Raw genomic sequence first — 70,068 nt, forward strand, 5'->3', positions numbered from 1 at the left:
ACAGTTCAGGCTTTGTCTGTTTGACAGTCACAAGGTGCTGTCCACAGAGATCTCCTGGCCTCAGTAATAATCTGCAACCTCAGCCTGCTTGCTAATAGGCACTGGGTCGCACGTAGTTTGGGAGGGCCTGAGACCCAGCAACTACCTAAACAAGTCAGCAGAAATCAACGACGCCCCAAATCTAACTGTGCTGTGCAGTTAATGCAAGGTGCCAGGCCACCAGCTTCATCGGAACCAGCAGCAACTTGAGCTGCAGCCTGTCCCAGACATCCACAAGTGGCTCTTCCTTTGAGGGAGGAGGCATATGAAGGAGACAAGGAACAAGCTGGAAACTGACTGGGGACAGAGACCACACAAGGAGCACGGGGTAGGGTGGAGTGGGGGAATAGACTGAGGAGGCTTAAGTCTTAGAGAGGAAAAAGACGGAGGCTTGGAAAGATCCTTCATATCTTTTTCTTTTTGTATTTTGTTTGTTTTTCGAGACAGGGTTTCTCTGTGCAGCTTTGGAGCCTGTCCTGGAACTCGCTCTGTAGACCTGGCTGGCCTCGAACTCACAGAAATCTGCCTGCCCCTGCCTCCCAGTGCAATGCCTGGCAATCCTTCCGATCCAAGTACCCTCCTCGGGTCCCAGGCACTTCAGTGCTTCAGTCCCCAGGGGCAGCCGCTGTTTATCATCCTCAACACAAACCTGCAGGTCTCTTAACTCCGATGTGCTAAAGACAGGACATTCTGCTGAGCGTAATTCATTCAATCCCTGTTTTAGTGTCTAACATCTGCCAGCTGTTGGCCCAGGCAGAGCCCTCAAGGGCTCCTTCATGATAGGAAGACGTTACCCATGACAAGCGCTGACAAGCGTGAGGGTGATGTCACAGTGACCAGAGGAGGAGGCACCCCAGCAGGTGGTCATGAGGGGCTTCTCAGAAGGCAGTATCACTCACTAGTTATGCTCTGCGACTGGGTCTTGCAATGTAGCCCCCCAGGCTGACCTCGAACGCGAGACCATCCTGGGTAGTGAAATGAAACCTAGTGCGTGCAGCTGGTGTGCTGCCCTGCCAAGTAGCTTCCCGGCGAATGCGCGTCCTGCGGCTGCCGTGCACTCAGTAGGCGCTTCGCGGCGGGCGCAAAAGTCTAGTCGCGGACCATTGCACGGGCACGTACTCTCCGGCTCGGGAACCGCACGGGAGCCCGCGGGGCGCACCGGGAACGCGCACACCCACCCTCCCTCTTGCGCCCAGCTGCGTCCAGCTGCGACCCCGCCCCCCGGAGCCGCGGTTGGCTGCGGCCCGGAGGTCTGCGATTGGACGGGCACGGCGCGGGCCCCGATTGGCTGTGACGCGCGGTCCCGCCGAGGCCCCGCCCCGGCCGCCGCGCCCAGCGCCGGCCGGTCATTGGGCGGCGTGATCTCGCCGCGGTTCCGCGGCCGCCGCCGCCGCAGGCAGAGCGCAGCAGGCGGGCCGGGCGACGGGCCATGGCGGGCGCCGAGGACTCGCCGGACCGGCAGCCGGAGCTGGATGAGGACGAGACGGCGGAGAGCCGACGCTGGGGCGCACAGCATGCCGGTGCCCGTGAGCTAGCGGCGCTATACTCACCAGGTAGGACAGGCGGAGGGCCTGCGGACTGATGGGTGCTCGGCGCGGGGCCCGCCCAGACCGAACCCCAGGCGGTCGGAATGCCCGGACCCCAGCCCATCGGATCCGAATTCCAGCCCATTCGAAGCCTCGGGTTCGAACCCAAACCCATCCAGAGCCCACGGATCACTTCATCCTACTCGAACCTCACCCTGACCTGAACCCCAACCCATCCGACCGCCCCCCCACCATTCGCTCCGAACTCCAGCCCATCCGAATTCCCGACATCCGAACTCCACCCAGATACGAACTCCAGCCCATTTGGACGCCCTTGGATCCGAACCCTGCCCCCATCCCAACCCCAGCTTCCACCTTCAAAGCGGAACTCCAGGGCTTCCAACTTGCAAAGGTCATCCCCAGGTTTAGGGACCCTACCCAGACCCCTTCTTTACCCAGAACCATAAGTCATTGGGGCTGCAGAGACACCCCTAGATCGAGGAACAGCCTCATTACACCTGCATACCCAGAGTCCTAGCCACAGGGCACTTTGGATAGCTTAGGAACCCCACCCTGGCCTGGCCTGTGTCCCAGGGACCCTCCCCAAGGCTTCCAGTTCTCAGGTAGCCAAGCCTCATACAGCGTATCAACCATAGCCCCCCCCCCCCCGACGTTGGGACTCTGTGTTTTTTAGCTAGGGGACTATTTGTCCTCCAGCTGCAGGGTATGCCAGGACCTCTTCCCCCAAGCCCTGTCATGGTCCCTGCTTCAGTAGCTGCAGTGAATGAATTTATCCCACCCCACCCCCGACTCCCAATGGGACCGGCAGCCCTCACCTCTTCCTGGGAGATTCTTCTGGACATCTACTCAGACCATATTGAGTCCCTGTCTGCCTCTGTCCTCTCCCCCATCCACACAGGGGCCTCTCAGGACTTTGTGGGATACCCCTATTTCCCAGCCCTTATCACAGCCCAGAGCCCCTTGCCTTGGCTCTACCCAGACAAGCTCTGGCTCCAGCTCCCAGGAGCCTCAGGAATTTCACCGTCTGGCTGGGTGTCCCCAGAGATTGAGGAAATGCCTGTGTACTCCAGAGTCAGATGACAGCCTGAGGCCCCTCTGCCAGGGTGTCTGCATGAGTTGGCGATGTCCGACATTCAGCCCTCTCTGCTCTGCCTGAGCAGCCACAGGACACAGTCCTGACCTGGGTGGGGCTGAGGTCACTACTCCCGTGGCTTCCTGCCCTGGCTGGCATGGGTTTGGTACTTTTTCAGCTATAAATGGCATGTGACGTGGGGCTATTTGCTTTTCCTCTGTGGGTCCCCTAGGTCCCTAAGGGTTCTCCCAGCCTTGGGTTTCCAGTCTGTATGGTTTTCTAGCTTTTCTTGGATGTTCGGTCTGTTCCGGTGGGTGCTTGGCCCACATCCAAAGAGCCAGCCTCTGGACCTGCTCTCCTTGAGGGAGTCTGGTGGCATTCATATTGGTTAGCTGCATGGCCTGGGCCAAGCTTCTTCATTCCCCAGCCTTGGTATCCTTCCTTCTCCCACAGGCTCAGGTGAAATTTCTCTCCTTCCTGTGTCACTACGATCACCCACTTTAATGCCACCCACTGGTCTTGTGTACAATAGGCGGTCCCTGCAATTCACCTGGCCCTCTGCCCTTCTCTGAGCTCGGAGCCTCTGGCCTAGGACCTTAAGAATGGAGAGTGGAGATTAGGGCGGGGCTGTCCCCACAGCCTACTTTCTACTGGCCCCAGCTGTTTCCTCTTAAGTCTCCCTGGAGGCCACCTCTCACCCTCCTTTCGAGATTCTGTATCAGTCCCTGGCTACTGTTCTTAGACAAATGGCTAAACAGAGGCCCTGGGGGCCCCAAACCCTCAGTCAAGGCTTTCTCCCCTGACCTATAGAGAGGAGAAGACTGGTCAAACTGGTTCCTCCAAGTTCCTCTTAGTAGGTCTCCCTCTGTCTCTGTCCACTGAGCCCAGTGGCCTTAGAGAGGTACCTTGACCCCTCTGGACCTAACCATAAAATGAGAGAAGAGACTTGATAAATATTGAGCGTCTATTGATATATTCCCGGTTCTCAGCCCTGAAAGCATGCAGCAGGCAAGACCTGATATGATTGGAGACAGGCATCGCGCCCCCACCTGAGGGAAATAGGGCTTCGCGTGCCAAGAAGCAAGCAGCAGGGAAAATGTGTTGTTTTTAAGACTTCTTTATTATATATGCAGTGTTCTGCCTGCACGTATCCCTGCAGGCCAGAAGAGGGCACCAGATCTCATTACAGATGGTTGTGAGCCACCACATGGTTGCTGGGAATTGAACCCGAGACCTCTGAGCCATCTCTCCAGCCCCAGCAGAGGATGTTAAGGAGAGGGGTGGCATGTGGAAAGCCAGTATCCGGCTTCCTTGAAACTTGAAGGCAGGAGGGAAGGGACCTTGAGAGTGTGTGAGGTTCAGAGAAGAAGTACAAGGCCCTGAGGTGGGGGTGTGCCTGGCACAGCCGAGGAGCACGAGGAACCTGTGGGCTGGGACAGAATGAGAAGTCCCTGGCTCCCGGGACTCGGTTCTCAAGATTCCTGGGGCCGAAGGTGGTTTGTTGTCGTCATCTGGATGGCATTTAGTCAAGACTGGCTTGTGCAGGCCCTCCCCACATGCTCTCGTGTCTTGAACGCCATTTCTGTTTGCAGTTAGGCTGCTGCCACTGTAATACGAAGACTGGCAAGGGTACGCTATGCATCTTTGACATCTGGGGACCCTTGGCACCCCAGGACCACCTGTTCCATGTCTGTGCAGAGGTCCCAGGACAGAGATGAAGTAGGAGTATTTCCTGTTTGTTTCCTGGCTTTCACCTTGGCTCTAGAAGTTAGCCAGAAGTTCCAGGACAGCCACAGAGCCTGTTTGTGGTGTTGGTGGCAAACACCTGGCCTAGCCAGGACAATGGTGATGCACACCTTTAATCCCGGCACTCGGAAGCAGAGGCAGTCAGATCTCTGTGAGTTTGAGGCCAGCCTGGGCTACAGAGTGAGTTCCAGGACAGGCTCCAAAGCAATACAGAGGAACTCTATCTCAAAGAAAAAAAGAAAACAAAAAAGCCACCCAGCCTTGTGTGTGCCTGAGCAATGTGACCAGGTGAACAGGATAGAAGGGTAATCCAGCATGAGGCAGCAGTGACCACAGTGCCTTGAGGGCTCAGGCATTGGGCTTAACTCTGTGAGGTGTTACAACCATTCAAGGACTTGTGCAGTGCTCCACTCCAGGTTTAGAGCCAGAATCCAAAAGTTGAGAGGAGCCTAGTGAGCTTGGTGGGTCTCCCTCCTACCTACTTGGCCCAGATGGCAGCTCTTGGAGGTGCGGGCTGCCACCTGCCGTGTGTGCCATTTCACAGGTGCCCCAGCTGGAAAGATGACAGAGCCCAAACGAAGGGTGCTGGATCCAACTGTCCACCAGCTTGGACAGCTTAGAGTGGCCAGGCCTGTAGGCCTGAAGTTGGACCCAGCATCATTCCGAAACGGGCCTGCCTGAAGCCATAGCACCAGGGTGTGGGGCCACAGCGATGCCGTTGGCCAGCCCTGGTTCCACGGCATTGGAATAATTCTATCCACACTTGGTCTGGCCTCTTCCTGGTCTTTCTCCCTCCCTGTCTTATCTTTGTGTGTTCCTGGTTTCTGCTTTCTCTGCCCCCTTTGTCTGCTTTCTATGGTACGCAAGATCTCCTACTGGCCAGAAGCCAGGAGTGCAGGTTATTTGGGGCAGGGAGAGGCAGGGGTACTAAGCTTGCCCTGTGAGGTAGGTGGGCCTCTCTCCTCTCCCAGGTTCCATCCCCACCTCATGTAGGCATCCAGGCCAGTGGGTCCAGATTATCTGCTCTTACCACTCTAGGCCAGGAACAGGCTTTCAGATGGGGGTGGGGACACCTGAGGCCTGCCAGGTCGATGGCCTAGGCCATGACTTTAGACAGTTATTTGGTCTCCCTGGCATTGGGAGTGCTGTCCTGGCTCTCACAGGGGTGGTGTGTGAGATACCGGCACACCTTAACATGTTAGCATGCTTTTTTTAGATCAGAACTGAGGTCCCTCTGCAGCCAGACCCAGGCCCACAGTGAGATAAATTTAAAGGGAAATACTCAGATTTCAGGGCCGTTCAGCCCAAGAAGGTGGGACAGTCCAGACCTAACGAGTTTCCAGGCAAGGACCCACATCCAACTTTGTACCTCAGTTTCCTTGGCTGGGTCTCACTTAGGGTTCCAAAACTCCTGACCATAGAGGCTAGCCAGACAGCCCTGAAAGCAGCTGGGGGACCTGGAACCCATGACCTGGAGTGACAGCCCTGTGTTCTCAGGGCTAACAAGAATTAGGATGTATGTGGTTTTAAGTTTAGATCACACTTCTAAAAAAACAAGACGAAGCCTGCCCAGAGGATCCTGTTTGCAGCCATTTTCATCGTTATCATTCCTATCAGTGGGCACCAGCCATTGTCGTCATTGTCGTCATTGTTTTAGTCTAATCCTTGGCCGTGACACTGCCCATCTTTTCAATCCCTGCAGTTAACCAAGCAGGTTGGCAGGGAGAGAATCACCTGTCCCTTGTCTCCTCCTGTATCCCTGGGCTTCCCCCACCCCTGGGCTTCCTGCTTCTCAGCCCTGGGCCCTACCCACAAGCAGGAACCGGAAGAGACAGGCAGGCCGTGACTCTAAGTGGGGCTCAGAAACAGCACAGTTGAGAGGGACTAGAAGCCCCAGGCCTGTCTGTTCCTGTGACCTCTGGGGGGTTTTGCTCTTCCTTGGCCTTGGTGTCCTCTTCTGTACATGGGCAAGGGGCATGTGAACCTTGAGGTCCCCTTCCCCCAGTGTCACCCTTTTCTGGGGAGAGCTGCTTTACTCTGGCTTCAGCAATTGGGAAGAGCTGGCTGCTGCGTGGACACAGATGGAGCCTAATCTTTGCATATCGCTTATCCTTGGACTTGAAGGAAATGTGATCTGTGGTTTGGGATTAGACTTTGCTCATTCCACAAGCATTTATTGAGCACCAACTGAGTGCAGGGGCCTTGGTGAGGGAGCTTGATGTAGCTCAAGTCACATTCAGGTCGGGCTGCAGTCCTGAGGGTTGTGGGGGAAGGAGGTGACGGGATCACAGAGTAGGAGGAAGCAAGGTAGAGCTTTCTAGATTGGTCTGCAGGGGCAGAGGGGGAGGGGCAGCAGGCCTGACTTGGGCCTTCATTAACCCCGTACAGGAGCCTTCATCAGGACTGCAGTGTGGTAGAGAATGTCGTAAGAACTGGGTATCAGGAGCAAGGCGGGGGTGGATAAAAGACCACAGCATCCCTCTAGCTGGCAGGCTGAGTTGCCTTGGGCTGCCTCCGTGCCTGCTCTGACCTTCCATCTTTTTGTCTGCGCTTCTGCTTCTGAGCAGGTTCTCGGCACCCAGTAATTGCTGTGTTGATGCTAAGCACTGACGACAATCATATTATCAGCATAAGGGCCTCCAGCCTCTGGGACCAGCTGCCTGGGAAATGGACATAAGACTTGCCACTCACTCTCACATGCTGGTTTTGGTTTGTTTGTTTGTTTGTTTTTGTTTTGTTTTGTTTTGTTTTTCTTTCTTTTTTTTAGTTTTTTGTGACAGGGTTTCTCTGTGTAGCTCTGGCTGTCCTGGCCTTGAACTCACAGAGATCCGCCTGCTCTGCTTCCCCAGTGCTGGGATGAAAAGCCACCACTGCTTGGCTTTTTCTCTTTTCTTGTTTTCTTTTTCTTTTTCAATTTAAAAATTAGTTGTCAAAAGAAAATAACTCAGTACTACACGGAAAGGCGATCTCAGGTAGTCTAGAGGCTTTCTTTACCTTTTTTCTTACATTTATTTAGTTAGTGTGTATGAGCACACATGCCACAGTGTGTGTTGTAAAAGTCAGAGGACACCTTGGGGAAGTTGGTTCTCCCCTGTCATTATGTGGGTCCCAGGGATTGAACTGAGGTTGTCAGGCTTGGCTGCAAGCACCTTTACTCATCTCAACCATATTGCTGGCTCTTTATGTCTGTGTGATGCCAAACATAATCCCAGGGCCTCAAACATCGTAGTGTTTGGCTCCTGAGTGATGCTTCCATCCTTTGTGTTTTCTTCTCTTTTAAAAACTTCTACAAGGGGCTGGAGAGATGGCTCAGAGGCTAACAGCACTGGCTGTTCTTCCAGAGGTCCTGAGTTCAATTCCCAGCAACCATAGAATAAATAAATAAAAGCAAACAAACAAAAAACCCCTTTTACACATACTTCCTTCTTTATTGTGTGTGTAATGGTCAGAGGACATTTTTCAGGAGTCATTTCTCCTACGGTGTGTGTCCCGGGGACTGATCTTAGGTGATCGATCATTCTTGGTGGCAAGCTGTTTCTGGCTGAGCCATCTCACCAGCCTCTCTCTCCTCTTAAATATTTATTTATTATGTATACAGTATTAATGTCTGTTATATATGTTTGCACACCAGAAGAGGGCACAAGATCTCATTACAGATGGATGCTGGGAATTGAACTCAGGACCTCTGGAAGAGCAGCCAGTACTCTTAACCTCTGAGCCATCTCTCCAGCCCCCAGCCTCTCCTCTTAATTGGTTCTGCAACAGCACATTGCTCTCAACACCTCCATACGACCTGGGCAACACAGAGAGGCCATGAGTGGACGGTTCTGGCTCATCCCCAAGCCATGGATGCGTGGGTGATGTCCAGAGTTTTGACATCTCCACCAGAGCCACAAGGAATGATAAGCTTGTTTGAACTTTCAAGTCTATACACTGTGACTGGATTTAGAGTGCAATGCTCACACCTTGGGTCTGGTGTCTTCTCAGTCACCTGCTGCTAACTCTTGGGTGTGTGGGCGATGTCATGCTCCTGCCTGGCTGCAGGCATCCAGGTGCCAATCTTGGAACCCTGGGGCCTAATGTCCCCAACACCTATTCTCTGACCCAACACCATATTCCTCTTTGACCCTGAGGCTGATGGCCTGTGTTGTATTCGTGAAGGCTGGGCAGGCTCCGGGAATCTCTGGGGTGAGGGATCAGATGCTAGCCATGGCCTCTGGCTTCAGATAGTCACTGACCCGGAAACAGATGGTACCAGGAAACTTCATTTAAAACACAAGGAGTCCCCAGAAAGCCTGGTCCTATCTATAAAAAATTGGCACTTGCAGGCCCAGCCTCAGGGTGAAATGGGTGGATGGGAGTGCTTGGGACAGTTCACTGGACACTGCTGAGGATCAGCCTGTGCCTCACTCGGTCCTGCTCTCCCCACAGGCAAGCGCTTCCAGGAGTGGTGTTCCGTAATCGTGTGCTTCAGTCTCATTGCCCACAACTTGGTCCACCTCCTGCTGCTGGCCTGCTGGGAGCACATGCCCCTCGTCATCCTGGGTGTTGGTGAGTTGCCTTTGTGCAAGTGAGCATGTGTGTGAGCACTGAGTGCTCAGGGCGGTCTTACATCAAGAACAAGCTATGGGAGCCCCACCTGCTCAGCTCAGCATTCAACCGCAGCCCCATGATTGACACCCCAGTTCCTGTCTGCTGTACTCCACCCTCGGGCATACTTCCAGAATCCAGCCGCCCCCTGCCCCCTCATACACACACACACACACACACACCCGGTCCTCTTCTCCCACTGCCCTGTGCCGTGTACTGACACGGTGGCCTTTCCGTTTGACAGTCCCAGCCTCAGTGTTCCCTACTATCCACACTGGCCACACACTCTCAGAACCCATCCTCATCCTCTCCCCCACTACCTCAGGGCCTGTACAAGCTGTTCTCTGTGCCTGGAGCCCTTCTCAGGACACCACACTGGTTTGGTTTGGTTTGGTTTTCAAGACAGGGTTTCTGTAACAGTCCTGACTGGCCTGGAACTCACTGAGATCCACCTGCCTCTGCCTCTCAAGTGCTGGGATTAAAGGTGTGTGCCATCACTGCGCAGATGACACCACACATTTGATCCCCAAGATCTACTGAGAGGCCACATGCTTCGGCCCTCTGTGAGATGGCCCCTCCAAAAGAGCCCTGAATGAGTGTGGTAGTGCAGGCTGATGGAGATGTTGTTCTGTATATGTGTCTCTTATTGGTTGATGAATAATACTGATTGGCCAGACAGGAAGATAGGCAGGGCTAAGAGATGAGAATTCTGGGAGGTGTAGACAGAGGCAGAGTCGTCATGTGAGCCTGGGAAGAGAGGGCTTGAATCGAGTCAGGCCTTCTCCAGTAAGATAAGACCACATGGAAATACATAGATTAATAGAAATGGGTTAATAATTAAGATAGAACTAGCCAAATAAGAAGCCCTAGTCATCGGCCAACAATTTCATAATTAATGTAGCGTCCGTGTGTTCCTTTGGGGCTGATGCAGCTTGGGAACAAGGCGGGAATTTGGTAACAGCAGGCCTTTAATCTCCTTACATGGGAGGCTGAGGAAGACCTCTGAATCCAGGCCAGCCAAGGTTACATAGTGAGACCCTATCTCAAACAAATTGACATTTCCGTTTCATCTACTGCTGCATCCCCAACCTCAGACACAAGGGCTGGTACATTGCAGGTGTCCAGAATTCAGTGAGTGAGCATGGAACAGGGCACTGTGTGCTTGGAAGTCCTGGCTGTTCCCCCTGGCCAGGCATAGGGGCTGAGACTCATCCTCTTGATGAGAAACTGGAGGCTCAGAGGAGGGACCTGCAAAGTGCTGTGATGTCCTTTTGCTGAAGTATGCATGGCTGTCATATCAGCTGCATTCCTTGTCTTCGTGTCCCCCCTGCCCAGCCTTGTGCCCTCTGGCTCAGGTGTGTATTCTCTTCCTTTGCTGAGCTCTGAGGCTGGCCAGGAGGCCATGGCACCTTTGGTCTTATCTGGCCCTCCCTGTGGTTTTGCTTCTACAATCTCATTATAAGCATTCGGTCTGCCTGAGCCAATAATAGTGTACATGCCTGCTAATCAAGCCATCTCAGTTCAGGACAAAGCCAGTACAGGGGAGAAGTTAGCCTGCTCTGTGCTGGGCAGCCCAGGCCCCACCTGCAGGAGCCCCCTAGCCCCTCACAGGAGCCCTTGCCCCACAGTTGGGTGGCTCCTACCACCTTGGCTGGACTGGCTGCAGCAGGTGTCATGACCAGGGAGGCTGTGGCGCTCTGGCCTCCTGGGACTGCAGGAGAGCCAGAAGAATTCAGCTTCCCTGAGAGGGCTGGTGACTGGGAAGAGGTGGGGTGGGAGGCAGCATTGCCTGCTAAACCGCCGACCAAGACTTCACAGCCAGTGTGGCCGGCTCTCCCATTGCACCGGCTTCTGGCCTGATAAGGGCGAGTAATCCCCTGATAGTGGTGTTTGCACAACTCTTAATCGATTTAAATAGCCGCCCTGATTTGTCTGTTAACACGTGTGTGGCCACCGAGGGCACTGTGCCAGCATGTTCCTGTCTCCTCAGCGGTTCCCAACGCCTCAGGCAGCCCCGGAAATCAGAACTCAAACCGAAAGGCTTCCGGTTGGTTGGTAAAGCTGGGCTTGTGTGATGCAATGCCCGAGAGCTGATTGAGATAAGGCTGCTACAGCCTGAGGGAAAGAGAAGCAAGAGGAGGCTTGTGTCAGAGCTAGTGATCGTGTGCAAGGGTCCTGAGGCTGGTGACAAAGAGACCTCGGGAGCCATGGTCTGGAGAGTGGGCTTGTCTTGAGTGCTGTGGGGAGACGATTTCTGATGGTGAGGGAGTCCTAAACTCACAGGAGCCGTGCAGTTGAGCTACATGCACAGCCAGGCTGCTGTGGGGTGAGTGCTGGGGTCAGATTGATTCCAGGTTCAGCTCAAGGCATGAGCAGGTGGCAGAGGAGAAACGAGAGTAGCCTAGGGGAGACCGTGGCTTGAGAGCAGAAACAGCTGTAGGATAGAGCTCAGGGAATTCAGAGAACTGAGAGGGTAGCAGGGCCCGGAGTCTGCAGGACACCAGCCTCATGCTGCAGTGAAGGGACCTGGCTCTGAAGGCCACTGGTGACTGTGACAAGGACAGTGTGTGCTGACTGGAGAGCAAACCACTCATTCCCCTGGGGGCTGCAGCATGCTCACTGAGGATGCAGTGGGTCCTTGAGGGAGGGCACGGATCAGCACTTAGGTCAGGAGGTCGCGGTGCTGGGCTTTCTGGATTTAACTGAGCCTTGATGATATAGACGCTCAGGGTCTGTCTACCTCGTCAGTCAGCCTCACCTTTACCCAGCGTTCATGCTGCCGCTGGACAGAGCCATTGTCCCCTTGCCAGGTTCTGCAGAGAAGGGTGGTGGCCAGGCTGAAGCTGCTCCCCAGTGAACCAGCTGCCAGCCACCACCAAGGCTGAAACAAAGAGACTTCTGTATGCCTGTTCGTCTCCCTGCCCCCTATTAAAGGCGCTTCGTGGGCCTGGAAAGTGTACCCTAGAAACAGCTAGCAGGCCCCAGAAGTTGAGAGCCATTTCCTCATGGTGGGAAGGGATATACTCTCTCGCAGATTATTCAGACACCAGTCCAGAGCATATTGCCATGAGTCCTAGCTCCCAGCCATCCGACAGAAAGGAAGGCTCACACAGGGACGGAAGGCTCAGGCATCTGCCACCAGGGAGGTCGTGCCAGAGCCCAGCACCCTGCACCCTCCCACTTGTTTGGCTAGCTTCTGTGTGACTCCCATTTCCCAGACCTGGACGTGAGGCTGAGTGTGGGCCCCTCCACAGGTGACACTGGACAGTCCTTCCCTGGCTGCTTCAGCCTCCAGCACCCTCTGGCAGATCGGGTGTGATAGGGTCTATCTCTGGACATGAAGGGACATGACAGTGTTTTAGTCGATGGTTCTCTTTGTTTATGAGACAGGGTCATGGAGCCCATGATCTCCCTGCTTCCCCTTCAGAGCTCTGGGGTTATTCAATGACTGCTTCTATGGTATTGGGATCAAACGAAGGAGACTCCAGGGCTGCGAGCATGTGAGATAAATATGCTGCCAGCTCAGCTACAGCCCAGCAGTCTTTTTTAGGCCAATTTAGATCGACAGGATGGAAGGAAGCACGCTTTTAAGCCCTGTACTCATTCATGCCAGCCGCTGCCCAGTGGGTCTGCTTTGTGCCCATACGCTACCCATGATCACATGCCTTCAGTTTCTTAGTCCGTGTCCCTTTCCTATCCATCTGAGACTACCACAGTCTGCTTACCACTGGTCTATGGTAGTTTCTCAGCATAAATCAGCCTGGCTTTGAATTCACAGGCTGGACTTGAACTCCTGGTTCCTCCGGCCTCAGCGTCCCGAGTGCTGGGGTTCCAGAGGATGACCGCTACACCTGGCCTCTCTCTCGCTTTGCTTTTGAGCGGTGCTAGGGATGGAACATCCGGCCTTCACAAGCGGTCTGCCTTCCTCTGACTCCATTTCAGCCCTCTTGGCTGATGTGACTCGGGGTGTGAGGTAGCTAGCATAGCTCTCGTGGGTCATTTTGGCACCAGCAGAAACAGGTCTGTAAGGCCACTTTGCGCTGCTCCAGGGAACACCTAGGTTACCTCTCCCGTGCGTGTTACACGCATCCCCCTTTTTGGGAGGCAGCCTCACAGCCCAAACAGAAGTGCAAGTGAGACTCCAACAGTGCATTTTCCCTTGACAGCGCTGGTTATACGGGAGATTCCCGAAGGCCACCGTGTCCTGACTTTCTAATGCTGTTCCACTGTGTGTGCCCTGATCACAGAGGATTGATTAACTGCCGAGAACACTTAAGGGGAAGGAACTCAACCACAGGAACCTGGCCTTGGCCCGCAGGGATTAGTGGAGGTGAAACATGGAAGTCTGTGGTGTGCTCTGGGTTAAAATCAAAAGTATCAACCACAAAAAAGAAAGACTAAAGGGGGGGGGTCATTTTTGATATATCATGCTTTTAATGCCTGCACTTGGGAGGCAGAGGCAGGAGGATCTGTGTTCGAGGCCAGCTTGGTTTACATAGCAAGTTCCAGGCTAGCCAAGTGGTGAGACCCTGTCTCAAAAAAAGAAAGAAGGGCTGGAGAAATGGCTCAGAAGTTAAGAGTACCGGCTGCTCTTCCTAGGATCTTGTTGAGTTCAATTCCCAGCAATCACATGATGGCTCACAACCATCTATAGTGAGATCCGGTGCCCCCTTCTGACGTGCAGGTGCACATACAGGCAGAACACGGTATATATTATAATAAATAAAATCTTAAATTTTTTTTAAAAGTGTCAGTGTGGAAGTTGGATAGATGGCTCAGTGGATAAAGTACTTGCTATGCAAGTGTGAAGATCAGAGTTCAAACCCCAGCACCCCTATACAAAAAATCCAAGTGGGGGTACCAGCCTGTCTGTCATGGAAACGGGATCCTCAGGGCAAGCTGGCTTGCTTGACTAGCCAAATCTGCAAGCTTTGTGTTTAGCTAGAGATCCAGCCGCAGTAAGTAAAGAGCCATATTGGGCTCCCAGCATGAGTGCCTGTCTGGGTGTGGTTGCACAGCCATCATCCAGTAAGGCCAGCCAGGGCTACATGAGCCTCTGCCTGAAAGACAGTGTCTCTGCCATCTTCAGCTAAAGGAGTGAGGGAGTCTGGGACTGCACAGGCTTCTCCATGAATGAGCAATGCAGCTATAGTCCGGCGATAGTCCAATGGAGGGCTCTGCGTTCCACTCAGCAGCAAAAAGGGAAATGGTCAATGCACATGGCACATAAATGACTCCAGATGAGCTACCCCAGTGAAGCAAGCGAAACCCAAAATACTTGCAAACAAGGTATTGCGGGAATAGCATATCCCCCCCCACCCCCCTCCCACCCACCCCCCACCCCCGTGTGCTGACACATTGCCTGTGGCTGCCCTGTGGTGTTGACAGGGTTGAGCCATAGCAACAAAGACTGTGGTCACGGAACCTGACAGACGGCCTCGGTGTCTAGCCCTGTATAGAAAATTTGCCGGCCCCTTAGACTCCACATGGAACAGAGGCCATGTGGTGACTTTGTATGGTCAGAGGTGCAGCCTTGTGTGAGGAGGCCTTGAGCCACACAGGCCTTCACTGCAGTGTGTGTGGGTTGGTGCAGTTATAACCACATGTGAGTGAGCCACGACTGAGGAGGGAAAACGTTGCATCCTCACCCTCATCCAACATCCAGCACAAGAAGCCTGCACCCTGGCTCCCTACCGTGCCACACCCACAAAGCACCCAGTGTTCTCCACGACTGTTTGTCATGAAGGCAATCTTTCATCCTAATGACACTGGGACAGGCTTCTGGAGAGACGACACAGTTGCTCTACAGAGTAAGGATGCTGAACCCAAAGGAGGCACGGTTAGAGGTGGGTGCCCCTACAGCCGCATGGTTAGAGGTGCCCCCCCAACCTTCTGTTGCTCAGATACAGAGTATCTACACCATCGGTGGTGGTTTCAATAAAAATGATCCCCATAGGGAGTGGCTCTATTAGGAGGTGTGTCACTAGGGGGCTGGTTTTGATGTCCTAAACGCTCAAGCCACACCCAGTGTGGCAGTCTCTTCCTGTTGCCTGTGGATCTAGATGCAGAGCTCTCAGCTACGTCTCCAGCACCAAATACGCTTGCACACCACCGTGCTCCCTTCCACGATGATAATGGACTAAACCTCTGAACTCCAAGCCAGCCCCAGTTAAAGATTTTCCTTTCTATGAAGTGCCATGGCCACGGTGTCTTTTCATCTCGATAGAAAGCCTTCACTAAGATGGAAGTTGGTGCCAGGGCCTCGGGTATTGCTGTGATGGGCCAGACCATGTTTTTGTTTGGAGGAATGTGGACTTTGGGACTTTAGATTAGAAAAGTAATGGGATGCCTAAAGGAAGGACAGTGGTGCTGAGGGTGATTTCAACTATGACAACCTGGCTTAAGAGGTTTTAGAGGAGAGCAATATTTGTATGTGGCCTAGAAACCATTCTTGGGATATTTTAGTGAAGAATGTGGCTGCTTTTTGCCAGTATTGTTTGCCTGAGGCTAAAATCGACAGAGGAAATCTCAAAACAGCCTAGCACAGACTCTGTCGTGTGGTTATTAGTGGTAACTCTAAGGGGCATGCTGAACAAGGAAAAATACAAAATGTGGGGTTCGAGAAGAAAGGGGCATCAGGACAGGGACTAAATCCTGTGTTCAGAGAGAGAAACAGATTAGAGAAAAGCCGATGTTAGGCGGGGTAAAGGGAGTGGTGACCCAAGCTAAGGCTCTCCCAGCTGAGCTTCCACTTGAGAAAAGGAATTTAAAAAAAAGCTTGGGGCTGGTGTCGTGGCGCGGGCCTTTTATTCCAGTGCTCTGGTGGCAGAGGCAGGTTGATCTCTGTGTCGAGGCCACTCTGGCCTAAAGGATGAGTTCCAGGACAAAAACTTGGGGAGGGAAGGTGGGCGTGGAGGGACGGGATGAGAGGTGGGTGGAAGCAGGCAGAGATGATGTCCCAGTTAGTGTGGGTCTCGGGGAGGAGACGGGGAGGGCCCCTAAGCTTTGGAGGACCGAGAGCTGCTACACTGCATCTTAGGAAAGGAGAATATTCCAGGCAGAGAGAACAGTTAGGGCAGAGGCTCCGCCGATGCTAAGAAACTGCAGGGAGTGAGGAGACACTGCTGGTCACTTAGCCTCAGTTTCCCTGTGTGTACATGGATCATGCTGTGCCAAATTTGGATCTCAAGGCAGGTTAAAAGCTGTACCACTTGCTGTGTGTTTGGCCTGGGCCCATTGCTTCCCCTCCAGCCTGCAGCTCCCTTCTGTCCAAGGGAGGGAAGGAATTCACTGAGACCCACACACAGAGGGATTAGCCAGGCCCACACAAAGAGAGGGCCTTGTCCTGCTGTGATAGTGCTTGACAAAGCAGTCGCCATTGCCTTATCTCCCCCACTCCCACCTTACAAGAGGAAGCTGGGACACAGAGATGTTAAGCAACTTGTACAATGTCACACAGCTCATGAGCGATGGAGGCGGGATTTAACCCAGATTTAAGGTCTGTAGTGACTGTCGTTGGCCTTGCCGGGCTAATTCTGAGCAGACAAAGGAAAATCCCACAGGGTCCAGTCCATTACTGGTAAAAGCTAGGTGGCGTAGGTGGGACGGAGGCTGTTTGCCGGCGAGGTGTTACTTTTGTTTGTTGTAGCCCAGGATAGCCTAAAACTCTGGATCCCCGTGCCTCAGCCTCCTGAGTGCTGGGATTCTGGGCAACTCAGCTTCCTGACACCAAGGCTGTGAAGTTTATGCAGCCTCACCACAGCTGTGTGGGTGGTGGGCTGTGGGTGGAGAGAAGGATCCTCTACTACAGAAATGCAGCTGCTCTGAGCATGCCCAGTGTGTTCTCTCTAGGCTCTGTGCAGGCTGTGCTGAGGCCCTCTGTCCCCTGGGAAGGGGTGATGCTTCTTCCCTCCTGTATGAATGAATGAGGAAGCACACAAGGGAGTTCAGGACCGGCCTCTGGTGGGAGGGTCCGGGATGTCTCCGCATGCACGTCCCTGCCCTGGCTCATACTCTTATGCCCACAGTTGCAGGGGCTCTCGTCGCTGACTTCCTGTCTGGCTTGGTACACTGGGGTGCCGATACGTGGGGCTCTGTGGATCTGCCCATTGTGGGAAAGGTGCGTATGCCAGGCCGTGTGCCTTTTTCTCTCAGAGCCCTCACGTACCTGGTCCAGTGTTCTGTGCTCTCTTAGACTGGCCTGAGGGTCCCTGTGATTGGTGGCAGCACAGATGTCAGATGAGCTAGTCAGAGAGTGTCAGGGAGTCTGCCCTGAACCAGGCTGGACTGGCTTATTGTCCTGTATTCAGATTTTAAGCTGTTAATTAGGCTATCTGGGCTATGGCAGAAAATTGAATCCCAGCTGGTTTCATCAGACAAGGTTTCTGACTCATGTCAGTGCTGAATTAAAGCCCCGTGGAGCCAGAGAAACCACCTTTTCCGATTGGTGTCTCTGTTTCTGGCTTCTGCTTTCTCCTGCTGAACCCATCCATGCCTCCACTCCTGGCTGCCTAGAGAATTCTCCACGCCCCCCCCCAGTGGCAGCCAAACTTCCAGAACCTGATGCCATTGGTCCAGCTGGCATCACACTGCCCACCCTGCAAGCCAATCACTGCCAGGGAGATGGATGCACTCTGGTTAGCCATTCCTGGGTCTGTGCTCACTCAAGGCAAGCTCCACTTGGCATCATGAACTGAGAGACAGAAGGCTGCTTCCAGAAGCAGCGCAGGTAGACAGGGTCCCCCTTTGTTGATGTGGGCCTCTTCACCTGCTTCAGGGTGCACGTTGTCTCCAAGGCCCTCATGGTATGGGTGGGGAGACTGAGGCCCAGAAGGATTGGGGAAGGTGTTTGAAGCCCTTTTGCACCTCAGCCTGCCAGACCTCAGTGCAGGCAGGGTCTGTGTCAGTGACAAGCTATAGGAGCAGAGCCCAGCGGTGTGTGTGGGGTCTTCAGGGTCCCAGCTGCCTTTGACTGACTAGGAGACTACACCTATACCCTCTCCACCCCAGGCCTTCATCAGGCCATTCCGGGAGCACCACATCGACCCTACAGCCATCACGAGGCATGACTTCATTGAGACCAATGGTGACAACTGCCTGGTGACGCTTCTGCCACTGCTGAACATGGCCTACAAGTTCCGAACCCAGAGTCCAGGTAAGATCTGCAGCTGGGGTTCCTCAAAGGGAGCATCAGAGACAGAGGCTCCTGGGAGCCTCAGGGTATGTATGTGTGGGTCACTTGCCGTCATTCACAACTTCTCAGAGCACTCTCTAGTAATGTAGTTCCCAGGCTCCTCCTTCCCACCTCCTCCATGGAGCTGCTCATTTGATGCATTCCCTGTGAATCACTGCTAGCCCATCCCTTGTTCTGTGGTATTAAAGGAAAGTGCACTGTGAGGCCTGGTAGCTGAGAGCTAGCCAGCCACACCCAAACCCGCGTTCAATCCCGCCCTGAAATAAAAAGACAAAGTACAGACTAGAAGCCAAGGCCAAACGGTGCCCCTTTCTGAAGGAATTCCACCGCTGGGCATCGCTGGTGGCACCGCCCTTTGAGAGGAACAGAGGGTCTGCCCACAGGTGGGCTGTGCTGCTGGACCCCACTCCTGCTAACAGACTCCCAGCAGCCCCTTCTCCAGACCCACCTCCTACTTCCCCGTGTCCGTGAGCCCCAAGCTGCAAGTGAAGGCCTTTGGCTTTGCTTCTTTCCAGGCTGAATTTTGTAGAGTCGTTGATGCTCTAGAAGCCCACAGGGTCCAACAGAGATGAAATCCCTGCCCCAGACCCTGCCCTGTGTCCCCCTGGCCCTGTAGATGTCTTTCCTCAAGAGACACTCCCTTGAATACACAGGTATCCCCAGGTCCTACCTACTTCAGGAAACCTGACCCAGAGCCCTGCTCCATGCTCATACAACCCACAAGTGTCAGCAGAAATCAGAGCCCACACTCTTAGCCAACCCGTGGGCTGCTTCCACATCTGAAAACTTCACATTGAAGGCGGAGGGGCGCCTGGGTACCACCTGCTGTAGGAGTTGGCTGACTGGTGGCGCAGCTGCATAGGTCCCATGCCCCTGCCGTTCCCCTGCAGAGACCCTGGAGCAGCTGTACCCCTGGGAATGCTTCGTCTTCTGCCTGACCATCTTTGGCACCTTCACCAACCAGATCCACAAGTGGTCACACACGTATTTGGGGCTGCCCTACTGGGTCACCGTCCTTCAGGACTGGCACGTGATCCTACCACGGAAACATCATCGCATCCACCACGTGGCACCCCACGAGACATACTTCTGTATCACCACAGGTGCGTGGTGCCATCCCTGGGGGGAGGTGCATGTAGCCTTGGCCTACCCAGTGTCCTCAGAGTGCACATATATTGAGCACCTGCTGTGTCCCAGGCACTCCTCCGGGTGCTGAGGACAGAGCCCCTTCCCCACTTGAAGCTGCTGTGACTCCAGTCACTCGGCCAGCCAGCAGACTTAGGGTCTGGCAGCAATGAACAAACAAAGTGCCATTGTGATTGACAGGTGGAGTGGCTCACTCCTTTAGTCCCAGCACAGAGGAGGGGAATCTGATTTTGAGGCTATTCTGATCTACATAGGGAGTTCCAGGACCCCCCAGGGCTACACAGAGAAACCCTGTCTGAGGTTGGGGGCGGGGGTTGAGGAGAAGAGAAATTAAAAAAAAAAAAAAAAAACAGTGCCAAGTACACACACACACATACACACACACACACACCCATCTTTTGCAGCCTGTCTCCTGAGGACCCCACCCCAGGCAGGCTGGCTTTCTCCTCCCTTGACTCCCTGGCTATGTCTTCTGCAGGCTGGCTCAACTACCCCCTAGAGGTGATAGGCTTCTGGCGTCGCTTAGAGGACCTCATCCAGGGCCTGACGGGCGAGAAGCCTCGGGCAGACGACATGAAGTGGGCCCAGAAGGTCAAGTAGCCTGTCCAGCTGCCTGGTCGCCAGCCCTCCCCAGCCTGAGCTGAAGCCATCTGCCAAATTCTGGCCTCTTTGAGCTGCCCCTCCAGTGAAGAGGAGTCCCCTGGGCTGGGCCCGGGTACCCCAGCCCACCCCCAGTGACACAGAATACTTGAGCCGCCAAGTTTCATTTCCTCTTTTCTTTCCTTGGGCCTTCCTGGCCATTGAGCTGCTCCAAGGCCAAGCCTGACTGCAGAAGGGGACCCCGGTCCTGCCCCACCCTGCACGCCTGCACCCCGCGCCCCCACCCCCGCCGCCATGGTCCTCCCTGGTGTTGGGGGGGGTCACTGACTCACTTGGTCTGACCCCAGTGATCCAGAGAGCCTCCAGGACATTTAAATGTCCCTGCACAATGGTCCTCCCTCAGCCCAGCAAACTGACCCCAGAGGCCTAGGTGGGCAGACCACCCTGGCTACCACCCAAGGGAGACAGATCTGGGCAATGGTCAGTGGGCAGCGGACAGGGAGAGGCCAGAATGCCCTATCCACATAGGGATCCTCCCCCTCCCCCTGCCAACCAGTTCTTCTCTCCACATGTCCAGCCACATCTGAGGTCTCTATGAAGACATCTTCACGGGGCACAGCTCTTGTGAAGGGCTTGGTCATTTGGGGAGGAGACACTCCCTTCTGGCTACTGTGTCAGAGGAAGAAGGAAGATTAGGGCTTTTTTATTTTTATTTTGTTTTTTTTTTTTAAAGGTGCTTGCTTGTCAATGTAAATAATAGAAAGCCTTAATACCTTTCTGTAACATGGAGTAATATTTTAATGTCATGTTTTGGATGTATATAATATATTTATAACAAAGGAAGAATCTCCTTAACCCTGGCTGCCTGGTGATGTTTCCAGATGGCTGCAGAGAGGGGGTTAGCTCTGGCCTCAGGGAGGGGCCTTTATCCCTGACACAGTGACATTTTGTTTTGTGTGTATGTGTGCCTGGTGCCCACAGAGACAACAAGAAGGCATTGGATTCCTGAAGCTGGAGTTACTGATGCTTGTGAAACATTTGTGGGTGTGGGAACTGAGTCAGGCCCTCCTCACACTCCTAACCACGGGGGGCCTCACTCCAGCCCTGAACTTTTGTTTTTCCTGAGGTAATGTGTTGTATGCTCAAGGTGACCTCAGACTTCTTATGCAACCAAGGTGGCCTTGAATTCCTGATCCCCCCCTACCCTCACCTCACAAGTGCTGGGGTTACAGGTGTGTGCCACCATTCACAAGGCAGTGTGACCGTTCACCAAGGTCATGCTCATGCTGTCTAGCCCATCCCAGAACTCCTTTAGGGGTCATTACCACCTGAGTATGTCTTAACTCTGGCCTGGATGCAGACCAACAAGGACTGAGCCATTTCCGTGGGAGCTGACCTCCTGGAAAAAGACAATAAATGCTAAGGAACACAGTGTACTTTCTTTTTTATTATTTTACTCATTTATTTATTTAAAGCAGGGTTTCTCTGTGTGACAGCTTTGGCTGTCCGGAACTCTCTTTGTAGACCAAGCTGACCTCAAACTCACAGATCCTCCTGCCTCTGCCTCCCAAGTGCTGGGATTAAAGGCATGTGCCACCACCACCCAGCTTTATTATTTTATTTTTAATTTTTATTTATTTTTTTAAATTTATTTTTGAGAGGCAGGGTCTCACTATGCAGACCTGGCTGTTCTGGAACTTGCTATATGAACCAGGCTGGCACTCAACAGAGATTCGCCCATCTCCGCTTCCTAAGTGCTGGCATCGAAGGCGTGCACCAGCATTCCCTGCACACAATGACATTTTTGTGTGGTTGTCTGAAAAGCAGCTAGCTGAAGCTGCCTAGGAAAAGCACAGTGGGGGCTGCTGGGGTAGGAGGCCTCTGAAGGGGACTATGTGAGCATGGAGCTGGAGGAGGGAGAGAAGTGGCCTGGGTTGAACAGAAAAGGACTCTGGAGCAGCAAGTACAGAAGAGATGCTAAAGCTGTCACACAGCCTCATGCCATCCAGTGGACATTTAAACAGTTTATCCTTTAAACAAGAGCTTCCAAGTCACCAGAATTCAGTAGTGAAATTACATTACAGTGTCGTAGTTGGTCTTTCTTTGGACCACAGTTCCCAAATAATGACACAGAAACTTATTATGAATGCTTGGCCTTAGCTTAGGCCTGTTCCCAACTATTATAATTTAAATTGCTGGGCATTGGTGGTGCACGCCTTTGATCCCAGCACTTGGGAGACAGAGGCAGGTGGATCTCTGTGAGTTCAAGGTCATCCTGGTCTACAGAGCTAGTTCCAGGACAGCCTCCAAAGCTACAGAGAAACCCTGTCTAGAAAAACAAAAAACAAAACAAAAATTAACCTGTTTATATTAAGCTACTTTCTGCCTGGTGGATCATCACCTCTCCTCCATACTGTACAACTGACCTCCTCACTGACTTAATCCCACATGCCTCAGATTCTTCCCAGAGCCCCCCGCCCCATCCAGAAGTCCTGCCTGTCCTCTCCTGCCTAACTATTGACCATTTAGCGCTATTAAAAATGATCAGAAGGCGCCTTAGGTAGAGACACATATTCACAGAGTACAAAAAGATCATCCCACAGCATTGTGTGTGTAGTCAGGCTGTTCTGTGGCACCAGGCATGGTGTTCCAAGCCCATAATTCCAAAATTTGGGAGGCGGAGGCAGGAAGATTCAAGATCATGTTTGGCTACATGGCAAGTTTGACACCAGCCTGTCCTATATAAGAACGTGTCTTTAAAAAGATACCCCTAGGAAGCCTGGCAGTGGTGGTCACACCTTTAATCCCAGCACTTGGGAGTTTGAGGCCAGCCTGGTCTGCAGAGCAAGTTCCAGGACAACCAGGGCTGTTGCACAGAAACTCTGTCTTGAAAAAAAGAACACCATCCTAGGATAATTTCTACAATATTAACAAAGGATAAAAAGGGGGCCTGTTGAGGATACAAAATAACAGTATTCTGAAAAACATTTCAAGTATGAGTATATGTACATGTGTGAAGGTGCACCTGTAGGCCAGCCAGAAGAGGGCGCTAAGTGTCCTCTGTAGTATGCCTGACTCTGGCTGGGTATTCTTGGCTGGGCTCTATGTATCCCAGTAGGCCTCAACAATCCTCTTGGGTCTTACCCACCTCACCTCTGGGACTTGCATGGGACACCCAGCTTGTTAAAGGGTGAGTGGTTTTTAACAGCTGAGGGGGCCAGCTGTTGTCAAATGTGACCCATCTCTCCATGTCCCAGAAGTTTGCCCACCAATGGCCACTGCATCCACAGGAAGAGGTGTCAGTGAGTGAGTGAAAGTAAATGAGGCCAAGCCTGGTGGCATGCGCCTGAGTAGCTATTCTAGAGGCCAAAGCACAGGGGTTTGGGTTTTGCACATAAGGAGTTCAAGGCTGGCCTGGTAATTTATCAAGTGTCCCAAAAGTAAAAAGTGGCTGAAATAAGCTCGGTAGAAATAGCACGAACCTAGGTGGAAGAAGTGTGGGCTTAAGTGGTTTGTGCTGCCATCTGGTGGCAGAGCAGGGTTTGTGACGTACAGGGCAAGCATGACAGGAAGGTAGGCGACTTCTGGGCCCACCTCTTTTGAGGAGATCTTGGTATGTGTTTCTTCCCACCTGTGACTCCTACCACCTTAGATGAAGCCCAGGTTTCCCAGGCCTCCCTCAGGATGATGAAGACCATGAGTTGAAGGATAGGAAGGCTAGCAAAGTCAACTAACAGCAGACAAGGGACATCCAGCCCACCTGGTTTCCCGAGGCTCAAGAGCATTCTTTAAATGACAGCAGGCGAGGAGGGGATATATTTCACAACACAGTGTTCACATGTCATTGGCCATTGTAGAGTGCAGCTGTTGCTCATTCCTGCCTTCCATTCCTACACCCTCCCAGCTTCAAGTGGGTGCGAGCAGCAGAGACCAGACAGCCTCCAGTGCCTATGCCTTTTCAGAAGGCTTTGAACCCTCACACAGCCTCAGATTTGAGTTCACAAGTGAGCAAATCTCTACCTTCCCTTTTCTCACAGATCATGTTTTAGAGAATATTCTGTTTGCTGGTCAGAAAGGTTTTTTGCTTCTGTTGAGAGCTGTGTGATATTCCACTTATCTTGGGGATTGGTTTGATGGCTTGAAGTTAAAAGCACTGGTTGCACTGCCTGAGGACCTGGCTTTGAGTCTCAGCACCAGATGATGGCTCACAGTCATCTGTAATCCAGTCCTGGGGAATCTGACGCCCTCTGCCAGCACTAATCCTGTGTCTTCTTCTGGCCTCCACAACACTGTGCACCCGGTGCATAGGCATACATGTAAGCATATGTAAACATATAAATAAGTAAGCATATATGTTAACATATAAAATAAAGTGTGTGGAGGGGTGTGGTTGGAGAATGAACCAATCTTGTTTTTGAGACAGTCTCCAGGCTGGCCTCAAATTCATATCAATCCTTATTCGTCTGCCTCCCAAGTGCTGGGATTACAGGATGTTTCATCACACAGGCAGGCTGTTTTTGTAGTTCTGTGTGTATGTGAGGAGGGTACTCCTGTGTGTGTGCATGTGTGTACAGGGCACTTGTGTGTGTGTGTGTTTGCGTGTGTACCTGTGTGTGCATGTGTATGTGTACAGGGTACTGTGTATGCATGTGTGTGTGTGTGTGTACCTGTGTGTGTACAGGGTACTGTGTGTGTGTGTGTGTGTACCTGTGTGTGCATGTGTATATGTACAGGGTACTGTGTGTGCATGTGTGTGTGTGTACCTGTGTGTGTATGTGTGTGTACAGGGTACTTTGTGTGTGTGTGTGTGTGTTGTTCTCAAATGCACACAGATGTCAATATTAGGTATCTTCTTCCTCCCTATCTGAATTTTGTTTTTCCAGTCAGGGTTCCTCTAGGCTTGGCTGTCCTGGAACTCACTCTGTAGACCAGGCTGTCATGGAACTCACAGAGATCCCCCTGCCTCTGCCTCCCAAGTGCTGGGATTAAAGCCATGCACCACCACTGCCCACCATAGCCATCACATTACTTTTTGAGACAGGAGCTCTCACTGAACACATAGAACTGATGAACCAACAAGCCACAGGGATGCCCCTCTCTGTCCCCCAGCGCTGGAATCACAGGTATGCTGGCTTTGTATGTGAGTGCCAGGGCTCATTCTCACACAGGGCTCCTTGTGCTTGTACACGGCAAGCACTTTCTGGACTGAACCATCTCCCCAGATCCCACCTCCATTCTTCAGAACCAACTGTCCTGGGATGAGATCCTTTTCAAGCCCAGGGACTATAAACTCACTCAGTACAGCAAAGGACCTTGGCTTTGCTCCTGAGTGCTGTGGACATATGGGTCAATTCCCAGGAAAGGACATGCAGAATCAGTTCCCAGGGAAAAGGTCAAGGGTGTTTGCGCTTTCCATTTTAATTGCTCTCAGCCAAAAAGTCCTCCTCCCAGGCTATGCTGCCTGTTTCAATGCCCCACGCTCCTGCCAGCTCAAGGTGTTATCAGATGTTCGGTTCTCTGCCCATCTGATAGGTGCTTGAATTTGCATTTCCCCTACTGTATTACTGGTATGTCCTGGTCCTAAGAGATGTCCTGGTTTCCCAGATGCTCCCATGTAGAATATGCATTTTAGAGTCCCAGAAATAGATGCTCAGTCTCTGGATTTATGAAGTGTTCAGATTCCATGTGACTGCTTCTGTTTTCCTGGAAGACAGTAGTGCTGTGGTAGTGGCTAATTCTTTTGAAGGCGTGAGGGTGAGGTCTTGAGAAAGTCTTACTTTGTAGCTACTTACATAGCCCAGGCTAGACTGGAATTCCCTGTGTAGATCAGGTTAGCCTCAGATTCACTGTGACCCTCTTGCTTCAGCCTCCTGAATGTTGTGGTTACAGATGTGAATTACCACATCCCGTGTAATAGCCAACTTGATCATATCCTGCAAACATGATTGTCATATGCCTCCGTGATTGTCAACTCAGTCATATCCTGCAAACATAATTGTCATATGCCTCCGTGATTGTCAACTCAGTCATATCCCGGAAACACATGGGATGTTAGTAAAGTGCACCTCTGGTGTGTCTGTGAGAACATTTCTAGGGATGGCTAGCTAAGGGGTGGCACCCCGAATACAGCAGCACCCCTCCCCCCATGGGCTGCAGCCTGAGTGGAGCAGAAGAGGGAAAGGGAGAAAGCTGGCCCTGAGACCAGGACACTGAGTTTGGGGTTTGTTGGGCATGAGCCGTGCATTCTGCCATGAATTCAAGAGCAGCTTGGGCTTCGGGGGGGGGGGGGGGGGAAGGAGAAGAAAAGAGAGAGAGAGAGAGAGGCCAGCTTGGCTGTGTAGCAAGGAGAGAGGCCGAAGGGGAGGGACGAGGAATGGGGAGAGGGGGAGAGGGAGGAGGGGCTTGGGGTTCGAGTCACAGCTCTGCTTCGTACATACGTACATCCGTACATACTTGCGAATCAAGTCTCAGTCACCTCGTGATGACTTGAGGGAGTTGGTCCTCTCTGTTCCACCACAGCTTCGAGGGTAGAACTCAGATCCGTTTGTCAGGCAAAGGCTATCACCTGCTGAGCCACCTTGCCAGCCCAGGTGTGGGCCAGGCTGGCCTCACACTTGTGATCTCTTTGACCCTGTCTTTTCAGCATGCCCTACTGGAAAATGAGACCACAACCAGCCCACTTTCTTTCCACAATGTAATGTCTGCAAGGGCGGTCTCCCATTCTGCACCTCAGACGCCTGACTTTCTTTTTTCTTCTTTCTTTTCTCGCTCTTTTGTATTTTATTTATTTCCTTTTTATACTATGTTTTAGGTTATGGGCATTCTGCCTACACGTCAGACCATGGTCATGTCCAGTGTCCACAGAGACTTTAAGAGGGCATCGGATCCCCTGGAACCAGAATCACCATATGGGTGCTGGGAAGTAAACCAGGGTCCCCTGGAAAAGCAGCCAGTGCTCTTAACCACCAGGCCATCTCTCCATCCATCCATCCTTCCTTCCTCCCTCTCTCCCCCTGTCTCTATTTCACACTCACATGCACTAAAATTGAATCTTGGGCCTAATGCATATGAGGGAAACACTCTACAGCACCCCACAACCACAGCTCTAGACCCTCTGACATTCCTTGTCCTGTGACCACAAAAATAGCACATACAAAATTCAGACAGAACAATGTGCACTAAGGAACCACAGGCTGGGCCTCAGGGCGTGGCCCTGCAGTAGAATATTGAGCTGGGGCTCAATCCCAGCACCAGGAAATAACTAGGAAAAACCCAAAATGCTCATCAGTGGAGATGTAGATGAACGATTACATGACCCACCCCATCCCACCCTCCCCCACTCCTGCAGGGCTGTGTAGTAATGACATCACTTATTAAAATGTCTTCCAGACTGCAGACAGCCCCCAGGGAGGATCTGAAGCCATTAAGGATCTGTCACATATGCAGTTAATCACAAACCTCTTTCAGGGTCCTGTTCCATCTCCTTGGTGTCCGTGGTCTTTCTGTAAATAGCTTGCTCACTTTTCTGTCTGCAATTCATATGCAGAAGCTGGGGCATGAGGTTGTGGCCACTGACATAAGCTTTGTTATCACTTTTTGAATTGATTTTAAGTGACATGTGCCTTTCCTGTCCAGAAAGTCCCCCAGACTCCATGTTTTCCCACCTTGGTAGAACAAAATTTATTTTATTTCTCTCTTGCTCTCTCTTTAGATAGGGTCTCAGGCCAGATGTGGAGACCAGACTGGCCAGGAGCATGCTGTGTAAACCAGGCTGGCCTTGAACAAATAGATCTCTGCCTGCCTAAGCCTCCTGAGCATTAATTTTAATTTTATGGGTATCTGACATATGCCCAACCTGTTCTTTCTTTATTTAAAAAAAATGTATTTTTTATTTATGTCTGTGTAAATGTTGTCTACCTTGTATGTGCTGGTGTCCACAGAGACTAGAAAAGGAAGTCAAATTTCCTGGAGCTAGAGTTCCAAGTGTTGCATCTTCTGACTTGGTTAAGTGGATCCTGGGAATGGACATTGGTCCCTCTGGAAGAGCAAGAAGCTGAGAGATTTCTTAACCATTGAGCCATCTCTCCAGCCTCTCACTTTATTTCTTGTCTTGTTTGTTTGTTTGTTTGTTTTGTTTTTTTCGAAACAGGGTTTCTCTATGTAACAGCCCTGGCTGTCCTGTAACTCACAGAGATCTGCCTGTCTCTGCCTCCTAAGTGCTGGGATTAAAGGCATGTGCCACCACCGCCCAGCCAGCCTCTCATTTTAAATACAACTTTTTATTTATTATTATTGTTGTAGAGGAACATGTTAAACCTTCTTGGTGGTCTTCCTTTGTTAATTTTTTTCCTTAGACTTTTTAATGCACATGCATATGTGTGCCACATAAATGTCTGGTACCTATGGAGACCAAAAGAAGGCTTTGGGTCCCCTGAAACTGGAGCTATGGGTGGTGTGAGCTGCTAAGAGGATACTGGAAATAGAATCCAGGTCCTCTAGCACATGAGCTTTCAACAACTGAGCCATCTCTCCCTGTTTGTCTGGTTTCCTTCCTTTCTTCCTTCCTTCCTTCCTTCCTTCAAGACAGGGTTTCTGTGTAGCCTTGGCTGTTTTGGAACTTGCTCTATAGACCAGGCTGCCCTCAAACTCACAGATTCACTTGCCTCTGCCTCCCCACACTGATAGGTATGCCCTAGCACACCTGGCTAAATGCAAATTTTAAGGCTCTGGCATTCAACAGTTTACAAGAAGTTCCTGAAACTGCCAATCCCCCCCCCCCCCCCCACTGCTGAGGGTAGGAGACAAATCTGTGGAGATTGCCGAAGTCTTGCAGAGAGCTCCAGGGTTGGGATGATCTTTTGTGCACCTGCACACACACATGGACACACACAATAAATTAATAAGCATAAAGGGCTGGAGAGATGGCTCAGTGTTTCCAGCACCTACAGCTCAAAGCCATCTGTAAGTCTAGTTCCAGGAGATCTGATGCCCTAACCTCCATAGGCACTAAGTGGTGCACAGACATATGCAAAAAACAAAACAAAACCAACAAAAAAAAAAACATACACATAAAAGAAATCAAACTTTTTAAAATTTAAAAACATTTAGAATTGATTTTACTCTTCAATGACCCAGGAAAAACTGTCTAACTGCTCCCGGCCTCAGTGTCCTTATCTGACAAATGTAAGCGTTACTTTGGAAGCTTCTTTGCTAGGGTCATTGAGAATTAAATAACTAATACTTGTTTAGCACTTAGTGCTGAACACCGGTCTAAATTCGGTAGTTAACAACTTTAATCTTCCCACCAATCCGATAAACAGGATTCTCTCATGCCCGTCAGCTGAGCTGAAACGCACTGAGCGTTGACTGGGTGAGAGGCAGGAGGAATCCTGCTCTAGGGACTCGCTGTGATTCCAGAAAGGGGCGGAGTCTCCCCTAGGGAAGGTGTGCCCTGAGTACTACAACTCCCAACAGGCCACCGCTGAACTACAATAACCAACATGCCCCGGGGCGTTCATTTTAACCTCTTCCTCTTGCGTCGTTCCTCCGTGGGAATTTACATGATCACTTTTGCTTGCGAGATGTGTCTGCTGGCGGAGGATTTGTGAGCTTAGGGGATAAAGGGCGGTGCTTTAGCTCGGTCCACCTACTGGCTCTGAGTGCCCGTCTTCTCTTTCCTAAAACAGGAGCCTTTGTAGTCCTAACAGGCTGGCCTGGAACTTCCTATTGAACCCTTATCTTAAAAGGCCTTTTTTACTGTTTTCGTTTATGAATATTTGCTGTATGCATGTATGCTCACCACATGCATGTCTGATGCCTAAGAGTCCAGAAAAGGGCTCGGAGTTTCTGGTAGTTGTGAGCTGCTGTGGGTGCTGGGAATGAAATCCGGTTCCTCTGCAAGAGCAGCACTCTAACTGCTGAGCCCCCTCTCCAGCCTTCCTTTCCTGATCTTTAAGATGGGACTATTCTTAGGAGTACCTGGGATTTGTATGTAGCTTAATGAATACCAGCTTTCCTGGTGTACCTTCATCCTCTCATCGTCAAGGGTTAAAGCATGAAGGGTGACTCTATATCCCCTTTTCAGAACAGGGAAGCAGATACTAGGTGTTTCACATCTCTGGGGTGTTCCTTGTTGTTTGAGACAGGGTCTCCACTATGTAGCCCAAGCTGGTCCCAACTCTGTATCCTCCTTCCTCAGCCTCCCTACTATTGGGATTATAGGGGTGTGCCTGTGGGAAGTATTTTGACTCCGTAGTAGTGGGTTTCTCCGCTGATGCAGTAAGTCAAATCAAACGGAATCAATAAGACCAGGCTTCCTCTGAGCAAAGCAACTCCTGGGTGATTCTCAGCGGAAGAAAGCAGGAGAGAAATCACATGTGGCAGGTCTAGGGACCTGGCCTTAAATACCCTGTGGCTCAGACCTGTCTTGGTGCTTTCTGAGGGACGGGCCGAGCTATCTTTACAAACCTCTTAGTAGAAGCCACCCAAAAAGGTAAACAGTGCAGACTCAAACCCAGAGACTTACTTCTGAAGCCAGTCAGCCAGCCTCAAGGGCTACATGCTCCCTCTTGGTCCCAATGTTTTTCAGTGGCCCTAAGTCCAGAGCAAATACTGTCTGTGCTCCCAAAGGGAGGGAACAATAGGAAGGATGGAAGGCTCTGAAGAGAGGGAGGCCGCGTGAGGTTCCAGCAGCCTTGAAAAGAGCCAGCTCCACACTAGGGAGGTGCTGCATGTGTCCAGCATATGTAAGGTCAAGGCTGGAGTGAGGCTGGTGTGGTATTGAGGATGCAAACCTGGAGACACAGCTCAGTAAGCAAGTATAGCATTAGCACAGGGGAAGCCTCCTCAATAAATAGGGAGCCACAGCCACAGACACCTCATGAGCCCCAGCATAGATAGGCCCAGCCCTGGGAGCAGACAGAGCCTTGTGCACTAAGTAGTCATTGTTAGGATAAAGCGAGGGGAACCTTGGCAGATTCCATGTCTGGCAAGTTTGGTTGAGGCGGAAGGACAAACATGCCAGGCAGACAGAGCTTAAGTGCGAAGTTTTATTAGAAAGGGAAGAGGGGGTAGAGAGGTAAAGAAACATAGAGACAGAGAGAGGGCAGAAGAGAAGAGGGAGACAGGAAAAGTCCTGACTGCCCCAGGAAAAAAATGGGATGTGGGTAGGTAAAGGCGCCCTTTGCACCTGTGAGCAGACTAGAAGTCATGGACCCCTGGGCTGACCAGTACTGCCTGAGTGCATTCTGCCAGTGACAGGGGTGAGCCAGCGTAATGCCTGAATCCTTACAGTCATCCTTCCCAGTCTGTCTAGAGACCTGGTTACCTCTATGTTCTGGAGAAATTGTAACAGACTCCTTTTAATTTGCTGTACGAGTCTTCTGCACTGGATTATAATTCTGAGTCTACCACATACTTCAAGAGGGAATGCAATGGAGATACTTAGTAAATACCAAACGGGTGACAATGGGGCTTCCTGCTCCTCTGCTGGCCCTTAGCAGTGCGACCTGGATCCAGCTGAAGCTACTTTACCTTTCTCAGCCTTGGTTTCCACAGCCATTGTGGGGGCTTCACAGCCAAGGTGGCTTCGGAGTGGGGTTTACAGAGTATGCGAATATGTGTCTCTAAGACCTTTACGTATTCAAGTCTGTTGAAATGGGATCGCCAAAGGAGGCCTTTCCTAATTGACCCCTGCTGCCCCTTCATAGGTTTATTCCTATCCTATCATAGGCAAAATGTTCTTTTATATTCATTTACTTGTTCTCTGTGCGACTAGAATGTAAACCTCTGAGAACAGACTCTTGCCTCTTTGGGGATGTTGCCATCTCCAGCACCTAGCCGCTCTCCTACAAATAGGAGCTCGATAAATATCTGAATGAATGAATGTTTAGATGCAAGAGTGAAAAGATGCAGAGGTATGGATGTGGCTCCGTTGGCAGAGTGCTTGCATAGCGGGCACAAGGCCCTGAGTTTCACCAGCAACCCTTCTAAAACCAGGGTAACACAGGCCTGCAACCCACGCTTTTGGGAGGTGGAAGTGGTAAAATCAGAAAGTTAAGGTCACCCTCCTCTATAAAGTGAACTCTAGGTCAGCTGGAGTACCCGAGACCCTGTGTCAAGCAAACAAAACCGATTTAAAAGAAAAACAAAAAATGGCTGGATGCATGTCTCAGGAAGGTTCTCAACCCCCTAGCAGCACCCTGTGCCTTCAGGCCTCAGGCAGCAGCGAAGCAGGAAATAAGATTGTAGGGGTCCACAGTTTGACCTATTCAGGTACCCCATAACAAAGATCATCCGGCATGGGTTCAAATTCTGACTCAGCATCTGAACTGAACGACTCTCAGCTTCATTTTCACATTAATAATGACCAGCTCGCTACACGGTGAGGAGGCAGCGAGAGGGGAAGCCTCGGAAGAAAGGCGTGGGGCTCCGCAGCCCTCCCCCAGCCTTTGCTCTCCCAGCACGACGTGACCACCCTGGGCTCCGGCTCCGAGCACCTGCACACCTCCCCCGCGCCGGGCTGGGCGGGACAACCTGCAAGTCCCGCCCTCATGCTCGTTCACTGAAGACCCGGGCAAAAGCCCTTCCCGCCCGGCTCGTGCGACCCCGAGCGGGCGTCAGCGACACCGTCTGCGGCTGCGCCTACGCCTGCGCCTGCGCACTAGTGCCCGGGGAAGCTCAAGGGGGGTGAAGAAGGGGCCGGCCTTCGAGCGACAGCGACGCAAGATGGCAGCCACCACAGGCTCGGGTGAGCGGAGGCGCCGGGCGTGCTGGCGGAAGGGGCGCGGGGCTGGCTGGGCTGGGCCCGGGGCTAACACGGGCCATGGTGACCGGGCCGGGGCTCCGCGCTCTCCCCGCGACTGCTCTTGGCGGCGCGGCCCGGCCCGGGACGAGCAGGCGGCGGCCGGAAGCCCGGGCGGGGGCAGCGGGGCCGTGGGCGGTGCGGCCAAGCCGGAGGTTCCGCGGGCGCCTCCGGGGGGTGGGGGTGGGGGAGGCCGGCCGAGGGGCCGAGCGAGCCCGGGAACGCCCGGGCTAGGCCCCGCCGAGCCGGCCCCAGTGACGGGGAGCCGGGGATGCCCGGTGGGGGACGGGGGCGCAACCCTAGGGAGCACGGGAGGAGACGGAGCCTCGCGGGCCGCAGGCGAGGCCACTCCAGGGCCCCGCGCAAATTTGGGGTCGGGGCAGCGAGAGGGAGAGTCTCGTGGTGGTGGCTTCCTGGGGAGATCGGAGCATCTGCCCAGGCTGAGCCAGGGCGACCGCAGCGGGAGCAGGCCTGGGTTGTGGAGACCACGGTTTGCCCACATAGGTTTCAGAGGGCGCGCTGGGAACCGTGCGCGATGTGGGGTGGGCGCGAGCAGGTGCCTCGGGCGCCCTGCGGGGAGCCTGGTGGGGCGTCTCACCGGTGGGGAGACTGGGATGGGGTGCAGTCCCGAAGGTGTTTCTTTTAGCAAAGAAAAACCTCCTCTTCCTGCACCGGGCGGATGGAGGAAGTGCCTGTTTGGTTGGAGGCGGTCACTTCGGATAATTGGGGAAAATATACGACTTCAACTCAAACTCCCCCTGCTCTGGATGGGTGGGAGAAGAACACTGAAATGAGAACCCTTGGGTGACACGGATGGTCTGGCAAGGAGGGGGTGGTGCTTTTAGGGTAGAAGCTCTACCAGTATCTGGTGGACTAAGGAGCCTGCTGTGCCTCCAGCTGAGGGGAACCTGAAGGGTCTGCCTCAGGACTGACACCTTGCACTTGGTTGTCCCAGCGTGGGCCTCTGGCGGTCTAGAGATGGGGTAGGCATTGGTGAAGGGGACCCCCCGGGGTCTGGGGAGGCAGGAGTGGCTCTAAGAGTGAAGGATTCGCCAGAGACTGGGTGCCCCCTGTCGCTGAAGAGCTAGCTGCACCCTCAGGAGTCTGGTGGTGGAGGTGGGGCAAGGGGGAGGATGGGCCGCCAGCCTGGGTACTGGCGCCTTGAAGCTGTGTGAGGCCCCAACAGCAACAGTTAGGGGTGGGTTGGTTGGAGGGAAATTCTGGAAGAGTCATCTTTCCAAGACTCTTGCGGTATTTCAAGGAGCCCTCCTTGTTTGTGTTAGGCCTGGGAGTAAGGGATGAAGCAGAGAGGTTCTGCCTGCAGTGACCCAACGCACACTACTTGGGGTCTCCTAGAGAAGACTGCACAGAGCTGAGCTAGTTCATTCACCAACACAGCCATGGGCACTCCAGGAAGACCAAGGCAGAGCAGTGTCCCTGCCCAGCCTGGTAGTGCAGTACCTGGCAGCCAGTATGGGGCTGGCATTGCCACTTAGCCTGTAGTTACTTGAGACTGTCTCACGATCTGGTTTGACAGCCACTTGTAACTTCTGAGACCCTGCCAATGCTTTGTAAGTAAGAGGAAGGAAGATACAAACAGCAGCAGCTGGGGTGTGTGTGTGTATGCGCGTGTGTGCCTGCCTGCCTGCCTGCCTGCCTGCGTGCTGGAGTCCCAGGGCTTGGGCTGGAATGTGGCTCAGTATAGAGTGTTCATCTCGTATATTGGAGGTCCTGGGTTCCATCCCTGGCACCACAAAATGAAGCGAGGTCACCTAGCATGGTCAGATGTCGTAGGGCAGGCTTTGAGGTACAGTAAGGGCTTCCCACAGCTCCTGTCTGACCCACAGATGGTTACTGGGACCTGTTGTGTCCTATTATGTGCAGCAAAGGAGGTAGAAGCAACACTGTCCTTGAGTTTCATTCAAACCAGACAGAAGGCCATTCAGGGTGTAAATAAAGTGACTCTAAAAAGCAGGAACTAATTGCTGTGAAGAAACTGGTATGCTGTGATGGGGGAGTCTGGAGAGATAGGGAAGGACTCTATGCAGTGGCCTGTAGTGGGGCTGACTCCATAGTATTAAAAGGCACGGGGTCAGCAGGGTGGTGGTGGCACACACCTTTAATCCCAGCACTTGGGAGGCAGAGGCACGCTGATCTCTGAGTTCCAGGCTAGCCTGGTATACACACAGAGTTCAGGACAGGGTCCAAAGCTACAGAGGAACCCTGTCTAGGGAAGAAAAAAAAAAATACATGGGGCCAGTGAGATGGTTCAGCAGGTAAAGGTCCTTGCTGAGCCTTGGGCCCTGAGTTTGATCTCCAGGACCCACATTGTTCCAGGAAAGAGCCAACTTCTACAAGTTGCCCTCTGACCTCCATAGGTTCCCCTAACCCCAATAAATAAATGTCAGGGGAAACAATGTCAGGCCTTGGCCATGGGTTGGAGAGAAATGGCTGGGTTTTAGTAAGTGTGAAGGAAAGCCATGCAACATGTGTCTGGTATGAAGCAGGTGTTCAGTGCATGCTGAATGAATGAATGCCTTGAAGAGAAGGAATGATGAGGTCTGAATTGTGTCCCAAGGCATCAAGAGCTTTGAAGTGTTCAGAGTAGAAACAACAAAAAAAAAAAAAAAAAAAAAAAAAAAAAAAACTTGAAAAGAGCTGGCAGAGGCCAGCCTGGTCTACAGAGCTAGTTCCAGAACAGGCTCCACAGCCACACAGAGAAACCCTGTCTTGAAAAACAAAACAAATGAGTAGAAGCAGGACCGTAACTAGTTAGCCCTCGGTGCTTAGCCTCTGCTCCCCTCTACACCCTTCAGGGGTTGTCAGGCCCGAGTCCACCTTCAGACCGAGCCTTTTCATTAGTCTGTGCCCTGGTTGCCAGGAAACTACTGTGTAGCCTTGGAGTTCTTAGAAGGGTTGAGCTCAGGTTTTTGGTCACTGCTGGCACCTTCCCACATTGTTTGCTGCTGCTATCACAGCGCTGAGACAGCGCACTAGAAACCCTCGAGATGTCTGCAGTGACAGGCAACTTCTCCCCTATGTTTCCAGGACTACAGGGTGTCACACAGTGGCCCTTGGCTGCCAGGTTCGTCCTCATCCAGCAGCTTACATGCTGGGCTGCCCTGGCCCGACAGTTAACCAGACACCAATGCCAGAGTGACAAGCCCTGGCAGGGTGCCACCGTAAATACGCGTGCAGAGGTGTGGCCTCATGCACACATCCAGCTTCTAGAAATGTCACTGTCTGGACAGTAGAGATTGTAGTCTTTCCTTCCATTCAAGGGTGTCCCCAGACAGCTGGAGATGGGAGAGGAGCCCCAATTCCCATGGGTCACTGAGCCATCTCAGGTACAACCAAGTACCTTTTCTCCTGCATGGCTGCCCTCAGGATAGCTGCGCCCTGTGCTCTGCCTGAGAAACAAGCCTGCCCCACAGTGGGGCCTGCTTGGTGACCCAGTCCAGGTAGGAGTTCTTCTTCCTTTCTTTTTGATGTTATTTTGTGTTGTCATTTTAAGGATCTCAGGTTGGTCTTCAACCACTGTGCAGTTGAAGATGACCTCAACACACCCCAATCCTCCTGCCTCCATCTCCAAAGTGCTGGGAGCATAGGTTATGCTGCCAGCTACCACTGTATCAAGAATTTCCACATGAGTGCTAGCAAGGTTAAGAGCACTTACTGCTCTTCACAGGACCACAGCTGTTCTCAACACCCATGACAGGCAGCTCACAGCTGCCTCTGACTCCACCTTCCCAGGATCCAGTGTACCTCTTGGCCCATGGACATTTGCACACATGTGTTATATACACAGACACATACATATAGAGAAAACAAAGGCAAATCTTTAGAAGAGAATTGCCAAGTGAGTTTTCATGGAGCTTTTGCACAGCCTTCAGTTTGACTTCCTAGCATCAAAAAAATCACATCAGATTTCCTCTATCTCCACCTTCTCCTTCTCTTACGCTCTGTCCTGAGTTGAAACTACAGAAGTTTGATGACTGTGGAATAAATACAACTTAGGAGTCCTCAGCTTAATCTTGAAAGGCCATAGCACCACCTAGAGCAGTGTGTTGGATGAGATGATCCTCCCCTCTACCCAGAGAGGATCTCACTATGCAGTCTTGGCTGTCCTGGAACTCACTCTGTAGACCATGCTGCCCTCAAACTCAGAGATTCTCCTGCCTCTGCCTCCCAGGCGGTGGGGCTAAAGGTATACACCACCATGAGGTCTATCTTTAAGAAAGTTGTTGCATGGACTTTACCCTCAATAATCCACACCTGCTAAGCTGGTGTGCCACACAGAGTAGATAGATCCTTGTCCTCATCTCTGTGCCAGTCTGCAGGCTTCTTGATTTTGTTGGGATTTGGGATGTTTTGTTTTTGGTTGTTTCCCGACAGCATCTCTCTAAGTGGCCTATAGTGTTCTCAAACTTGAGCAGTCCTTCCTGAGCCTGTGATTACAGCTGTGCACTACATGCCTGGCTCTAAGACTTGAATTTGCACTTGGAGGACTTGCTGGGTGTCAGGTTCTGGCTTGAGCACACCCTCTCACTGTGCCAGACCTGTTAAGGCAGATACCTCTTGGGATGGTGAGGAAATGGAGATGGGGTGACAGCAGGTATTCAGTAAGCACTGTGGACTGTTGTAATGTCTGACAGGGTGATACAGAGGTGTAGAATCCACAGTGGGACTGTCCCCTGTCCCTGAAGGAAGGCACTTAGAATTCAGTGACTCCTTCCTGAATTGGACTTGTGACTCATTCATGGCCTCTACCCTATCAGTGAAAATCTGACCTTTGACTTGGTTCTAAGCCACCAACAGTCTACTGTCCAGTCACACTAGGCTGTAAAGATTGATAGATTATGAGGGCTGAAGAGATGGCTCAGTGGTTAAGAGCACTGGTTGCTCCTGAAGAAGACCCAGCTTGGGTTCCCAGCACCCACAACCATCTGTGACTCCAGTTCCAGGAGATCCAATACCCTCTTTGATTTCTTAGGGCACCAGACACTCACATGGTGCAATTACATATATACTGGCAAAATACAGTAAATCTTAAAAAGCAAATAGCAGTCTTCCATGGAGTCTTTGCTAGATTTGTTTACCAGAGTCTAGAGGCCTGTTACATGGCCATGCTACCCTCAGAGACTAGTCTTGGAATTCCCAGAGGACATCCCAGGCCAGATGTCAAGTTGACTGGCTATCAGAACAAAAATCATCACTTTTTCCGCTATCCAGTTTCAGTAAGACTGTCTCCCTGGGCACCTTCCAGGCTTTGTCACTTCCTGAGGCTAGAGCAGCACTCTGGTCCTAGTGCAAGCGGTTTTCCTTGAATAGACATCTAAACCATAGCCAGCAATCAGCTGATCTCTCAGGACACAGACGTCTACCTGTGAGCTGGGTGGTGGTGGCACACACCTTTAATTCCAGCACTTAGGAGGCATAGGCAGATGGATCTCTAAGTTTGAAATCAGTCTGGTCTACAAGTGAGTTTCAGGACAGCCAGGGGTGATATACAGGGAAACCCTGTCTCAAAAAGTCAAGAAATTCAATTAAAAACAAAACAACTGGGCAGGACGTACAGGCTGCCAGAACCATGGCTTTGTGGTCCCCTGTTTTCCAAAGATGTTTGTATCATAATTTTGTTTATTTATTATTTTTGAGGCATCTTACTCTAGTTTAGGCTGGCCTGGAACTTGTGGCGGTCCTGCATCTGCCTCTTTAGTGCTGCACTTAATATGTGAGCCACTGCATGAGGCTTCCAAAAGATATTTTTAATTTTGAGACACAGTTTCACTGTGCAGTTCTAGCTGACCTCAAACTCAGAGATCACTGCCTTTGCCTCTCAAGTGCTGGGGTTAAATCCATGTCTTTGTTGCCTTGGCTGGCCTGTGTAGACCAGGCTGGCCTAAACTCCTAGAGATCTGCCTGCCTCACCTGGGAGTTTTGTGTATTTGTTTTTGAGGCTGTATCTCGTGATCTTAGACTAACTTGATTAGTAAAGGAGAGAATGGCCACAGATTCCTGGACCTCTGCCTCTACCTCCCAAACACTAGCATTACAAGGCACACACTGCTACCCTTGGGTTTGTGATGGTGCCAGATTCTGAATTCATGTATGTCCTCATGCTTGCACAGCAAGCATGTCATCAACTGAGCTGCTCTCCCTTCTGCCTCTGTGACATTCTGTTTGCTTTAGCGATAGGATCATGCAGTGTAGCCATGGCTGGTCTCAATCTCACAGTCTCCCTCCCTCAGCTTCCTGGGGGCTGCAATTGCAGGTTTGTGCATACATAGCCCAGAATCCTTTCCCCAAGATTTAGCTTGTTTCTGTGCTTCGAATTACTGTGTTCAGAGTTTCCCTGGGACACCTTGTAAAACTACCAAACAGTCATGCTTTTTCAACTCGCATGTCATATTTTTTCCTTCTTAGGAGGGGTGGCATGTGTTGTGGCTACTTTTGGAGGCCAGCAGACAACTTAGTGGGAGTTGGTTCTCCACTTCGGCCATGTCGGTTTCAGGGACAGGGTCAGGCTTGGTGACAGTGCCTTCACCCTCGGAGCCATATTGCTGGCACCTAGATTTCAGTTGTTTTTGTTTTTATTTCTTACTACATTCATTTGCTTTGTGTGGTTACATGTGCCACATCACAGGGTTGGGGGCCAGCATTCACATGGGTTGACTCAAGCTGTGTGTGATCCGGTGAACTCAGGCAGTCAGACCGAGCACCTTGCCAGTCCCTGGATTTCACTTCTTACCATAACCGTACATCTGATTTTGACCCATTTCTGTACTTGAAATCATTCCCTGGGGTTCTGGGACTGAGGTGCCCTCAGGCCACGTAGATTTCAGAACTTTGAGATTACCTCAGCCTTAGCTGCATTAGCTTCCTGTGCAGTTTCTAAAGGCCTGGGACACTCGTAACACACATCTCTGAGTCTTACTCTGAGGAGCCTTCCTAGGGATTGGGGCATTGTCATCTGGGTGCACTGCTTGAAGGTGCTCAGGCTCAGCACAGGAAAGAGCCTTTTCTCTAATGAGGTTTGGTGAGGAGCCAGTTCACCTTAGTATATAAAAAAGAATAAGCAAAGTCTAGTGGCACAGACCAATAAACCAACCCAGCTACTGCAGAGACAAAGGCAGGAAGATCAGAAGTTGAAGGCTGGCCTCAACTATAGAGGCAGTTCAAGGCCAGCTTGCATACTTACTGAGATACTGTCTCAAAAGAGGTGAAATGAGGGTTGGAGATAATATAGCATAGTAATAGAGTAATTGGCTGACATGTGCCAGACCCTGTGTGTTCAATCCCCAGGACCCCTCCCTCCAAAAGTACGTTTCCCCCAGCTTCCTAGGTTCCTTGGGGTGGGGGGGTTGTTGGAACCATCTGTGGCGCACACCTTTAATCCTAGCACTGCTGAGGCAGAGGCAGGTAGATCTCTTTGAGTTCAGGCGAGCCTGGTCTACAGAGTGAGTTCAGGGCAACCAGGGCTATATAAGAGACTGTGTCTCAAAATTTAAATACCTGGGCCAGGTGTGGTAGCATGTGCTACCCCACACTAGGGAGACAGGAGCAGGTAAATCTCTGAATTTGAAGCTAGCCTGGTCTGTATAACAAGTTTCGGGCCAGCCAGAGCTACAAGTTAGGCTGGGGACTGGGAGTGGATTGCAGAGGAAGGACTCTTGGCTGCCAAGACTGACAACCCGAGTTCGATCGCAGGACCACATGGCAGAGAGAACTGATTCCTGGTGCTACCCCCAAGCTCCACATGCCAGCTGTGGCTCATCCAAACATAATATGCATACAAAAAAGTAAGTGAAATGTTTTACATCTTATGTAAAAACCCTCTGAGAGACTCAATGGATAAAGGTTCCTACCACGAAAATTCTTGGTGAACTGAATTTAATCCTTGGGATCTACGAGGTGGAAGAAGAGAACTGACTCCTGAAAGTTGTCCTCTGACCTCAAGTGCATCATGATGCACGCAAAATAAGTAAAATGCTATCGAAAGACAAAACTCTGAGGTGGGGCCAGCAAGGTGGCTCTGTAGATAAGGCATTTGCTGGCCAACCCTGGAGACTTGAGTTCCAACTCCAAAGCCATTAAAAGGAAGGAGAGAATCGTGTTCACAAAGTTGTCTTCTGACTGACACGCACATAATAAATTTAAGACACTCAGATACTTCAGTTGTATGTCGCCATCCAGTGCTCTGGTTGAGGTCAGCCTAGAGTTGCCAGTGTGACCAGATGACTGTGCTGTTCCTCCAGGAAGCAGTTGTTGAGCACCATCCTGTGCCAAACAGCAGGGGAGGGGCAGGTTGACTGAGTCACAGCTCTGGTCTGAAGGTGCGAAGATGGAGTGAGATAGTAAAAAACAAAGCAGAAATAGAAAGTACTGTGGGGCAGGACTGATAGATAGGTCTGGGTGGGCTACAGGCTTCTACAAGTCTCTGGAGTTAGAAGATTGACAGCTCTGTGTTTGTTCTGTTTGCATATGGCATGGAATTCTGCTTAATTTAAAATCCATACTTAGCCTTTTGATAAGATTCTTAAGCCAAGCATGGTGGGCACACCACCTGTAATGCTAGGACTTGTTTGTGGAGGCAGGTGGATCATTACAGAGCTACCTCAAACCAGCCTGGGCTGTGGGAGACCCTGCCTTCACACTCCTCCCCACCCCCCAAATAATAATTAGGATCCCTTTTAATGGTTCTGTGAGTATTTCATGGGTGTGTTTTCAGAAATCTGGTAAAATTTTGTGACTCTGAGGGCTTGTCAGCACACATCGCATATTTGCTGGATAAGACAGTGAGCAAAACAGACTGGCTTGAGTGCCCTGCAGCGTGTGCTCAGATGCATGAAGTGTCCGGTCAGCTTGCAGTTGCTGAGCAAGAGGCCATAGTGAGCACAAAGGCTAGCAGAAGGCAAGGCTTCCCCAGAAGCCTGAAGAGCCGCTGCTGTAGTGGCCTAGAACAGACAGGGTCCCCAGCAGTCACCAGTGAAGACCATACTAAGATGGAAAGAGCCAGGAGACCATTTAGTTTGGGGGAGTGCTCAGGTTCTGTTGGAAGGGTTAGAGGTGCTGGGGCCTGTTGGCAGGTGTCTAGGAGGGAGAGCGTTGGCATGGAAACGGACTATGGCTCATGTGGAAGCACTTGAGCAGAACTCGGGGACTGGATTAGGAGGCAGTATATCAAGGAGAGAGCTAGGAACCCTGGGGCATGGAACTGACTAACATCTGTCCAGATGTGAATGGCCAGGTGGAAGGCCCAGATAGAGCCACAGATGAGACTCCTGCATGGCACAGATGGCCTTTTAGGGTTGTGAACCTGCTGAATTGGGGAGGGCATGGGCCAGGAGGGGCTTGTTTTGCTTTGGTGTTTGGAAAATGGTACACTGTACTGGTGAGAGGGTGCCACATCAAGGTGGCCATGTGCTAGGTGTCATCCCCACAGAGCTTCCTGGGCTCACTCCTTCTGTAGAGGTCAGCATATTATAACCCAGCTGTACTGGGTGAGGGAAAGTGCTCAGCTCACAGCAGGACTAGTGTTGAGTAAACCAACTGCACACATGTGCGCATTCCACTCTGGCCTACATGCCAGAAGAGGAGGGCATCAGATCCCACTATAAATGTTTGTGAGCCACCATGTGGGAATTGAACTCAGGACCTCTGGAAGGGTAGCCAGTGTTCTTAACCGATGAGATAGCTCTCCAGTCCCACCCACACACTCTTACTGAGCTCAGCTCCTGCAGAAAGGGTGCCGCTCCTGTGGCTCTCATTAGTGACAGTGTGGGTGGCACTCTGATCTGCCCCTTTAAAGAGCAGCCCATGCTGCTCTCTGTTCCTGGTTCTGCCTCCGGGGTGCCTGGTAGCTTCACTGGAACTCAGTGCTTACCTGGCACGTGCAGCTGTCATACACATTCTGCACACTTACCTTTTACTGTTCAATCCTGGGGGAGAGGGTGTCTCCCTTTGTAGTCCAGGCAGGTGCCACGAAGCCTGTCTTCTGGTACTGAGAGTGAAACCCAGGGTGTCATAGGCTGTATGATACTGTTCACTGAACTGTGTGTGTCCTCAGTCCACTTTCTGTTATTGAGCATTTTGAGATGGGCCCACTAGCTGCCCAGCTAGCCCTTGAACTTCCCAAGCCTTCAGCTTCAGCCTCAACCTCCTGAGCACATGGGTTGCAGGCCTGGGTTGTCATACCAGCTTTGGTTTCCAGCAAGCATGTATCTGAATGAAGCCTGTTAAGTCTAAGGTGAGGGGGTGGAAGTACTGTCCCTTTAGTACCTAGGAGTGACACCACACATAAAGTGCTTGTGCACATGCACACGCCCCACCACTGCCACCCCACTGTGGTGCAGATTACCTGCTGGCTCAGTCCGGCATTCCTCCTTACCACCTGCCAGGCCTTCAGGAAGTTGGAGACCTGTGTTTGTTACTTCCTCTTGTGGCAGAGTCAGTCCAAAGCTGGGCCATACCTTCTGCCTCATCTGGAACACTGGTCAGAGACTCAGTTTACCTTTTCTCTGCTTCTCCTTGGAGCCACACATTACCTCATTTCAGAGCCTGTCAGGGGTGGTGGTTAGGAAAGCTGTCTGGCGGTAGATCCTGTTGTCAGGGTTTCCTCTTGTTGGCTGCAATTGAACATTGATGTTCTTTTTATAGTGAGATTCCATGTTCTCTCCTGCTTCCCATGTTGCCTGTCATGATGCTGCTAGACACAGTTCCCATACTGAATGAGGGTAGGTACCCATTGCGTTGTTGGATCGTTTTTGGGACCAAGTCTTGCTGTGTAGTCCTGGCTGACTGGAACTTGCTATATAGACCAGGCTGGTCTTGAACTCACAGAGAACCACCTGCCTCTGCTTCAGGAGTGCTGTGATTGAAGGTGTGTGCCACCCCCCCCCCCCATATTTTGTTGATAATTTATGTAAGGGATTCTGTTTGTTTGAGACAGGGTCTTGAGTATCTGGAGTGGCCTTCTGCTCTCTATGTAGCTGAGGGTGACTTTGGACTTTTGGTTCAGAGTACGTGGGTGGCAGGTATTAGCCACTTCACTTGACTGGACAAAGGTGAAGAGCCTAGACAGCTCTCCCCTGCAGCCCTTGAGTCAGTGAGTTTGACACATCAAATGCCATGGAAAGCACAGGAGTTCAGTGCATCCTCAGAGAGACTAAGTGAACTGTCCTGTGGACCTGACTCCTGATTTCAGCCAGCTGTTACCATTCTCTTTTGAGACAGGGTTTCTCTGTGGCTTTGGAGGCTGTCCTGGAACTAGCTCTTGTAAGACCAGGCTGTCCTCAAACTCACAGAGATCCACCTGCCTCTGCCTCCAGAGTACTGGGACCAAAGGCATGCGCCACCACCGCCCAGCTTGTTACTATTCTTTTAATGAAGACTTATATGTGAATTAAAACTTGTTTAGAAAATAAGTGAGCTGTAGTTGGACATGATGGCACACGCTGTCTTAATCCCAGGAGAGACAGGCAGATCTTTGTGAGTACAAGGCCAGCTGTGAGTAAAGGTCTACATAGTGAGTTCTAGGATAGCCAGGACTATGTAGAAGACAAAAGAACAAAAAGAAAGAAAGAAAAAAGAAAAGGGAGAAAATGAAGTGGGAAGTAACATGCTAGCCAGGAAGAGTGATGCAGGCCTGTCATCCGCTACTCTAGCAGCTGAGGCTGGAGGATCAGAAGTTTGCCCATCCTCGGCTATATGGTGAGTTTGAGATCAGCTCGGGTTGCAGCAAACTGTCTCGGAAGAAAAGGAAAGACTTGGTTGGATACTGTGGGCCTCGTCTGAGGGGGTGGGGATATCAGGGACTGATGGTGTACTTGTGGTATACATGTGTGGGCATTCTTCCTGCCATGACATGAGTGCAGAGGACAGCTTGTGGGAGTCATTTCCCTCCTTCCACCACGTGGGTCCCAGAGATAGGCTGAGACCCTGGCTTGGTGGCAAGCACCTGTAAGTACTGAGCCAGCTTACTGGTCCCCAGCCTGCAGAAGAAAATAGCGGATTACTGAGATCCACTGTCATAGAACTGAGTCCCCAGAGAAGGTGAAGGAGTCTGTCTTGGGGCTGTCTGAAGGAAGTCTTCTACAGAGACTAGGGAGTGCAAAGGCCAGGTGGGGGGACCTTGCTAGGAGTGCATTGGGCACACATGTACTAACAGAATGTGCTCACTGTGTACACACCATAGTTCCAGCTGAGGAAGCTCAGTCAGGAAGATAATGCACTTCTGGGCCATAACTCCAGAAGGAAGGAGGGAATCGTGTGCAGTCTTTTATCTACAGGTGCTAACATCATCTCAGTCTGCATCCTTCCCAGCTTTCTTTGAGTTATCTCCTACTATCTGAACTGCTATAATAAAATACCCAAGTAAATTTTACTTCTCTGGAGACAGGAAGTCCAAAACAAGCCCTCTCATGTCTTCTTAGGCTCCTTCCTTTTGCTTGCATGTTGATTCCTGCTTGTTTCCCTAGGGTCTTTCTGTATCCTAATGTCCTTTTAGGGAGTCGATAGGTTGGTTTAGGGTCCCAAGCTGACACCTTCTGAGTTCATTCTTTTGCTTTTGCTGTACTAGGGTTGAAACTCAAGGCCTCATGCCCGGTAGGTGGGTACTGTTGCTGAGTTGGGCCTGGCCCACAGATTGTCCACTAGTAAAGCCCTCAGATAGGCATGGTCATGGCTCTTGGATCATTCCTTCCATCCTGCTGTTGTGGACTTAGGTGACAGCCTGGAATGATATGGGATCATTTGTTTCACAGCCAAGTTGTATCATTAAACATTTAAATTTAGGGCTGGGACTAGGAGGAGGCTCAGTGGTTAAGAGTATGTACTGCTCCCAGCGCTGGACATGGGGCCCACAACCAGCTGAACTCCAGCTCCAGGGGATCCCTCTTCTGGCCTCTGTTGGCGCCACATTCACATGTACAGACACACATATGTGTCGTTTTGGTTTTGGTTTTTTGAGGCAGGGTTTCTCTTCATAACTCTGACTGTCCTGGAGCTCGATCTGTAATTCAAACTGGCCTCAAATTGAGAGAGTGGTGGTAGTCTTGATTTTTTTTTATTACATTCAAGTGTGTGTCTGTGTGTACACATATATCAGAGGGCAGCCTGCATGAGTTGGTTCTCAGGGACCAAACCCAGTCTGCCAGTAAACACCTTTACGTGTTAAGCCATCTTCATAGCCCTTAATTTGGGCAGTGGTGGTGCACACTTTTAATCCCAGCACTCTGGAAGCAGAGGTAGGCGAATCTCTTTTGAGTTTGAGGCCAGCCTAGGCTACCTATGAAAACTGTCTCTAATAATAGTAATAATAGTAGTAGTTAGATTTACAGGAGCCAGAGCAGAGACTGGTATCTCTTTACAGCCTGGAGACACAGTCTCACAGTCATGAGCTCACCTGACTCCACCCCAGTGGTGGGCTCATAGGCACATACGCATGTTCACCCTTGCCCTTATTTCTCCATGAGTGTTGGGGGTTTAAACGCAGGTCCTCTTGCTTGCAGAGCAAGTGCTATTGCCATTGAGCTATCTCCCAACCCTCCCCTCCTTTTTTATTTAAACATAATTGTGTTGTTTGCTCTTTAAACTTCATGTTTGCTGTAGGACGTCACCAGTCAGCCGGTGCAACTGGCTCTCCTGAGTGTGACAAATTTCCCAAGCCAGTGAGTCAATTATGCTTTTAGTTTTTTTTTTTTTTTTTCCCCCTGTGTCGCCCTCCCCTCCCCCAAGGACCACATGTGCTGCTATTAATGTTTTCAGACAAATGGTTCTTTTGTTTGCACGCTTGTCCCTGGGGGTGACTCAGGTGATACTGCCTTGTAAGACTGAGGATCTGGTTTTGAGCCTCAGCACTCAAGTAGAAAGCCAGGTAGGCAGGCATACTCTGTGAGCTCAGTTTTTGGAGGTGGGGGCAGGATCCATGGGGTTCACTGTCCAGCCATTGTAGTCTTGTCAGTGAGCACCAGGACACTGAGAGATCCTGCCTCAAAAAAGGGGGGAAATGAGATAGATAAGATAGCTCCCAAGGAATGATAACCTAAGACTCATGCATGTACACACATACACATGTGCACAATTCATCTTTTAGACATGGTTTCCAGGATAGCCCTGGCTGTCCTAGAACTCGTTCTGTAGACCAGGCTGGCCTTGAACTCAGGTCCACATGCATCTGCCTCCCTCTTGAGTGCTGGGATTGAAGGTGTACACCAGCATTCCCAGCTTCAAACACAGTTTTTATGAAGGAACTTCAGTGTTGCTGTAAATGGGGGTTAGAGTAATGTTATTTACCCTAAATGAGTTCTGTGGTGCTGGAAATAGAAGGGAGTGGGTGCCTGCTGGGCAAGTGCTCTCCCACTGAGCTGCACCCCAGCAGTGAATAAGTTACTCTTTTTGGTGTTGACGGTGAGAATGGAACCCAGGGCCTTTCGGTTGCTATGCCCTGTACTGCTTCCTAGGCCAATAAGTCACTGTTAACAATAATTGTAGCACTGGAGGGTAAGGCACTCCATCACTGCCGAAATCATCTCATGTTCCATGAGCAAGTGTGCCCCAAATGCTCACACCAAACCTTTGGGTGCTAGAATTGACCTCTCACACCGCAGGCCACCTGGCAGAAACCCTGTCTGTAGGACCGTGCACTCCTTGCCACATGGCCACTGGCCCTTTCCGCATCCCCATAGCACTAGTGGTCTATTTGAATTGGGAGGACTCGGGTCATCTGAGATGTTCCCCAGGTGCCACGCTGTCAGAGCTCTTTTCCTGTGGCGTTGGCTTCCCCATTTCCTCTGCTGGATTGGCATCTGCATATTGCTCCTTGTCCCTAAGAAATGTCAGACCTGGGGACCTTGGGCCACCCTTCAGCTGAGATCTGTCACCCCCTATCTCTATACAGTTCACTTGTCTGTCCTATGCCTCCTTGGGATAGTGGGTTCCAGGAACAGGCACTGCTCTCTGCCTGTCTCCCAGCGCCTGAGGCATGGCTGCCACATTGGGGCAGGTGAGCTAGTGTTGCCCTGTGCCCTGACGTCCCAAGAGCCCTTCTGGTCTCCTGCGACGCTTTCCTCACTGTGCTACAGAGTGAGTGCTGGAGTCTGCTAGGTGAGGAGGCTCAGTGTTCATAGTGAGCATGTGGCTTGTGTAGAACCTGAGGTTTTTTCCTCAGGGAAAGTTGCAGAAGAGTCCAGGAGCGAGCTGTCAGCTGCCACTGCTGGCGTTCATGCCCCTAGCCTGAGCTCTGTGCAAGATACCATGCTTAACCCTTGAGTTGGCTCGAGGTTCAGGCCCAGTCAGATGCCTTGTGTGAACCTGGTAATGTTTGCGTGGAGAGCTTGCTAGGTTTTGGGACTGAAAAGTAAATCAGAACCAGCTGCCTCTTGTAGCATTTTTCACAAATGAGAGGAACCATGGCTTCCTGAATGGAGAAACCTTGAGAGCCTGATCTTGGCACCTCTGCTGAGAGCCACTTGTGGGGACAGCATTTCATGGGATACAATGCTTGTGCCTCTAAGGCCACTTGAGTATTCCTAGCCAAGAGCATCTCCAAGTCTCTGCAGCCTCCAAAATGTGCCATATCAGGACCAGGAGAAAGAAAGTTCTGTGTCCCAGGCTGCAGTTTGCATTTGGTGATGGCATTCCTCTCAGCCAGCTCTCAGACCCAAAGGAAGCAACATCTAGACTGGCAGTTGGGTGGAGTGTGTGGAAGGGCTGGGGTGGCTGAGCACCCCTCCCGATCCCCAGGGCTCGGTGTGTGCTGCTGGTGACACCGATGTGGGAGCTGCATGCATGCTGCCCTTGTGTTAAGACAGCGGTGATGAGCAGCCTGCTGTAGGCTTTCAACTTCCCTGGGCTTGCTAGCATCTTGAATTTCTTTCCATTTGTTTTAGGAGTAAAAGTCCCTCGAAATTTCCGACTGTTGGAAGAGCTGGAAGAAGGCCAGAAAGGAGTAGGCGACGGCACAGTTAGCTGGGGTCTAGAGGACGACGAAGACATGACACTTACGAGATGGACAGGGATGATAATTGGGCCTCCAAGAGTAAGCACGACACTATGATGTGACTGTCATTGTCTTAAGTTCACTGTGCCTCCTTTTAAAGCAATGGTAGCCTTGTTGGCAAACATTCACCAATGGTGTTTTCTGAAATGTGGCTGATTTTTCTCTGGCCATTTTCTGTTTATACATTTGAGCCTCTCTGGTAAGGTCTAACCCTGTTGGGTGTGTGAATTTACATGACAGTGTAGACAGTGGCCTTTGAGCTTGTCGATCCCCAGGCTGGAGTTCAGAGCAGCTCTGAGCACCTGGGCTGCCAGCAATACTCTGGAGCAGCACCACTACTGTGCAGCCGGGCTGAGCCTCTGTACTGCTTGTCACTGAGCACAGGTTCTGTTTCGGCCTGTCAGCTCTGCTGGGTCCACTCTGGTTTGTGAGGCCCTGGCCAATTGTGTTTGAGGGTACAGAGTTATCACCACCACCCCCGAAATGTATTTAGTGTTCACAAGGTTGTTGTTAGGTCCTCCTTTGTCACCACATTCCAGATCACAGGTGGGGAAGCTGTCCCAGGAGTGAAGTCACCTGCCCAGTCACAGCTGGCCACTCCCAGCCTAGTCTGTTTGCCAAGCCTGTGCTCCTCCTGCCCACTAGGCTGCAGCGGCATGCTTCCAAACGCTTCCACTGGAGAAATTGAGTTTGCATTGGTCAGCACTAGGGTGGTGGATGTTTACTACTTGCTACACATGAGAATCTGGGAGAAGGAAAGACCCTAGAATGGGACACTCCTGCCTTGAGCCCTGGGAGGTGTGGCCTGCATGTGACTAGACCTGTCTAGTGTGCTTGTGCCTAAAGGTGACAGCTTTCTTCCTTTTCAGCTTGAGCAAGGTGCTACCTGTGCACTTTGGAGATAGGACTCCAGTTGTGGTCCTGCCTCAGGCATTCATATACTTGAAGTTCATCTTAGAGGGTCTTTGACATTATGGGGGAACGACCAAACTTGCATTGTACTGTTGCTTCCTAAGTCACTTTCACAATTCTGATGCTGGGTCCAGAGAGTTCGTGTGTGCGATCTGGTTGAGCCCATTTCCCTTCTCCCCACGGCAGCAACTTACTGACTCTGCAGAATACTGGGGATGCGCGTGTAGATGGCTCTGCAGATCATGTTTTTACCAAGAGGGTCCAGCTTCCGGAGAGTCCTCCCCAGAGCACCTGTTGCTCATGGTTCAGGGTCCGGCAGCTGCAGAGGCTGTGAGCCACTTCCCTGGCTCCCGGGCTCAGCAGGCTGAGACAGCATGTGCAGCTCAGAGCCACCACTGCTCTGGATGTAGAGGGCCATGGCTACAATTGCCTGGATCCTAGCGTGTGGTGGTAGAGGCAGGAGGATCGGTCATGGTGATCTTTACCAAATGGGGAATTTCAGGCCAGTCTGTATCCTTGATACTGTCTCAGAACAGGTGGATGGGCTGAAGATGGCTCAGAAGTTAAGAACACTGAAAATAATTCTGCTCTGCCTAAATGCAGGCTGGGTGTGGTACAGCATCCACCTGTAAACTAGGTGAGGCACCAATGCTGCAAGTTCAAGACAGCTTGGGCTATATACCAAGATCCTGTCTCTAACAGAAAAACTGCTTGGATTGTCCTGAGCTTGAGTTCACCCTTTTCTAAAGGGTGTGAAGCTGAAAGATGCTAGAACTCTGGGTACTTTCCATGTGCATGCTTGCAGTGTGGCCCAAGGGTTACAGATCCACCTTAGGGCCTCACAGAGACTGCACCAGAGTGATGGTGCAGACCTATAATCCCAGCTCATTTGAGTTTGAGGCAGGAGGATCACTATTGGTTGTAAGCCAGCCTGGGCTGCAAATCCAGACCCCATCTCAAAAATTGAACAGGATCTTGCTTGCAGACCAGGCTATCCTTAAACTTGGCGTCTTCCTGTCCCAGCCTCCCAAATGCTGGGACCTAGAGCTTTGTACAAGGCAGGCAGGTGCCTACCACTGGGCTGTATCTATTGGGCTTTCTTACTTTAATTATGTGTTGGGTGTACGTATGTGCATGTGTCTGCAGATATCCAGGGTAGCCAGAGGTGTTGGAGTCTCCTGGAACTGGACTTACAGGAGGCTGTGATATGCTGCCAGGGTTGCTGGGAACCAGATGGGTCCTCTGCAATAGTAGTATGGGTGCTTTGACATCTAAGCCACCTCTCTGGCCCCTGATCCTTGACTTTTGAGATATAGTTTGATAATGTAGTGCAAGCTGGCCACAGACTGAAGATTCTACTGCTTCTGTTTCTGATGTACTGAGATTACATGTTTGTCACCATGCTTGGTTTAGAGTGTGCTCATAATGTGTATAATCTGCAAGTATTTATTATTGACTTTTCTCAGTACTCTGACACGTACCTGACAAGGAGACTGCTGCGCATACTGTGTCCACAGGCAGGGAGAGAGCACTGAGAGTGGGTCCTCAGCAAGCGTCCTCCCTCTGGGGCTCAGTCTGAGATGATGCTGCAACATCCAGGGTAGCTACACTGACGAACAGCATCCAGTTAACAGGACCACCACAGTGTCTGTTACTTAACATCGTATTATTTTCATCACTGTAAAGAACTGTTGGTGATGACTTCCTCCCCCTCCCACCCTGAGCTGCAGGTAAAGCCCTGTGATGCTGATGCTGATGCTGCTGACTCCAAGGCATCAGTCTGTAGCAGAGCCCTAGAGCACCTGCAGTACTTTGTGCCTTTGCACTGCCAGGAGGAACCCGTTCTGGGTGTGCCTATTTAGTTTACCCACTCATTGGTCGTAGCATTGGGACTAACACTGCTGGCATGTGGTGGAAGTTTTTATGTTTTCAATTCTTTGGGGTATGTACCGAGGACTAGCATTACCAGATTAGGTGGCAGCTGTTCTCATCTGGGAAGCTGCCTGTCCTGCTGTCACCAACAAACACTCTCCTTCTCCTTCCTGGTCTGTTTTGGGTTTTTTGTTTGTTTGTTTGTTTGTTTGTTGTGGTTGGTTAGTTGGTTGGTTGGTTTTGGTTCATTTCGTTTGGTTTTGGTTTTTTATGTTTTATTCAAGACAGGATATCGCTATGTAGCCCTGGCTGTCCTGGAACTCATTCTGTAGACCAGGCTGGCCTCAAACTCAGATTCTCTTGCCTCTACCTCCCAAGTGCACCGAGCATGCACCATCACTGCTTGACTGGGAAGCATTGCTTTTTTTTTGTTTGTTTGGGTTTCTCTTTCTAACAGCCTCAAACTCAGGGATCCACCTGCCTCTGTCTCCTGGGTGCTGGGACTAAATGTGTGTACCACTACTATCCAGCCTGCTCTCCCATTCATTTGTTTGAATATTTATTTATTTGTTAATGTGTGGGTGTTCTTTCTGCATGTATGCCTGCAGGCCAGAAGAGGACATCAGATCCCATTATAGATGGCTATGAGCTGCCATGTGGTTACTGGGAATTGAACTCAGGACCTCTAGAAGAGCAACCAATGCTCTTATCCTCTGAGCCATCTCTCTGGCCCCTGTTTTTTAAAACCTATACCTTCATTGTTTGCTTTAGGAGACATTTTAGAATCTCTCTGCAGTGCAGATTGGCCTGGAATTTAGAACAATACTTCTGCCTCACCCTCCCAAACACTGAGGCATTGTCATAAGCTGCCACACGTAGCATCCCTGTAGTTTTGATTGACTTGGTTAAAAAGAAAGTCATAAAAGCAACTATTTCTAGGTCCCTGGTGTGAGTGATCTGCTCCATGATTGGCTTATAAGCATGTGCTCTGCAACTAAGAACCAACTTGGTGTTTTTGAATTGGGGTCTTGTTAGTCCAGGCTGATCTTGAACTCCTGAACTTCTGATTTTTTGATTCTCCTCCTGAGTGTTGGGGTTATGGGTGTGTACCATCGCACCTTGCTCTTGCTCTGACACAGTCATTTCTTTTTTAAAGTTAGGGTCTCACAAAACAAAAACCAAAAAAAAAAAAAAACCTAAGTCAGGGTCATGGGTCTCAGTCCCCGCTAGCCTGGAACTCGGTGTGTCAGTCACAGTGTGCCTGCCTCTGTCTCCTAGTGCTGAGACCTAAAGTGTGTGTTTATGGGACTGGAAAGAATGGCTCAGAGCTGGAGTGCTTCAGAGGACAAGGATTTCATCCCAGACCCCATGCCACTTCAGGCTGCCTGCAGGGCCACCTCAGGCCTCCCTGGCCTCTGGACACTGCACTCGTGTGCACAGATTTATGCATATACATAATAAAATCTACATGTATTTACCTATGTACGTACACGCCTGCATGAATGCATGACTGTGCATGTGCAGGTCAAGGGCCGCTCTGAAGTTTCTCCTGTCCTGTGGATCCCAGAGAAGTGAGCTCAGAGGTCCAGTGTCTTTTCCTGATGGCCATTGGCAGAGCATCTAAATAGAACCTTTTAGGGACTCAGCTCTTTGTATGGGCCCCCAGTGTGCCAGGCAGGTGCTGTTTAGCTGAGCTACAGATTCCTCTCTTACTTGTTTTTGATATATTGCCCTTGAACTCTGTAGCCCAGACAATGATGGAACGTAAATCATGATTTCAGTCACAGGTCTGGACCATCAGGCTCAGATTGCCAATTTATTTTTGCTGGGTTTGTTTGTTTGTTTGTTTTAATGTATTTGGTTTTTGTTTTGTTTTGAGGCATGGTCTCACTTTAGTATTTACAGCAATTCCCTTGCCTCTGCCTGCTGAGTGCTAGGGTTAAAAGCTTGAGTCCCTGAGGCACGCCTTTAATTCTCTGTACTTGGGAGGCAGAGGCAGGAGGGTCTCTGAGTTCACGGCCAGCCTGGTCTACAGAGTGGGTTTCAGGATCGCTCCATAGCTAATGTAAAATGTGCAAAGTAAATGTAAAGGTGTGCATTGTGTGACCCGCAGATCTGCTAGGAACTGGCTGTGGAGAGCTGATGCAGAAGAGGCCAAGTCCCAGGACAGTCTGACTACACAGTGAGACCCTGCCTCAGGCTCCCAAGTGTGGGGGTGACCGTGTAAGCCACTATACCCAACCCCCCAGAAGGCTTACTTGTTTTTGTTATGAGGCTGTCTTGCTATGTATCCCAGGCTGGTCTTCATCCTACCTACTATTTCTGCCCTCTAAATGATGGACTCATTAGGAGGCACCATCAGACTTGGCTGGGTACTGTGTTAGATAGAAAAGGATCCCCCTTGCAGAGCTGTAGGTGTACATGGAGAGGAAACCCCCATCACTGCATTAGTGAAGCACATAGTTGTGTTGTGTTGTGTTGGTTTGCAATTTTCTTCTGAGCTGGGGATGGAAACCAACACCTGTATACATTAAGTAAGCTGCAAGCCCAGCTGCTGGCTTTCCGAGAGGGCCAGTTTTCTCTGTGTGTAGGTGCTCAGCCTGCATGTATGTGTATGTGCTGTATGCGTGTCTGGTCTACTGAGGGCATCATATCCAGCACCTGTATGGCAGTTCAGAATTGCTGGAGCTGAACCCGCGGTCTTCTGCAACAGCAACCAGTGCTTTTAGCTGTTCACTTGTTTGTTTGCTTTTTGAGGCAAGACCTCACTCTATAGCTCTTACATGGAACTTTGCACTTTGGCAATTTTGCCTTGGCTTCTCGTAGATGCCCCTGGGGGTTATGAGTCTTGATAGAGCCTCTTCTGGGAGCTGAGGGGTTAACTTGGAGAGACCTGTGATGCAAACCCACAAACTGGGGGCACTGCTCCACCTGGGCACCCAGATCCTGCAGCTAGGTTTTGGCTGACCATGCTGGCTAGGCGCTGGTTGGCACACTCCCTGTGTGGGGAGGAGAGGCTGAAGGTAGGAAGACCATGTTTGAGCACTGGCTTAGCTTGAGAATGGTTTGCGTATTCCTGTGGTGATTAACCTGAAGAACCTGGCTTCCTAGATGGGTTTTAAAAGGATCCCAAGACCAGTAGGTGTCACTGTTTGCATAGGAGCAACTGTGTGTGTGCAAGACTCCTAAGTAGAAGGGGGCACTGCTGCCTGGAAAGCGCTTATGAGAAGGGTGGCCCCTGGTCCAGGGCATGGCTCCCATAGGGGAGGTCATGGCGGTGTTATCTTTAGACATGGCCAGGTCTTCAGAGCCACGTGGTGGTTCCAGGCGGAATGAATGTTGGTGTTGCTTTACTGCTGAACTTTATAATCAGTGGTGCTGGTGTGGGTATTGGGCTTGCATGTGTTTCATGACGGAATGATTGGCTTTTAACTGGGTGGGCTTTTAACTGACAGGCTTGCATGGCGGGCACCTCTACCCACTGCACCATCTCCACAGCCCAGATTGGCCTCGAGGTCACTGTGTAGCTACAGATAACCTTGAACTCTTGGGGCTACAGGTGTGCGCCACCACACCCAGCCACCGTTGGTATTTCAGAGTTGATGCTGTCACTGGAGGTCTGGTGCGTCAGCTGCATGGTCTCCTTCACCCACTTGATGTCGGTGGCTCTAAGGGCAGGTGGCACACTGCAGGAGTAGTGACCTCGGGTTGGATGTGTTGACACTTAACACCCAAGCATCACTGACTTCATTGTTCTGTCCTTTGCTTATTTCTCCAAGACCAGGGCCCTCGGAGGCCAGTACCTCAGGGCCTTGCCTCCACCACAGGGGCCTCCCACTGGGGCCCCAGGGCGACAGCGCCTCAGCACGTAGACTTCGCGTAGCTCTTTGTAACTGACATCTCTGTACTTTTCCCCCACAGACAATTTATGAAAACCGAATATACAGCCTTAAAATAGAATGTGGACCTAAATATCCAGAAGCACCCCCATCTGTAAGATTTGTAACAAAAGTCAATATGAGCGGCGTGAGTAGTTCAAATGGAGTGGTAAGTCCCGTTCTGCCCACGATGCCCTGCTGAATTCGGGTGTGAGGCGGTGGCCCGAGATATGCTGGCTTATCCTCTGCAGGTTATCACTGTGTGTCTGTAGCATTGGGGCAGGGCTACTTGCATTGTGTCTTGTCACTCCTCTGAGCTCACTCCTGGAGTCCTGTACTGTCCCGGAGATAAGAGTGTTGAGTGCTTGTGACATCGTGAGGTGGAGATGCAGAGATGTGGCCTTCCCCACATCTTTACAAGTGCCTTGACCACTGCTGTGTGATATCTTTAATGCTGTTTGTTTGTTTTATGAGCATCTATGTCTTTGTGAAGGTGTCGGATCCCCCTGGAACTGGAATTACAGACAGTTGTGAACTGCCGTGTGGGTGCTGGGAATTGAACCCCTGTCCTGGAAGAGCAGCCAGTGCTCTCAACTGTTGAGCCATCTCTCCAGTCCGTTTGCTTATTTTTTTGAGAGAATCCTGTTCTGTGGCCGTGTCTAGCCTTGGAACTCCCTATGTAGCCCAGGCTGGTCTGTAGCCATGGCAGTCCGCTTCCTCGGTGCCTCGCTGGTGCCTTCCTTTTTAAGCACATTTTGACAACAGACCCTCTAATCCAGAGCGCTCCCAAGTCTCAGACTGAAGATCAGGACACTAAAGCACTTGAAGGTGGAGCTCACCATGCTGAAATTGCTCAGCTGCTCGGGTCTACAAAGCTTCCAAAATCTGAAACACTTGTGGTCCTGAGCACTGTGGCAGGCACTGCTCCACCTGTATTCCGTTTTCTACTCCTTGATGGGACCACCAGGCCTTTCCCTGAGAAGTCGGTGCCACAGCACTATTGCAGACTAGACCCCAGGCCTTACACGGGCTAGGGAGACCTGCCACGGAGCCATACCCCAGCCATTAATCCTGAATCCAGATTCTTGGGGCACCGTGGCCAACCTCTGTCTTTGAAGTCTTCAGAAGATGGGCCAGAGAACTAGAAATGAACTGCGTCAGCCACCAACTCCATGGTAACCCGAGAGACCCGGGCACCGTGGCTGCTCTTGCTGGCACTCCCACCTTTATCAGCCCCACCCTGGGTGTGTAGTGGAGAAAGGACAGGGCGTGAACACCCAGGTGCTGGTCCATCAGGACGGTCTGAGTTGGGCCAGGTTAGGTCTCCCCATGTGCCACGAGCTCCGTCCCTTCTTCCATGCTGGCCGGGAGGGTGGCTTGGCATGAGGTCTGTGTCGATGGGGCCATCTGGGCTCAGCAAATCGGCCTTGGGGAAGGCTTTGCTGTAGGGTAATCTGGGTGTTTGCCTCTCTGCAGGTGGATCCACGGGCCACGGCAGTGCTGGCAAAGTGGCAGAATTCCCACAGCATCAAAGTCATCCTGCAGGAGCTTCGGCGCCTGATGATGTCAAAAGAGAACATGAAGCTGCCGCAGCCGCCGGAAGGACAGTGTTACAGCAATTAGTCACCGAGGCCCCGGCCTCCCTCCCCAGTCCAACCTAAGTCTTCATTTTCCACAGTAGTGAATTTTCTAGATTCATCTTGTAGACCTCAAAGTACTGGAGAGGAAGCTCCACTTGGACTTCATCCTGAGACACTGTTCTGATACTAATTTCTTGTCCATTTGAAATACCTAAGTTGTGCTGTGTAACATCTGTCGGGTGTAACTGCTGGCTGCCTAGTTGAACTTCTGGGATCAAGAAGGTGTGTTGAAATCGGTTTCCTTTGGGAGCGGTGGGCACAGCTAACGCAACTGTGAACAGACACGTCACACAATCACCTGCTGCTGACACATGGCCTGGGTCTGCCTTTGCCCGCCCCGCCCTCCTGCCACAGCTGTGTGGTGGCCCTTAGAATAGATGGGAAGGCTTCAGGTAGCAGGCATGGGACTCCTGCTGGGCTTGGGGGTGCTTTGGCTTCACCCCTGCTTTCTTAAGTCTTAAGTGATGCCCCATCCAAGCCATTGCCCCCCCTTTCCGCTCCCCCACTCCCGCCCTTGGCCAAAGCTTAGATTGTAACCCTCCCCTCCCTCTGAAATTGGCCGTGGGTGAGGAATTCAGGGCTTCCCATCTCCCCACCTTTATCAAGGGGTGCTGCTCTCTCCCCTCCTCAACTCCCTTGTTGCCCATCACCACCCCACACTTGCTGTGGCCAGAAGCTGTGAGATGAGGTTGGAAAAGCCTGGCCTCCCTCTAGCTCTTGGCCACACATGCCACCAGCCTGGGAAGGGGTTCTGGGTCCTGGGCCCTGCTGGCACCATCAGCCAATGCACTTTGAGCTCAGGTCTCGAGGTAAACAGAGCAGTCAGTCACGGGCAGCAAACCTGCCAGCGCTCAGGGTCCTTGGTTGGGCCTAGAGACAGGCCGTGCGTAGGGTCCTCAGCGCACAGGGTACCGAGTCGGTTCCTTTTCTCATAATCGCTTTGCTTTTACGCACTGAAGTGGTTTGGACAGGGCTCCCTGGCCACCCACCAGGTCTGACATGGAGCCTGACAGCTGGAACAAAGGCCCCTGACCCTGTGGACTCAGGTTTCAGTGTTGCTGCTCCTCAGACCCTCATCAGGGACCTGGAGGAGCTTTGTGTCGCAAGTTTTCAGATCTTTTTAGATCGGTGGGCCTGGCCTTCTGGCTTGTTGCCACGTTCCCCACTCTGTTCAGGACCACTAATTGTTGAAATGTGGATGCATACCGAAATAAAGGCAATTTGTTGTGTTGCAAGGGTTTTTGGGTTTGGGGTTTTTTTGGGGGGGCATTAAGCATATGTGAACCCAGCTGTTGAAGCAGCAAAACTATCAGGTCTGAAAAGTGGCTGATGTGGCCGTTGATCTTTCTGGGGCAGACTATAGCTGTCCAGGCTAGGCATTGTGTAAGTCAAGTTTAACAGTGTTCCTTCCGTAAGCAGTGTGCTGTCAGTCATTGCCTGATTTTACTATAATAAACAAGTGTGCACTGATAACAGAGCAGGCTGTGCCCTTTTTCCGCCAGGCTTATTCAGCAAGAGGTTCAAATGCCTTAGATGCTCTGGAGACTGCATGTTGTCCAAAAGCAGGGCTTGACCCTTCTGTGAGAACATTCCAGCCAAGTCCAGGCTCTTCATCACTGTGCTTGAAGTAGAGGGAAGGGACAGATCCCTCAATACTTGGTGAGGTGCAAAGCCAGGCACGGTGGTGTTTGCCTGCTGGTACCCATCAGCATTCCCACAGGCCCACAGGGGCATCTGTGGGTGAGGTTTGCCCTTCATTTGAGAGACTGGTCAGAAGCAAGCAGTGGCCTGGGTTGGCCTGTGCACCAGTTTGTTCTGTCTCAAAAGATCTAGGGCCTCTGTTCATAGTGTAGTTCTGGCTGTCTCCAAACCCTGTAGACCAGGCTGGCTTTGAACTCTCAGATCTGCCTGCCTCTGCCTAAGGTGCTGGGATTAAAGGTGTCTGTGCACCACTACCAGCCAAAAAAAATTAGTTTTTTATTTGAGAGGTAGGGGCAACAGAGACCCAGAGGGGAAAAAGTAGCTGGGCATGGCTTTATACACCTGTAGTCCTTGTATTTAGGAATGGAGACAGGAGAATCAGGAGTTCAAAACCCACAGCTATGTATCCATTGGTGAGTCCACCATGCCTCAGTGGATGACCCTGTTTATATCCAGTGGATCACCTTTGGATGTGGAGGTGGTACTTGTAGGTAAAGGCTAAAAATGCCTCCCCTTGCTTAAGTACCTTCTCGTTCATTGGGAAGAGCCTGCACTGGCTGGATTTTCATAGCCAAAACTAAGGCTACTGATGTGTTGTCATAGCTGCACTATTGCAAACAAGAACTTTGATGTGGAAATTGGCAGCTTGTCCACATCTGTCCACTATGCAAGCAAGGAATGGGGGGACATGTCTGGCTGCCTTGACCCAGGAGCTGAACTTTATCCTGTGGACCTGCTGCCAGTGGAAACGCAGGCCAACCTGTAGCAGGATCAGAAATTCCTTTCTTGCTCTTAGCCAGTTAGGTGTCTGAAGCTGGCCACGGAGAAAGGCTGGGCCAGCCCCAACAGGTGACCCTCCAGAAGGCTCTGCCAGATCCCAGGTAGATGACTACCTTGCTCTCTGCACTTGGTGCCTGCCCAATGGGCCCCTGTCTAGTAAGCCCTCCTGTCCTTGCCCACGGTGGCCCTCGAGGAAGCAAGAGGTCGCTGACAAGTTCCTTCTGGCTTGGGACTGTCCTGCTTCCTCATCACTGCCAGTTAAGAGACTTGGGGCTCAGTCCTGGGGCCCTCCCCTCAGCAGAGCTCAGAGAAGAACCACATCTCTTTTGATTGGTGACGCCAGCTTGAGCCCACGGGACCTGGCTCTGGGCTGTGGGGTCCGAAGCTGCAGTGATAAGGGACACTACATAGAGACCCTCAAGCTGGAGCCAGCTTCGAAACTGCTGCTGTACCTATCATAGAGGGCGACACCAGAACTTGGCGTGGAAGCAAATTTTATGTTAAGTCTCCCAGCAGCCACAGTCAGTTAACCTACGTATGCACATGTGACAGTGGCCATGCCTGCAGCCTCTCTGCACAGGGCATCCACCAACCCAGGCCCTCCTGTGATGTTTGACGTGTGTCCTTCGGCTTCTTGGGAGCTGTGGTCTTAGGAGCTCCTTCAGGAACATTCTATGGCCCCAGGAGCCTGGGTGTTGGCATCTGTGTTCATAGGCTGCACAGGAAATTGACCCACAGTCTCTGGAAGCTGACCAAGGCACCATGAACGTGTAGCAGACACAGCTAAAATAACAAGTTTCATCATGACGTTATCACACAATTATGAATTATGTCTTGATCATGTGGACCCCCCGATTACGCTCACTATTGTGAGATAAGGTTTTATAGCCTAGGCTTTTGGGGGGGGTTGTTTTGGGTTTTTGTTTGTTTTATTTTGATTATTTTGGATTTTCGAGGACAAGGTTTCTCTGTAGCTTTGGAGCTTATCTTAGAACTCTCTTTGTAGACCAAGCTGGCCTCACAGAGATCCACCTGTCTCTGCCTCTGCTGGGGTTAAAGGTTTGTGTCACCGCCTTTCGATAGCCCAGGCGTTTTTAAGTGTCCCCACCAGCTCCTGAGCAGATATAGAGCTAGACCGTCCCCACTGGGGGACTAGATTTATCTATTGGGGGGGTCCCAGGAATAACCCTTCTGGGAGCCAGGGACAGAGTTCCGAGGACAGTGATATGACCTCATCTCAGATGCGTCAGGCTGGGTGTGTGGCTGAAACTGCGACACATTCAGTCTCTATCACACCTGATAGGGACATATTTGCCCCTATTGTTTGCCCCTCCCATCCCACTGAGGGACAGCTGACAGCAGCAAGGCAGGGCCTATTGTGTGAGTGCTGTCAGCTTACTGTCACTGGCATTCCCCAGGAACTCCATAAATACTAGTGAATGTGCGTGAGTGGCTGGGGGGCAGGTGTCGAGGGAGGGAGGAGGAACCTCAAGGCTAGGCTCTGCTGTGTGACTCCAGACAGGTTCACTAACGTACACTTCACAAGTTATTCTAATGCTAGGACAAATTTTAGGTCGTGCTCAAACACAGCTGGCGTCATAGTTTGCCTGCAGACGCCACCCCTCCTTCCTGGCCCTGCATGCAGTATTGACCTCCATGTTCAGCTCAGGCCTTCATACCCACTGTGGCCAGCAGAGGGTGCACTTGCGCTGCAGACTGCGCTTTGCCTGCATCGTTTCCAGCCAGCTGTACTAAAACAGACAGGTGAGGACAGATGTGGTCACTGGGCAGGGGAGGAACCGGGGGCTCCCCGGCGTCCTGCAGAGAAGGGAAATACCCTCATACCTGTGCTGCTCCCAGGACCTTACAATTCCAGCGAGGCTAGGTCAGTCACTGACTGCAGCCAAACTCAAAGCCTAGAGGGCCAGACAAGCCCCAAAGAAGGTAGAAACTGGGTGTCTGGGACACAGGGCCATAGGCCAACCTTTCCCCCACAGGAGCCAGGCAGCAGGTGAGGTGTTTTGCTTGTGTGGGGACAGTGGGCTGCAAGTGTGTATTTCTGCCACCGTTGAACCAATACTCTATCCCTGAGCTGCCTCGCCCTCCCCTCAGGCCTGCGTTTGGGAAGAAACTCCTCCCTGCTTGCCCACCTTCCAGGCGACCGACCAGCTGGCCCTGACAGTCCCTTTAGCATCCGGTGAAGCCCCAGTCCTGAGCTGCCCCTGGGAGCCCTGCCTCCCTCCATACACTCAGCCAGCAACCTTTCTGGGGTTTTTGTTTTGTTTTGTTTTGGGTTTTTTTTTTTTTTTTTTTTTTTTTTTTTTTTGTGGGCTTACAGTAAGTCAAGAGCTGGGAGCTGGGACGGGAGGTGGGACAGGGGACAAGGAAACAGGTGCATACAGCGTGGCGGCTGCAGAGATACAGCGCCCTGTGGGGACTGAGGTGGAGGGTGGAGGCCTCTGCAGAGGTGACTGGCCGAGGGCTGTAGGCAGTTTTAGGTGGGGGAGGCTGAGAACACAGGCTGAGTCAAAAAGTGCAGGTCGCGCTAACTGAGCAGGCACCCGAGGAACAGGTAAGGGAACGTGTGACAGGCCAGGGGCCTCTGCAGCTCAGTGGGCACCGCCAGGGACAGAAGGAGCCGAGGCCGCCACACCCACACACACTCAGTTTGGGGGAAACCTCACCTCTGGCCCAGTGAACTCCCAGCATTCCTGACCTGTGGCTTGACCCCATGCCCCTCAGGCAGGCTCATCTTCCTCGCCAGCCTTCCGCTCTCTTACACCTCAGCTTCATGGAATGTAATTATTTTTTCTCCCAAATAACTCAGGCCAGGAGACTCCCAGGCCCCTTCTGGCCACGCTGCCCTTGCCACCTACCTCCCCGACTCCTCCCACTGACACAGTGAATGCTTCTGGTCAGAGACATGATGCCCCAAAGCTCCTGACCTCCCTCCTGGACCCAGACCCAAGAATCTGCCTATACCCACCCAGGACCTCAGCTCTAGTCTTTCCCAGGACCCTGCCCCCCTCCGATCCACTGACATAGCCTCTGCGTCCAGAAAGCATGACGCTCTGCAGTTTATACAGTGACCCACATCTCAGGGCCTTCACTTAGCCAGGGACACTTGTTCTACCCGTGTTAAACCAGCAGCTACTGTGGGGGATGGAAGTGCTCCCAGAAGCCCAAAGGTGTAGCAGAGAGCTGGCCAGCAGACCCTGTGTTGGCATGGATGACCTAGGTTGTCAGTGAGCCCTGCAAGGAGCCAGCAGACCCTGTGTTGGCATGGATGGCCTAGGTTGTCAGTGAGCCCTGCAAGGACAGGAAAGTGATGGTGGCAAATGCTATAGGGAACAGGAGGCAGGGGGTGGGCGTGAGTGACAATAACGGGTCTGAGGGATCCCTGGAGTTGGAGAAAGTCAGGGAGGGTGACATCTGAACTAAGCTATAGAAGAGCCAGGGCCGTGCGGCATTAGGGGAAGAAGGTTTGAGAGAGATGAAAATCAGTGCAAAGGCCCCGAGGCAGAGCAGGCTGGATGCAGTGGTAGCTGGGAGGCCAGTGTAGCCAGGAGGGAGCCAGGAGGAAGGAGCAGGGGACAAGGAAGTGACCATGTCCCTCCCTGCAGCAAGGCTGGAGTCTATTCTAGTGCCCCAGACATTTTACCCAAGGCCACAGCCTTCTGGTTACCTGGGACCCAGGTGGCCCCGACGGACAGCCTGGTAGAGCAGGGGCCCCTGGGGACTCAGTTTAACAGCTCAGCCAGGTCTACGCTGGCGCAGAGTCCCACCCTGTCACTACTGAAGCCTGCTCCTTTCTGGCCTTCGTGCAGCCAACCCTTAGCCAGCTGTTTGCCACTGGGGGTGAGCAGGGACTGATACCCAGAAAGGGGTGCCATTTGCTCAGAGAGACAGCATGTTTGACTGTGAGCCTGAGAGCTGGGATTAGCTCTCCCCCCTCCCCCCACCCATCCACCCCCGGGCTGCTGTGTGCATCCTTCAAAGGACCCTGGAGCAGCTCGCCTCCTCTGTCTATAAGCCTGTGACATGGCTGAGCATGGGTTTTCCTGCAAGCTGCTCCAGTGTCCTGAGTGACAGTGGTGAATGTGACCAGACCTTCAGGATCCCTCATACCTCAAGAGTCTCTAAGAACCATGTCCTGTGGCTGCCTCAGGGGACTGGCCTTTCCTGCCACCTTCCCTTCCTCCTTCTCAGGCACTCCTTGACCCAGAAACCAGGACTTTCCACAGGTGCTGGGGTCAGAGGTCATCCAGATGAACACTGGAGGGAGACACCTGGTACACAGCTCTGGGTGTGACATTCACTCCCTGTTACAAGTCACCTGTGTTCCACAGGTCTCAAAGCTGTCTCTCTAGTAGCCAGGGACTTCCTGCTGCAAGAAGGGGGTCTTTAAGGGGCTGTGAGCCCTGTCACACCAGAGCGGCCTCTCCAGGGTCAGTTAGCCGTCACACCTGTGGGCTCAGTAGGCAGGAGCAAAGGATGTTGTGAGCCTCAGGGGCCAGGCAGTGACCCTACACACACACACACACACTCACACACACACACACACACACTCACACACACACACACAGCATCTGGTCCCGGCATGGTGTAGTCAGCACAGCTAGTGACCAAGATTCTCTTCCACTGAGTTCTCCACAAAAGCTAAAGGACCAAGGGTGAGCATGCGCAGCCAGGGCAGCATCTGGCTGTCACAGTCAGCTTCAGCTGGGAAGAGGGAACCTCAAGGGAAGAATGGCCCAGATCAGGCTGGCCCGCAGTCATGTCTGTGAGGGGGTTTCTTTTTATTTTCTTCCTTTTTTTTTTATTTCTTCTCTCTCTCTCTCTCTCTCTCTCTCTCTCTCTCTCTCTCTCTCTCTCTCTCTCTCTCTCTCTCTCTTTCTTTTTTGAAACAGAGACTCTCTGTGTAACAGCCCTGGCTGTCCTGGAACTCACTTTGTAGACAAGGCTGACCTCAGACACAAAGATCTGCCTGTCTCTGCCTCCAGAGTGCTGGAATTAAAGGTGTGAACCACCACACCTGGCTTCAGCAAACTTTTTTTTTCTTTTCCAAGACAGGGTTTCTCTGTGTCATTTTGGAGCCTTTCCTGGCACTTGCTCTGTAGACCAGTCTGGCCTTGAACTCCCAGAGAACTCCCTGACTGCCTCCAGAGTGCTGGGATTAAAAATGTGAGCCACCATTGCCCTGCTCAGCAACCTTTATTACATAGCCCAGGCCCACCTGCCTAGGAGTGGCCCCATCCACAGTAAGCTGGGTCCTCCTCCATCAATTAGCAATTAAGAAAATGCCTCACAACTGGTGGTGATGACCCATGCCTTTAATCCCAGCACTGGGGAGACAAAGACAGGAAAAGCTCTCTGTGAGTTCGAGGCCAGCCTGGTCTACAGAATCAGTTCTAGTACAGCCAGGACTACACAGAGAAACCTTGTCTCCAAAACAAACAGACAAATAAATAGTGTAGTGGTTCATGCCTTTAATCCCAGAACTCAGGATCTTTGAGTTTGAGGCCTGCCTAGTCTGCATAAAGAATTCCAGGACAGGCAGGGCTACACAGAGAAACTGAAACCGGAAACAAAACAAAACCAAAAAAAACAATTGAGGGCCAGAGAGATGACTCAGCTGGTAAAGGCACTTGCTGCTAAAGCTAATGACCTGAGTTTGAGTTTGTTCTCTGGGTACCACATGATACAAGGCGAGAATCGAGTCCCACAAGTTGCTCTCTGACTCCCATACACGATATACACATGTTCTCATGTGCACACTCACACACAGTGTGTGATAAAAACATTTCTAAAAGGGGGGATGGTAGCTGAGCTAGCAGCACAGGCGGTAAGCAGCGTGATCATCTTGGTTTCTACCTCAGGCTCCTGCCATGGCCTGGCTTCCCAGGAGGATGGACTATAACCTAAATCACCTCTTCCTGTCCAGGTCAATTTTGGTCACGGTGTTTATCCGAACAGCAGAAGGAAAACTAGAACAGGGTTCGGCTGGGAGCCCTGCCTTCCACCTGCCGTGTGCCCGGGGCAGGTGTCCTTCAGACTCTCACACTGGCTTCCATAACTGGAGGAGTGGTGCAGGGTCCACCTCAGGGAGATTAGTAAAATGGGTTCCGCGGCGGGCAGAGCACACCAGTGCATCCCAAGCTGTCAATCATCACTTCATCACAAGCCTGAGGGAAAGGCTATCCTTTCCCTCCATTTAGTGGATGAGGACGCTGTTGTACGGAGATGTCAGCAGCATGTCCAGTGCAACACAAGCCCAGACATAGGTAGAGTGGAGACCAGAGTCCCCGAGGAGCGTCTACATTCCAGCACGCGCCCCTCCCTGCCTGCATTGACATCAAGGTGCATTTGTGCCACTTGCCTGAAACTTGGGAATTTTGTCTCCCAAGTCTGACAGAACACAGTTGCTCTTGAGTTAGCAGCTAGCTGGCTGTTTCAACTCCACCCTTCTGCCCTTCGGCTGCCAGCAGGTTCCCCAGAGAGACGGGGACACCAGAATTCCACACCCCTTTCTGCACCCCAGCCACTTCAAACCCCTCCTGGTCTAAGGCAGCTTTGATTCCAGGCCTTTCCAAAGCAGGAAACACAAACTGTCCCTCGAGGGTGCCTGTGCCTGTAGCCCTGTGAGGCCGCTGGACAGGCCTCAGGGCAGAAGGCAGATCCGACCTTGGCAAGCCCAGTTCCTGCTTTTGGTCTGGGTCTGTGTTCAGGAAGCAGCCGCTGGGCTCAAGTCCTAAGTGAGCATCTACTGATCCCTTCACTATCCCCTGTTAGCCCCCATTCCTCACAACAGCTTGCTTTGGCAAATCAGGGACCTTTCCCTTGACAGGAGAAGGGGAAACTGGAACTCAGTAGGGAAGAGTCAGGACAGAGTCAAGCTTTGGGCCCTTTCTTGAACTGCCTCCTACTGACTTCCAGAACCACAGCAAGAAGGACTAAGGGCAGACAGGTGAAGAACTTCCCTCCACCTGCCTGACTCTGGGCTGTGCCTGAAGGAACCAAGTGTTAACTGTGGTTTCTCTGGGGACATTAGGGGAGGTGACCCTGAAGTTTTCAGTTAGTACTGGCGTCACTTCTGAGGTTGAGGGGTGGCATCTGTGTCAGCCAGGCCTAACAGTAGCAGCAGTGTGTCAGTCAGCATCAGGCCCTCGCCCAGCTCCTCCAGGTCATCAAGTGTAGCCGCAGCCCTGTCCCGGCTGCCCGGTCCCCTACCTGCACCATTCTTCCTGCAGAAGCTTATGCTTTTAGCCTCTGTCTACTCCCTCCTGGAGACACACACACACACACACACACACACACACACACACACACACACTGGCTATGGCGGCCGCGAAAAGAAGCTGCCAGGACCTATGGCTTCAGTCTAAAGAAATGCTTCCTGCAGCACAGGCCAGTAACCCCAGCACTCTGCAGCTGGGAGCAGGAGGGTCAGAAGTTCAAGGTCATCCTCAGCTACATAAAGAGTCTGAGGCTAGCCTGGGCTACACGCAATCTTATCTAAATAAACAAACGTAGAGACCCACAGGGACATAGAGAAACATTTCTTCTCGAGGTTCTAGGGCCAAAATCTGAAGCCCAGCTGGGGCACGCTGCCGACCCAAGGGTCTCTCCACCTCACGGTCCACTGGCTCTCAACCTTCCTGATGTGGCGGCAGCCCTTTAATACAGTTCCTCATGCTGTGGTGACGCCCCCCCCCCCAGCGGTAACATTATTTCCGTGGCTAGTTCATAACTGTAATTTTGCTACTGAACGGTGTCTCTGCTCCTAAGACCATTGGAAATGTGTGTTTCCCGATGGTCCCCACTCAGAGGTTGAGAATCACTGCCCTTGGGCACCTGGCTCTCCTTAGCTTCCCGCAGCCTGGCAACAGCCTCCTGCCGTCGTGTCAAGGCCAGTTCTCTGCGCCTGTCCCTGGGTTCTCGCTCTCTCCGTTTGTCACCCTCTGCCATTATGTAACTGTGTCTTGAGTCTATTAACTAAGTCCCAAATACAGGTCCTCCTCCAGGGGTTCCAGGTGTGCAGAAGGGAACACATCTCAATCAGCAACAAGCACCTACTGCACCGGCTAGCTGGGGTCCACCGTGCAGATCCAGTTCTGGGAAGGAGCAGGCAGAGGCGGAACCAGCAATTACAGAACAGAATGTGGCTTTGAGTACAGCCCCTGAGACCCCACAGGAGACAGGGCTGGCCTAGTCAGCCCACCAGGCAAGGGTTGACCTTGGGGTGGCTGGGGGGGGTGGGCCCTCCACAGGGGCCATGTTCCCTCTTGCCTGTGCTCCCCATTTTCTCCTCGTGTCCCTAGGGATGGCACATTTTCACAGAGTTGGGATTTGAGGCATGGGTGCTGGAGACAGAATCCAGGGTCCTGTACAAGTTAGGCACAACCCACTTGGAAGTGTTTATTTGCTAACAACAACAAAATGGTTTCTGGGCAGGATATCCAGCCCAGTGGTTAAGAGCCCTTGCTGCTCTTCCAGAGGACCCAAGTTCAATTGCCATCTCCCACGTCAGGTGGCTCACAACTGCCTGTAACTCCGATGGATCTGGTACCCTCTTTCTGCATCAGTGGGCAGCTGTTCCCACATGCACAGACACCCATGCCAATAATTAAATAAATAAATAGACCAGCCAGGTGGTGATAGTACATACCTTTAATCTCAGCACTTGGGAAGCAGAGGCAGGCAGATTTCTGAGTTTGAGACCAGCCTGATCTACAGAGTGAGTTCCAGGGTATACAGAGAAACCCTGCCTCAAAAATAAAATCAGTATTTTCTTTTTAAAGTTTTTATGGCTAGGTGTGGTAGCTCAGGTGTTAATTGAAGTACTCAGGAGGCAGAAGCAGGAAGATCTCTGCCTTCGAGACCAGCCTGGTGTACAGAGTGAGTTCCAGGCTAGCCAAAACAAGGGTAAGGGCGCAGCTGCTTTCAGAGGACGAAAGACATTGCCTGCCACTCTGCTAAGATTTGACCCCCAAAGCCCAGACAATACTTCCCCTGCCCTGGAATACAAACACAGGGAACCCACTGCAGCAGGGAACAACCTAAACACCCATCACCACAGGCCTAGGAAACAAGGAAATGCGTAATGTGGAATACTACACAGCCGTGAAAATGACTTAGTTTTAGAACCATGGTTGTGTAGACTCAGAGCAGGGGATGAGCATGTTCAGCCTAGGCCTTCTCCAGCCTGCAGGGCGAGAGCCCTCCTACCCTACCACACTCCCAGCCTCCGACAGTTTGTATTTATACCATTAAGAAAGAAAAACCAAACAAACAAACAAACAGCTGGGCATCGGTGGCACAGGCCTTTAATCCTGGCACTCGGGAGGCAGAGGCAGGCAGATCTCTGTGAATTCAAGGCCAGCCTGGTCTACAGAGCGAGTTCCAGGACAGGTTTCAAAGCAATACAGAGAAACCCTGTCTCGAAATTAAAAAAAAAAAAAAAAAACCTAACTAGGAAAGAGATGTGTATGTATGTGGCGTCTCAGCTCAGACTAGTGTAGACAGAAAGCAGCTCATGGCAGCAAGGCTGAGGCTGCTGCAGGCGCGAGTCCTGGTCTCACTTATTTACTTTTTGTCTGTAAGTTTTAGTAGTACCAAGAAACAGAAAGAAGAGCAGGCTCGCCAGCCCCATCCAACGGGAGAGTGGAGAGGACCTCCTGCCCCAGAAACCGGGAGCCCATCGGCCTCTGCGGCCCCACAGCCCTGCTCTTCCCCCATCCTCTGTCCCCCATCAGGCAAGTGGGAGCCCCGTCAGTGCGGTCGGAGGGGAGCTGCTGGCTTGGGCCCTGGCTGCAGCAGTTGGGTGGGGCGCAGAGCCAGCAAGCTGGAGCCAGGCAGCCTCCCGGGCCTCCTCGCAGCCGCTTTTGATAAAGCCTCTCTGTGCGTGGGGTGGGGGCCCGGCCGGCTGGAGCCAGCGCACATCTGGAGGCCAGCAGAGGCCCAGGCAGCCGGCGGCCGACAGCGGCGCCATCCCGAGCCACACGCCCGGCCCTGGGTAAACACGCCCGCGCCCACCCAGCGGCTCACCTTTCGCCCACAAGGCTGCCTTTCTTCTCGGACCCGGGCCCATGCCACCGCGAACATTCCTCCCGGGCACAGGGCAGAACAGGCCGCTCACCCCAAGGCTGGTTGAAATCCGAATCCGAGCAGGCACAGGTTGAGATGGAGGGGGGCTCAGGGAAGAATCTCCTGCCTGCCAGGCCCTGACTGTGGTTCAGACACACACACACTCGCACGCACACACACACACACACACACACACACACACACACACACACACACTCCGCAAGACCCCCCCGGAATGAGGACGCGTGCGGGAAGGTGATCCATGAATTCCCACAGAAGCCATAGGTTGAGATCCCGGCTCCAGCTGTGTGCCCTTTGGAAAGTCACTCTGCCTCTCTGAGCCTCAGGCTGGGTCACACAGCTGTCCTACACTCAGAGGGTCCAGTGGGTTTCCAGAAGTTACCATGAGTGAAGTGATGGGAAGAGATCCGGCTGCAGCCTGGGGGTCCCAAGGTGGCAAGTCC

The 70,068-nt window shown here is 51.8% G+C and overlaps 2 protein-coding genes across 2 annotated transcripts; both read left to right on the top strand.

The window, feature by feature from the left end:
- The first annotated feature begins 1,378 nt into the window (after window positions 1–1,378).
- Peds1 (plasmanylethanolamine desaturase 1) lies at window positions 1,379–20,788 on the top strand. The gene is made up of 6 exons (XM_051185883.1): window positions 1,379–1,592; window positions 8,836–8,955; window positions 17,022–17,113; window positions 18,004–18,148; window positions 19,078–19,290; window positions 19,812–20,788. Exons 1-6 carry the CDS (start codon window positions 1,469–1,471, stop codon window positions 19,931–19,933), a joined length of 816 nt encoding a protein of 271 aa, XP_051041840.1. The 5' UTR covers window positions 1,379–1,468; the 3' UTR covers window positions 19,934–20,788.
- Window positions 20,789–32,548: 11,760 nt separating this feature from the next.
- Ube2v1 (ubiquitin conjugating enzyme E2 V1) lies at window positions 32,549–58,272 on the top strand. Its single transcript, XM_051185899.1, has 4 exons — window positions 32,549–32,681; window positions 48,626–48,774; window positions 55,441–55,566; window positions 56,874–58,272. Exons 1-4 carry the CDS (start codon window positions 32,660–32,662, stop codon window positions 57,018–57,020), a joined length of 444 nt encoding a protein of 147 aa, XP_051041856.1. The 5' UTR covers window positions 32,549–32,659; the 3' UTR covers window positions 57,021–58,272.
- Window positions 58,273–70,068: the final 11,796 nt, after the last annotated feature.

This window comes from Phodopus roborovskii, unplaced genomic scaffold, assembly GCF_943737965.1.
Source record: "Phodopus roborovskii unplaced genomic scaffold, PHOROB, whole genome shotgun sequence".
NCBI lineage: Eukaryota > Metazoa > Chordata > Mammalia > Rodentia > Cricetidae > Phodopus > Phodopus roborovskii.

Bases quoted from the DNA above. Each gene is read 5' to 3' on its own strand.
- Peds1 (XM_051185883.1), top strand. From the start codon at position 1,469: ATGGCGGGCGCCGAGGACTCGCCGGACCGGCAGCCGGAGCTGGATGAG. The intron at 8,956-17,021 runs GTGAGTTGCCTT...TTATGCCCACAG, and splicing joins CCTCGTCATCCTGGGTGTTG to TTGCAGGGGCTCTCGTCGCT. The intron at 19,291-19,811 runs GTGCGTGGTGCC...TGTCTTCTGCAG, and splicing joins ATACTTCTGTATCACCACAG to GCTGGCTCAACTACCCCCTA.
- Ube2v1 (XM_051185899.1), top strand. From the start codon at position 32,660: ATGGCAGCCACCACAGGCTCGG. The intron at 48,775-55,440 runs GTAAGCACGACA...TTTCCCCCACAG, and splicing joins TGATAATTGGGCCTCCAAGA to ACAATTTATGAAAACCGAAT. The intron at 55,567-56,873 runs GTAAGTCCCGTT...GCCTCTCTGCAG, and splicing joins TGAGTAGTTCAAATGGAGTG to GTGGATCCACGGGCCACGGC.